The sequence below is a fragment of the Lolium perenne genome, chromosome 4 (genome assembly GCF_019359855.2).
Source record: "Lolium perenne isolate Kyuss_39 chromosome 4, Kyuss_2.0, whole genome shotgun sequence".
NCBI lineage: Eukaryota > Viridiplantae > Streptophyta > Magnoliopsida > Poales > Poaceae > Lolium > Lolium perenne.
Window position 1 is genome coordinate 159831781 of NC_067247.2, and position 72089 is coordinate 159903869.

Sequence of the window (72089 nt, forward strand, 5' to 3'; positions counted from 1 at the left end):
GTCTTCTGCACATCCATGTTTTCTTCTTGAATGTACAACCACTTCTTGCGCCACCCCTGGACTGAGTCAGGAAGTTTGACGTCGAAGTAATCGACGGTGGGGCGAACGGAAATAACAACGCCGCCTATATTATAGGCGATGTTGGGAGAGCCATTACGGCGACAAAAGAAAATGCGCTTCCATAGCGCCCAGTTAGGCTGGACGCCAAGGAAGGCCTCACAGAGGGTGATGAAAATGGAGATATGAAGGATGGAATTAGGTGTGAGGTGGTGAAGTTGCAGACCGTAAATAAAGAGAAGTCCGCGGAGAAAAGGATGAATGGGGGCGGAAAGACCGCGGATGAGGTGGTCGACAAAACTTACCCGATACCCCATTGGAGGGGTTGGGTAGCTTTCCTCGCTAGGGAAGCTCAGCGCGTTGGGCTTCTTGCTGATCCCCAGCTTCTTCAGCAGATTGATGTCCTGGGTGGAAATCTTGGACCTTTCCCACTCCGCGGTTCCTAGATCCACAGCGGCCATTGATGATTCCGGTGTGCTGTGCCTGGTCAAACGGCGCGGTGATATCAACAATGGCGATGGAATGCAGCTTCGAGAAGATGAGCTTAGGGGTTTGAGGAGCGCAGGAGGAGGTTTTGCAGAGGAGAGCAGAGGTGCGGCGCGAGCGGAAGTGCTCGAGGAGGAAAAAGGAGATCTTATATAGAGGTGTGGTGAAGCGGCGGACCGTTGGATGGAAAAAATGCGTGGCAGATGATAACCACGTGGAAGCAGGGGTAAAAAAGTATTTTAACATTGAAGAAGTTACGGTACGTGCGCCAGAAAAAGCGGAGGACGTGTGTCCCCCACCTGCACGATGTGTTAAGATAGTGGATAAATTGGGCCCGCAAAGCAGCGGGAGAAGACTTCTCGCGATTTTTGACTGGCAATCGTGGCTATCGTCAGCAATAACGTCACCTTGGCAAAAGGAAAAATTCGCCTCAACTTCTTCATAAAAGGCGACATGGAAAAATAATGCTGAGCCTTTGATCAAATACAAGTTTTTGATCAAATGCTCGGGGGCTACTTTGGAAAAAAGAAAAAGAAAGACAAGATAGAAATGGCGTGAGCCTATGACCAAATACAAATATTTGTTCATAGCCTCGGGGGCTACTCCCATCGGGAGCGCTGTTCGCGCACCCGAGCAATTGTAAAACTTCGGGAGAGGAAAAAATATAGTGGCATATGGCGTGGAGCCTACAACCAAGCATAAGTCCTTGGCTGTAGCCTCGGGGGCTACTCCCATCGGGAACGCTGTTCGCGTGCCCGATGAAATCATGAAAAAGAAGGAAAGAAAAAGAAAAAGAAAGATATCAGACCAAAAGAGTATATTTTGAGTTATAAATAACTCTGCATATACTCCCATCGGGAGAGCAATATAAGTCATCTTTGACTCAATAAAATGTGCCATTCCAACAGCCGAATAAGCACTCGACAATATATTCTCAGAACGCCAAAGTTGCGATTAATTTCTGAATGCCGCAAATTTGCGAAGGTAAGACCCCAGATCCGTTCTGTGAGGCGTGGCATCGCCAAAGACTGCGCTCTGCTACTTTTATCCGTATCAACAGATACGAAGAAAAATCCTAACGGACGCGTTAGGTACCCGATAAATTTTACTGGGACTCGACAGAATGGTAAGACCTTAAGCGGCACCTGTCGAAGTTTACACCAGTATCCCGAGATCATGTCCAGGGACGTGATCTTGAAGTAGGTTTTTGCGGATTGCCACTAGAGCAGTTAACTAGTACCTGATCCGTCAGATGAACTAGCCCCAACTACCATTATCCCTGCACAATATAGAAGTTTATGTGAAGAAATATAGAAAAGTTAAAGTTGTCGAATAAAAATAAACAGTGGAGATTTTCCCTGACTCTATGATTCAAGCAAAATCTCGGGGGCTACTGACATAGGCATCCCAAATGGGCCTGCCGAAGATAGTACCCGGAGTTTACTGAAGGCCCACTACCCGAAGAATAAGAAGATTCGGAAGCCCAAGATATTATTAAGGAAAGCTAGAGTTATAATATGAAGTGTTATTTGTAATCTTGCGGGATGAGTTAGAAACCTTCCCGGACTCTGTAACTTGTACGACACGAATCCCTCGGCTCCGCCTCCTATATAAGGGGGAGTCGAGGGACGCAGAAATCATCGAATCATTGTTTCTCAAACCCTAATTTCATAATCGTCGAGTACTTTTCGGCTGAAACCTTCGAGATCTACTTGCCCTCTACTTCCAACTAAACCCTAGTCTACAACCCGTAGGCATTGACAAGTTAATACCTTGTCACCGAGCTCTTTACTTATGCACTTTACCTTGTGATAGCCATCGTGCTTGAAGTTATATATATCTTGCTATCACATACTTGCTTGTATTGCTTAGCATAAGTTGTTGGTGCACATAGGTGAACCATAGTATATAGGCTTTAGGCTTGACAAAGTAAACGCTAGTTTTATTCCGCATTTGTTAAGCCTATCTCGTAAAAGTTTTAAATCGCCTATTCACCCCCCCCCCCCCTCTAGGCGACATGTGTGTCCTTTCACCTATACCTGGTCAGGAAGGTGATGGATTGCTTCGACTAGTTTCCTGCATGGCATACACGTAAACATTAAATACGAGCCTCGATCGGCTCTCAGGTTATCCTGTGAATCGGCTCAAGGAGCCGATCCACCCATGATTCGTACGAGATCTACGATAACATGGTGGTCCTGCTTGATCAATATTAAGTTAAAACGATCTACGACGATCTAGGGTTTTCACCACATAATCGGAACATCCTACACGTAATTGAGTCTGGCAGACACGAAAGATGATAATAAACCAACCCTAGACAAGGCCTAAAAACCAACATGGAGTTGATTCCCGGAACATCCTCTCTAGGATTAGCAAACTATACCTTACGTACTACTGGATCCTTCAACCCGTTTGCAAGGCCTAACTATGTAGATATCAAACTAATCCTTGAAGAACAAGGAGCAATCATAACGGATCAGATCTACTAAACAACGATCAAGCAAGGTGCTGCCCTTACACCTAAGATAGGCGTAAAAGCAGCTAGATGTCTAGGGATAGCATATATAAACGCATACATCAAGATAAAACGATGCTAACCCTAACACATCTATGATAACTACATTGCTCGCCATCAACAAGGCTTTAGCACGAGCAACGCATGAACAACGAATAAACTCAATACTGCCTAGATCGTGAGATGCGATCTAGGCAGCATGGTGCTTACCCGGAAGAAATCCTCGAAACAAGGGGTGGCGATGCGCCTAGATTGGTTTGTTGTGAACGTGATCGTCCTCCTTTCTCAATAACCCTAGATACATATTTATAGTCCGTAGACTTTCTAACTTGGGAATAATCCCAACCGTACACGAGCTAAACTCTATCTTTTAATTCTAACCGACACGTAACCTACTATAATTTACAGATACACGGGCAATCTAGCCCAAACTCTTGCACGAGGCCGATTCATGAATATTTCCCGTGTATATTCTCCAAGCCCATCTCAATCATGGCCCACCTCCTGACTTGGTTAAAATCTGGTGATAACATATATATCATTCGATAAAGACCTCCAATCACCTCAGTGGGATAACCTTAGACGATGGTTGTCACTTTCCAGAATATTTGGTTTTACAGCTTGAGTTTGCGGGATTTTTTTAGTCGCTGACAGTGCGCTACTTGAGAATAGGTTTGCGCCAAACGACTTTTTTGGTAGCGAATTTGCGGTATCTAACATGCAATGGTTGTCTCTAAGAAGACACTCTCGTGGGTCTCTCGGAATCTTGGTTCACTCGAGGTCGAGGAAGTATGTGCAGTCGTGTCCATGAATAAAATTGAGCATCCGAGGTAAGTAGAAGTCACGTGGAAATATGTTGTAAAAAGTACTTAGATTTTATAAAAAGATTGTACTAAGGTTAAAATCCATTAAAAAGACATGCTAGGAATGGTTAAAGTATATACGGAAAGTTAGCAAATAGATGCATCATGTATTTACCATATCACAAAATTGTAGTTCACATTCAACTAGTAGCCAAAAATAATAGGTTACTGGAAAAGAGAGTGGATTTGCTACCCATAGGGGTAGCTACGCATGCAGGCATTGCCGTTAGATCTGCACCAAGATTTGTATTTATTTAGTTCCCCTTTGACCGAGTCCCACGCCTGATACAGTAAACGGAATAGCTAATCCGGGAAAGAAAATCCCGACCAGTGCTAATCGCCGCCAGGACAAGGTCCGCCGCTGCATCGCAGCGACGCGGCCCCTCCTCGCGACGGTCCCTCATCCGTGCCCCTTCCCTCCGTCGCCGTGGACGGGGACGACTACACCTTCGTGCGGAGTACAGCGGGTTTCCCATCCATGCGGTGCGGTCTCCACCTGCACAACGGCCGCGCTGTTGGGGATGTTCTTGGCGGCGAATCCAGATCAAGCTCGACCTAGGATGGATTAGGCGGCGGCGCAATTCGGCTGGCAGGGTAGCTCCGCTCCGATTCGTGCCTACTCCAACCCCACCAACCACCGCTCACCATCGCCTCCACTCACCTTACTTCACCTGCCGACAGCAGCAGTCAACCTCTGGAGCTCGAGCTGGCCGATGAGGCCAAATCTAATGCGGGAGGTGGCAAAATAGGAGTGGACAAGGATTGACAATTGAGGCAATTTAGAGATTGATATCCGCCGTCACTGCATCGTGCAATAGCAGCAGCAAGTATGTCGCCGACCTACACCTACCCATGAGCGTATCTGTCCATTAGCTGAACGAAGCAAAGATGGCTGCCATGAGTTGACCACCACCGTCCCGCACGAGAGCCTCAACGTCACCGTCTCGCGAGATGAGCGAGCGAGCGCTCGCGGAAAACTCCCTGGGACAAGCTGCAGGAGCGCTCAATATTGTACTGGGATGGATAGCTAATATTGTACTGGGATGGATAGCTAATATTGCTCGTATTTGAAACTCTTCCCCAATGCCTAATATTGGATTGGGACGAAGATCTCTCCGATTCCTCTAGATGAGAGCTTGTAGTTCTCTTGACTTGTCGCTGTTTGCTCCTTAGCTTGACCACGAGATTCAGTCTATCTCACTATATCCTCAATTGATTGATTCGAGCGTCCGTTAACTCGATTTGGATCGTTCAGCTCATGGCCACCATCTCTGCATGAGCCGCGTCATCTAGAGCAGGGTTGTGCACGGGTTCTTGTCCGTGCTGCTTGAAGAATGTCAGGCAAGCCTATGGCGAGCGCTCCGCCACCAACGCCGTCCAGCTAAATACATTGGCATCCGCGCAGATCGAGAGGAGGTGTCCTGATCAGAGCAAAACGTGGCCGTCTTCTGCGAGTCCGGGCGTGGGGAAGAGCCCAGCGAATACGTTGGCGTCCGGCTCCTCACTCTACCTCTCTCTCTCTCCAGAGAAACCAAATTATTTCCTGGCGGTCAATCGAGGAGAAACAGCTGAAAAAGATGATTTGGGTTTGGATCTGCCGCTACTGCTGCTTTCTCTCCTCCCGTGGACGCGCGTATGGAGAGTCAGAGCGCTGGAGCGGAGGGTCGGAGGCCACCGTGCCCCCGCCTACGAGCCGTAGCCACTGCGCCCGTGAGCCGTCGCTGATGAGGCAGGGACAACGCGAGGCGCCCCACTGGTGGTCGGAAGCGGAGGTAGGAGACCAGATTCGGTCGTTCGGAGGTTTGGTGGGGAATTTTTCTATCCGGTTTAACTACTAATTAAACTGCTAAACCTGATACAGTAATAGGCGGATGGGGTAATGAGGTTTGACCAAAGTGGACAGGTGTCATATGCCGAAGGGGTGCGCAGCTACTCCCGTGGGTAGCAGGTTTCATCCGTACTGGAAAAACTAATTCAATTTTTATAACTAAACTGGGTAAAAGGGTACCAAAAGTTTATAAAATGCGTGTTTGGTAGCTGGCATGCTCCCCAACTAGATTTCGATGGAGCAGAAATTGGGCTGATTGGATATTTGAGCTCCCTCCATGTGGTGGGTAGCACAGTTATTAAAGCGCCTTCAGATTATGCCCACTAGGAACGACTGAATCGGTTGTTTCCGTGGAGCCACCTATGTCTCGCGCTTGGCCGATATAAAAGGGAATCTTTTCTAGCACGAGCTTAGCCGAGCTTAGCCGACCATGGAGATAGCGGGAGCACTATTCCCTTTACTCTCCATTCTCACTCATCTCCGGTCGGGGTGGCGGCGGCAAGTGTACCTCGTCTTCTTCCTCTTCCTTGAGTTCTTCTTCGCCTCCACACCGATGCCCCTTACTGCAGCACTAAACTCTGAGCCTCTTAGGCCAGCCAATTTATACAAGTAAATGGTGGTCAACTTTTTCATTGTTTTTATTCGAGAGAGGAATCTGTCTTTGGGAAACAAAAGGCAGAGCACGGAATTCACTAGTAGAATCTGAAGGTGAGGGATCACAAGATTTACCGCATCAAGTAAAGATCAAGTAACTTTCACTGAAGAACTAAATTGTATATCCAGTGAAATGTCTGCCGCTACCTAATTACAAACTACTCAATATTTGCAACTGAACATACAAGAAGTCTGGCTATCTGACAATGCATCTAAACAGGAAGCTATCTCACAATGGCAAGTGCAATCGACTTGCTGCTAGTGCGCCCGCAGGAAGAAGGAAGGCATGGGAAGCATGGTCGGATCCGGCGATGCGTAGAAGTTCGGCCCGGCGAACGCGGCCTGCTGATTCCTGGACATGTCCTTGTGCGCTGCCGCTGCCGCCGCCGTCGTCGTCTCTTCGGTCTGACGCAGATTGCTCTTCTCCTCCGGGCGATGCTTCTTGTGCAAGTCCCAGCGCTCGGCCGAGGACGCGCGGCTAGCCGGGCGCTTGTTGATGCCGTCCTGCAGGCGGCCATGATCTGTCGACGTCCTACTCGGAGTCTTGAGTTTATTGATGTCCCAGAGTTCGGCGGAGTCAGCGCGTCCGGGGCTCCCGCCGCTTCCGGACGACGACGACAACGATGCGGCAATGGCGCCCTGAATCTCGTATTTCTTGTTTACGTCCCACCTGTCGACGGAGTCGGCGCGGCTGGGGTTCCCACCGCTTTGAGATGACGAAGGCGAGATGGTACTGCAGGGGTTCTTGTATTTCTTGATCGCGTCCCATCTCTGGACGAAGTCCGCGCGGCCCGGCATGCTGGAAACCGCCAACAGGACGGCGACCAGGGACGGCGTCGGCAGAAGTGGCAGCATCTTGCTCCTGGGCGGTGTCGGGAGGATCGGCACCATCTCGGTTCTGGGTGGCGTCGGGAGCAGCGGTGGAAGGAGAGAAGCTACTAACATTGCCATGGATGCTTGCAGATCACCTGTCTAGAGCGAGGAAGGAAGATACCACGAGCGCCACAAAGCAAAGCAATGCGTACTGCTAGGGCAAGCGACACCAAGAGAAACCAATGAACAGATGGGACGCCGTCGAGAGCGTACTTATGGTACTGGCACCGACTCTGCCTTGTGCATGTGGAGTCGGAGTCGATCTGGAGTGGAAGTCGGACTGAGCGAAGGGGCAGAAAATTGCAAATCGATCAAGCCTGGACTCGGTTTCGGATTAAGGAATGGTGCTGACCCACACAAGCAGTGGGCGCGGATCCTCTGCAGTTCTATTACTACTGTACGCCTAAAGTACTTGTGATAATCAGCCGTCAAATTCAATCCAACGGGCCTCCTCCCATTGCTCACTACACACAGAAATAGGAACTACTGGCACGCAACAGGAGTTGGAATCGGAGTCGATCCTGAGGTGAAGTCGGAGTGGGCACTGGGCATGGAAACTGGAAACCGAGTTCAGTCCGTGGAGCGAGGAACTGGGGGCAAGATAGCGCGTGGACCCTGGAGTCGGTTTCGGATTAAAAAGTGGCGCTGATCCAGAAATGCATTTGGGGATGGGCCGTGCTGAGCGTCGCCCAATGAGGCATACCTGTACGGTGCCTCCTCAACCAACCCGAACTGTTCCCTATCATTTCCCAGGTACTCGCGTCAAGCGCTGCTGTTCATTTGTGAGATGATGTCTCTAAAAATCTGTGGTCGGCGATATTTTACTGGGAACTTCTGTTGGTATGACCTGGAATTTCGAAGCGTACCAGACTACTGTGAATGTGGTGTCATGGTTCGTTACCCAGGGGATAGAAGTTTCCCGTTCTACTGCCTAATCTGCAGCACTCTATTTTTTTACTCCGTGTATATAACTGGTCATTGATCTGATACGGTGCATGAACATGCACTGAATCTATCTTTTTTTGTTTACGACCTCTTTTACGTGTGCTGTGCAATTAATTGTGAAGTAGTTTCAGTTATTTCTGTTGTCGGAAATGCTACAGTAGTTTCCTACTTTGTCTTTCAAATAATTAGTTTGGCATGTGAGCCTGTTCACTGTCAATGTTCAGTTAGTTAGCTAGTTGTTAGCTCACTGCCACGACCGGATTTTGGGAGGGCAGGATCACAACGGCAATGTCGGTAGAAGTGGTGACGCCTCAGAGAGGATCATGGGATGGCAATGGCACGATCGCATGCTCTGCCGCGTCCACGTTTTAGGCTGTTTTCAGTTAGCTTGTACTTAGAAAGTCCTGCTCAGGGAAATAATGATGGTGGGAAGACGAAATCTTCAGCACCTGCTCAGGGAAATTCTCTTGCTATTTCTCCAGTGGCTTTTGGCTCCTTTATGCCAAAATGTCAGGGTGCTAATCTGTTTGAAAGTTTTGGGGAGTCACCTCGTATGTGAAAGAGGATGAGGTTGTTTCTAGGTATGAAAATTTGTTTTCTAACCCTATTGTTACATATGATTTTTCTGATTCTTCTGTGTGTCCTAAGATTCTGTTTTCTACTTTTAGTGAGACTGTTCATGGTCCAGTTGAAAGGACCATTGACAGGCATGTTTCAGGAGGTATTGTTGCTGGTGGCTATATGATGCCTGCAGCAGGCATTCGATCGTCCGTTCCCGGCAATCATATTGCCGTTGGGCACGACATGGGCCGCTTTGTGAATGGCCATCCTTCGCCTATGATCGCGGCAGCCCTTCCCTTTATGCATGGTTCGCCCCATGCAACATCCTTGGGTATGTCCGAGGCGACCCTTTCGCCGGTTGCTAGGGGGGAGGCAGCTCTGCCGTCGACTCCTGCTACTCACCCTACTGTTGTTGTCAACTCGCATGCTGCTCACAGTGAGTGTGATGTCTTTATTTCCCCAACTATTGTTTCTTATGTATCTTGCAAATTCTCAAAAGAGCAAATTATAGCTTTTGGAGGTATCTCGGAGGATTCTGTTTTGGGGGCACGTTCGAGTGGATAACTGGGTGCTCAACCAAATGCTGACGCCACTCAGCTGGAGAGGGCAATGTTGCTTGCTCAGCGTCACAATGATCCTCTTGCACAAGGTATGTGTTCACCACTGAAATCTTCTTTTCTTGCGTTTTCTGATGATTGTATTTTAGAAAAAGTGGAGTTGTTAGGTGTGTCTTTTGGTGCTTCTCATGCATAACGTGTTGCGTCGGTCACTTTGTTGAAAGATAATGAGCAACACCGTACCTTAGCTATGTTGAAAAACATTATCCTCTTAGCTAATTCTAGTGAGAACCCCCCAACTTGTCTGGCAGTCTCTCGGGCTTCAGATTTATGCGACGATTTGGAAGATGATATGCAAATCTTTGATGATGAACCGATTGAGTTTGTAACTGGAGAAAATAAAATTAAGGGTAACCGTAAAAAGAAGTCTTATTGGTAAGACAAATGTTCGAAGAAGCAACCGTATTAGAATTAAAAAGAACTATTCTTAGATGGCTGGTTTAAGAGGAATGTCTTGGAATAGTGAGGGTTTTAGAGATCAGGGTAAACACTTATTTTTGAAGGAGTATATTCGTGATCATCATCTCGATTTCATTGCTCTGCTAGAAACAAGGAGGTCAAATTTTGCGGTACCTTTTCTCCATGATCTAGCTAGTGGCAAAGATTTTGCATGGTTCTTATCTCCACATGGGAGGTCTGGCGGAATCCTGGTTAGCATAAACACAAGTACGCTTTTGGTTAAAAATGTTGATAATGGGGAATTTTGTGTTAAATTGTCCATTAAATCAAAGTTGGATGGTTTTGAATGGGTTTAAGTGCCAGTGTATGGGGCATCACAGGATGCTCATAAACACCAATTTCTTTCGGAGTTAGTTCGTATGTGTGCTACTGGGACTTTGCCTATGTTATTAGTTAGAGATTTTAATATTCTCCGGAGGCCTGAACATAAAAGTAATGATAATTATAATCCTCGCTGGCCTTTTATTTTCAATGCAATCATCGAAAATCTTAATTTAAGAGAGATTTTTTTCTCTTCGGACGCCAATTTACTTGGGCAAGCCAGAGGGAGAACCCTACTTTCAAGAAATTGGATCAGGTTCTAACTAGTGTAGAGTGGGAACAAAAGTTTCCACTTGTCTCTGTTAGGGCTTTATCTTGACCAGGGTCTGATCACATGCCTTTGCTGATTGATTCTGGTCATCATGTGCATCGTGGTAATAGTGCTCGGTTTTGTTTCGAGATTTCATGGTTTCTGCAAGAGGGTTTTTTCAACTTGGTGGCAGCCGAATGGGCGGCGGTTTCTCCTGGAAACACACTGATGTGGGCATTACCCTTCGGGTACCCAACATTGGCCTAGCTCCTTCGGCCCAACAAAGGATTCATGAAGATCATTGCAGCCCATGATGGACCAGTACGTCGGTTGTGATGAAGGAAAGGCAGAAGGAGACGGTGGTAGACAAGACGAGGAAACATCGAATAAGGAGAGATTAGATTAGATCTCATTGTAACATAGTCAAATCCGAGCAGGACTCTCGGGACCTGGCCTCCTATATAAAGGCCAGGAGAGGGCCTGTCGGAGGATGTAGGGCAAGTGGGGAGTTTGTTACCTCATCTTGGACTTCTTGGTGATGGTGGAATCTCCATTTTACAGTACGCCGATGATACTATTTTGTTTATGGAGCATGAGGTTGAAAAGGCTGTCAATATGAAGTTGATTATGTGTATGTTTGAGCAGCTCTCTTGCTTGAAAATTAATTTTCATAAAAGTGAGCTTTTTGTGCTTTGGTAATGCTAAATACATGGAGCATCAGTATAGGGAAGTTCTTGGATGCGAATCTCGTACTTTACCTTTTAGGTACCTTGGTATACCTATTCATCATAGAACGCTTCGCAATGCAAAATGGAATCCGATAGAGTCCCGTTTTGCTTCTAAACTGGGTTGCTGGCGGAGCAAAATGTTATCATATGGTGATAGACTTGTTCTTATTAACTCGGTGTTAACAAGCTTGCCTATGTTCATGTTGTCTTTTCTTGAAATTCCGGTTGGCGTTAGGAAATGGCTTGACTTTTATCGATCTAGTTTCTTTTGGCAGTCCGATGAAAATAGAAAAGAAATGTCATCTATCAAAATGGAGTATGTTATGTCGGCCTAAGGACCAAGGGGTTCTAGGTATCGAAGTCCTTGAAATTAAGAATAGATGTATTCTTAGCAAATGTCTACTTAAGCTTTTGTCTGAGGATGGTATGTGGTAACCAATTTTACATAACAAATATCTTAAACACAAAACTTTGGCTCAAGTGGAGGCAAAGCCCACATATTAGATTCTGCCTTTGGAAGGGGCATATGTGGGTCAAGTATGATTGTTTTGCTAGAGGATGTTTCAAAGATGGATGTGGGTCTACCGTTCGCTTTTGAGAAGATGTTTGGTTAGGAGACTCCCCTCTTGCCGAGCAATATATGTCTCTCTACAATATTGTACAACACAAAAATGTGGTAGTTGCAACTGTCCTTGCCCAATCTACTCTTAATATTTGTTTTAGGATAGGATTAAATGATCATAAGTGTAATGCATGGTTACACTTGAGTCAATGTTTGATGTATGTGAATCTCTCTACTGAATTAGATAGGTTTGTTTGGAAACTTAATGACTCGGGTGTGTTTACAGTTAAATCCTTATACCATGATTTGATGAATGGACATACTCCTTTTCTTCGTAAATATTTGTGGAAGCTTAAGATTTCTCTTAAAATTAAAATTTTCATGTGGTTCCTTAATAACAAGGTTCTTCTTACCAAAGAAAAATTGGCTAAGTGTAACTGGAATGGGTGTCAAAAGTGTTGCTTTTGTGATTCCAATGAAACGTTGAACATGGTTTTCTTCATTGTCCTTTTGCTCAAATCGTTTGGCGCATGTTGTGTTGTTCCTATAATATTCCATCATTGTCTAATATTACTAATATGTTTGGTAATTGGTTGAATGGAGTAAATAATTTGGATAAAACAAGGATTCGTATTGGCGTTTCTGTTTTATGTTGGGCTATTTGGACAAGCAGCAGGGCCGTATCCAGAAATTTGAGGCACCGGTGCGAGATGCAACATGGGGCCCCCAAATAGGAAAACAAGTTGTCTCTTTGGGGCATCCGCTTCCCTTTTATCGCTTTAAATTTAGATTACTATCAATTGGTATGGACCGAGCCATAAATTAAAATATGGTTGGACTCAAGCAAACTGAGCCGAGCACCGACAAAAATTGAGGTAGAATATTGAGCACTTTTTTAATATGTATGCAAGCCTGGAGAAATACATCACTCGTATCTATATATCAATGAAAATACACACAAGTAGAGATTCGGATAAATACATACACTATTAAGAGAGGATCCAAGATGGAGCAATTTTTTCAAACGAAAAAGAAGGTGGAGTGATCGATCTGCCTTTGCTTATGGCATACATGCATTTCGTTGCTGTTAAGACCACTACGTTCATTCTGCGCAAAAAAAAAAAAAAATAGCACATTCATTTCAGTTGGACGCTGGGATCTATCTGCTAGTTTTAGTTGGGCTGGTTCGATCTTTGGGCCAACCGGTATCGCTAATAAAGATTTGGGTCGCTCGTGAATCAGCCTGTACCCCTTCGTTCATGGGACCCACGACTCAGATTCATCTCCTTCCTTTCTCCTTTCTTTCCCAGCGAGACCAACATCTTGACTGCTCAGATCCATGGAGATGCAAATGATGTATATAAGATTCGGGGGCCCCTAAAATTTGGGGGCCCTGTGCGGTCGCCCATCTCGCACGCCCTTGTCGACGGCCCTGACAAGCAGGAATGATATTGTTTTTAACAAGCAGAAGGAAACTAATTTTTTACATGTTATTCGAAGGGCTACGCATTGTATCCAGCTTTGGGCTTTGCTCCTCCGAGAGGATCAGCGGGTGGATATGGCTACTGGATATACCCGGCTGCTCATGGTTACTCAGGATTTCTTTTTCCGGACTACTGGGTGGCGTCATATTAATAGACTTGAGAATGTTTAGCTTTTTGTTGCTTCTCATTTTCTTCTGCTTGATTTTTGTCTCAACCTTAGATGATGCATTATTGTAATAAATGATTGATACTTTGGTACTTTTTTAAATAAATGAAATAGCCTTGTACATCTATTGATGCACATGCTGGGGCGCAGCTTCCATATCTAAAAAAATTAACATAATCAGAAAACGCTGCAAGTTTTGCACGCATCACCAAAAAATTCTGTGTCTCCACTTCCTTGTGTTCATCTCATCTTCTCTTTCAATCTCGGTGGAGCTTGATCGTTGGCAACTACAATTTCTTACATGACAATGTCAACACTTAATTTCACCCAATTTCTATTCGAGTCATTTCCATGATATGATCGGTTTGGCAATGTTGTTGGCCATATTTGCAACCCCGATGAAGGATAATCCGCTAGCTGCCACGATTTTTTGTTGGAAATATTTAGGAAGGCAGACCTAGATCTAATATTTTAGCCTGATAGCATTGGCATTTCGGTTCCCTTAGCGCTACCTCTGTTTAAAAATAGATGTCTTAGCAATTTAGTTGTAGATACATCAGTATCAAGAAAAAGTTGAGACACCTATTTTAGGCGGAGGGAGTATGTCATTTCTGATCAAACAACAACAAGAACATCAAAGCCTTTTTCCCAAGAAAGTTGGGTAGGCTAGATACGAAACCCAACAGAAATAAAAGCCATATTTCATTTCTGATCAAAGTTAGTAATTTATTTGGCTACACTTCCTTGATTAATAACTGTCGTAATTTTTGTCGGGAATAGTCTACTTACAACTTAAGTAGTGTTTCAGGAAAACCACAAATATAGCTCGAGCTACATGTAGCTCATTTTTTGAAATTTCGAAAATAATAATTAAAGTTTTTTTAAAAAATAATTTTTTTTAGATGTAGACAATCTTGTGTTCTACCAACGTGGCAAATTTTTAACTCAAAATACCTTGTGTTCGAGGCTATGCAAAATGACAAATTCTAATATTTATAATAATGAATAGTACAAACTCTCACAATCTCAAAAATTGTCAGATTTTGTCATTTTTGTACTGCCTCTAATATATGGTATCTTAGGTTCAGATTTTACAGAATAATAGAAGGAAAACGCTTTATATCAGGCGGAGGCTCCGCGAGACGCAACCTCCGGCTCCTTCTCATGACGCGTGTCTGCGGGTCCCACACCACCGTTCTCTCTCCCTTATCTTCCTCCTCCGTTCTCCAGTGTCTTTAATTCCCCAAATCCTATGCATCGAGATCTCGACGAAATCCCGTTTCCTGCGGCCAGCGCTCGCCGCCTCCGCCTCCACGCGATCTGACGCCGCCTCCACCTCCACCTCTCGCAACATGACCGGCGACTTCTCCACCGCCTCCCTCCCAGCTTACAGTAGGCTGGATTCTGCAAGGGCGCTGGCGGCGGTGCTCAAGTGGTGGGAGGCGTAGCTCCCATGGGTGGCCGGCGTTGCTCCCATGGGCGGCCGAGCCTGCTCCCACGCTTCGCCGTCGATGCTTCCACCATGGGCTGCTGGACCTGCTCCCACGACCAGCGGGGACCTGCTTCCAACGGGCGGCCGCCGATGCTCCCTAGGTCCGGCGGAGATGCTCCCACGGTGTTCCCACGGGTGGCGGGCGCTGCTCCCACAGCCTGGCAGAGATGCTCCCACGGGCGACGGGTGGTGCTTCCACGGCCGGTCGGCGCTGCTTCCATGGCCCGGCGGAGATGCTTCCACGGGCGGCCGGTGCTGCTTCCACGACATGGCGGAGATGCTCCCACGAGCGATGGGTGGTGCTCCCACGGGCGTTCGGCGCTGCTCCCACCGGCGATGGGCGATGCTCCCACCGTTCGTCGGTGGTGCTCCCACGGGCGGCCCAAGATTCTTCCATCGTCCGTTCTCCGTTGGTTGCGATGCGCCGGGGATGTTGCAAACATGCGGCGGCACAGCTACTGGAGGTGTGCGGTGCTGCTACATAAGGCCGCCGATATTGCTGCAAGGGTGCACGGTGGTGCTGTTGCACCGGCGACATCGCGTCGGGGTTCTCCGGCGACGGAGGAGCAACGCCGTCATTGTCAGCATCGCCTTCATGCTGCAAGCCCATCCTGGAGCACTGTCGCAGTGCTTCAGCCTCGCCGACTTCGGCGCCGCCTCCGTGCTGCAAGTCCACCGTCGGGCGTCGCCGCCTCCGTGTTGCAAGTCCACCATCGGGCGTCGCCACCTGTGCTGCAAGGGGAGCAATGGTGCTGCGATGGGCGTCTTCTCCGGCGACGGCGCAGGCGGTGGTGCGTGTAAGGGGATGGGGTGCTGCTGCGGGAAGAGCGCCGGCGGCGAGCTGCAAGCCAAAGTAGCAATGACCGGTGCTGCATCATGCTGCAAGCGAGGGCCCGCACCATGGCTTCGAAGCAGAGCACCGAGTAGCGCTGGCAGTTTTCAGGGGTGTGGCTACTTTTTTCTGTTCGTGGGGTGGTCCTGGGGGACACGTGTCAGGTGCTGGAGTCGGAGGCTTCGAGGAAAATATCTTCCGGAGGATTATCAGTACTATCCATAATAGAACTCAACATTGCCTACATCTAGTTTTTCTCAGATTTTGTTGTTGTGTAGGAATCGATAATTATACAACTTATTGTCATGGTATAAGTAGGTTGCCACTTCGCATTGCGCTTTTTTTACACGGATTGAGTTTTTTTTGGTTATGAGTTGGATGTGCCTCCCCGGTGCAGATGCCATGGGGTTAATATCATAATACATCTTGTAAGGTTTAGAAGGGAAAAAAATTCGTATCCGCAGTGTTGAGAAATTTTCCCTCAACCAGGGAATTGTTTTGTTACCGCAGGGAATTTTAGGGTAGGAGGCTGAACGTGGAACGTAATTTCATCGAGGATGGGGCGCTACAATGAGTAGACCACAAATATTGAACTTGCATCATAAGTATTGCACATCCACTATTTAACGTAATAATTGCTTAATTAGCATCAAATGCAACAATTTCCAAGCCAAATGTATCAATCAGATGCTGTTGCGTACAAATTAATTCGTGATTTTGAAGTAGTATTACAACTATTGGAGTCAAACCAAAGCACTGGTAGTGGTAGAGTGCATTTGCACCAAATCTAAGTACAACATCCTGATCGATCAGAGAACACCTAGTGCGCCCGCAGAAAGAAGGAAGGCATGGGGAGCATGATCGGATCCGGCGAGGCGTAGAAGTTTGGTCCGGCGAACGCTTCTTGTGCAAATCCTCGAATCGTCGTCTCTTGGGCCTGAGGCAGATCGTCCTTCTCATCCGGGCGATGCTTCTTGTGCAAATCCCAGCGCTCAGCCGAGGACGCGCGGCTAGGCGGGCGCTTGTTATCGCCGTCCTGCAGGCGGCCACGATCAGTCGTTGGGGACGTCCCGCTCGGAGTCCTGAGCTTCTTGGTGTCCCACCGCTTGACGGAGTCGGCGCGTCCGGGGCTCCCGCCGCTGCAGTCCGACGATGACGATGACGATGCGCCGCTCGCAGCACCGGGAACCTTGTATTTCTTGTTCGCGTCCCACCTGTCAACGGACTCAGCGCGGCTGGGACTCCCACCGCTTTCGGACGATGGCGATATGATGCTCTTGTATTTCTTGGTCGCGTCCCACCTCTGGACGAAGTCGGCGCGGCCGGGCATGGCTGAAAGCGCCAGCAGCGCAGCGACGACGGACGGCGTCGGCAGCAGCGGAAGCATCTTGCTCCTGGGCGGCGTCGGGAGGATCGGCACCATCTCTGTTCTCGGTGGCGTCGGGAGCAGCGGCGGAAGAAGGGAAGCTGCGGCCATTGCCATGGATGCTTGATGATCAGCCGTCAAGAGCGAGCTAGCTAGGGCAAGCGCAGAGTCGATTGGAGACGAGGGAAACCAAGCAAAGAATTGATGGCTCCATTGGACGCCGTCGAGCGCCTATATAGTACTGGTACGACACATGGAGTTTGGAATCGAATTCGATCCTGAGGCGAAGTCGAACTCGGAGTGAGCATAGCACTGGGCATGGAAACTGGAAACCGAGTTCAGTCCGTCGAGCGAGGAACTGGGGGCAAGATAGCGCGTGGACGCTGGAGTCGGTTTCGCATTAAGAAGAGGCGCTGATCCAGAAATGCATTTGGGGATACGGCCTGAAACTGGCCCAACACGAATCCCCTCCCCTACCCCTCTCTGGCCCGGCCCAAGGCTATCATTCTTCTCTCTGTTTGCTCGCACGGAAATGGGAAGAGGAGTGCCAGCTAGGGAGACAGAAACCCAGCCACTGCCCTTCGCCCAGCCGCCACCGGCGATCCAGCTCGTCGGACTCGGGTCCAGTTTACGTCCGACCCCTGCCGGGGGGCCGTCTCGGGTTGAGACATACCTGTATGGTGTGCCTCCTCAATCAACCCGAACTCCTCCCTATCATTTCCCAGGTACTTTTGTGAGAGTATGTCTCTAAAAATCTCGGTGGAGCTTGATCGTTGGCAACAACAATTTCTTACATGGCAATGTCAACACTTAATTTCACCCAATTTCTATTCAGAGTCATTTCCATGATGTCATCGGTTTGGCAATGTTGTTGGCTATATTTGCAACCCCGATGAAGGATAATCCGGTGGGTATCGACAAAAATGACCCTTTTGCTAAAGAAATTAAGGAAATGAACTCAGCTGGAAATTATTTCACGAAATAACCCCTCCGCATAACGTCCAGGGCCGGGGCGCCATGCTAGCGGTTACGGCGCTGCGGTCAAGGGCGCCGTGCATCTGCAGTTGACCTGCCACGTCAAGGAAGCCGGGCCAGGTGTTTGCACGTATACCGCCAAGATGCGAGGCACCATGGTGTATGACGCCCTGATGCGAGGCGCCGTGGAGTGTGACACCCTGAGACGGGGCGCCATGATGTATAACGCCCTTGGCCTGGGCGGCATACTCGCGGTAAATCTTTAGAAACCTAAAGTTAAAACTGACCAATTCTGATATAAACTGATACTAGAAAAATTGCCCGTGCGTTGCTACGGGTTGATTCGTGCTCATGTCGTCGCTTGTCACCCTATACATGAGTACATTTTTCCTCTTGTCTTCATCATCGTCACTTTGGCGTCAAGGGCGTAGGCTAGTTCGTCCATCTCGATGCCGGTATATGTACATACATGCAACCTTGACTTTACTAAGTCAGATCCTTTGTCTAAGATTAGCCCATAGTCTTCATCGTCAGCCACTATCATCAGATCTGAGCTGTGACCTTCTCAAATGTAGTTTCACAATTTCCCTACTGAACGTGTGCACTACCAAAACAGGCATAGGAGAGTGCCCATGTTTTCCAACAGGTTTCTAACCCAATCATATGGTAGAGAATAAAAAAGATTATCAAACATAATTTATACTATTGAGAACACAGTCAAACTCACCACTTACTAATATAGTTAATTTTAATTGCACATGCAAACTAAGACACAATCTTACAGAAAAACGAGATTAGAAACACGATCACTGGGCCCAAATTTTACTCAGATCTATGAAAAATAGATATATTATAATAAATAATGATGCTTCATTCAAACCTTTTGTTTGCAGGATCAGGCTTCGTCGACGTACCATGGAAACTTAAAATTTTCAGCAAACAAAAAATAGTAACTTTAAAACATTACATCCAACTACAGCTAGTTGCACAGAACACATGCTTCAAGGATGATAAATACTTACCGTTTGAAAAGACACATAATATATTAATCAAAATTTCATTATAAATAGAGTTAACTGAAATGATTAGCACCTAAAAATACCATCCTAACTTAGCACTCTCCAATCTCCAACATTTTCTCTGGCCTCACATTGAATTTTCAACCGTCTCGTATCGTAGTTTCATGTTGCAGAAACTGTATAGTCTCTTGGATAGTGAAACATAGATCAAAGCGATTGTCACACCAAAACTTGGTGTCAGCAAAAATTGCTGCAGAATCACATTTTATTGTCGCGGTGTCATTTGGGAAAATGTTCTCTGAACACATATGAAGCTTCCTCCGCAGACCTGCAATCGTCAGTAATATATTCCAAGTAGAGAACATAGCCGCTTATCTGTTCTTCACACTGTACCTGTACCAGCTTTCCCTGTCCTAAAGTTAGAACATTTTTATGAGAGTGCAGCGTGCAGCTACTTCACAGGCAAGGAAAAATAATTCCTGTTCCTCACATTTAGCCCTCAAACATCAGTAGTTAAAGTACGAGGAAAAAAATTATAAATTTCACTATGGTGGATATTAGAGATCTACTCATTTACTTTCACCGAGGCATATGTATGCTTTACCATCTAGACTAAAGATCAAGACCATCCCCGAATCTCAATTTGAGACTCTCAAAGAGAGAAAACGACACATCAACCGTTCATCGTACTGTAGTTAGCGTGCAGCTCCTCCGCACTCAACACCATCTCCTCCTCGTCAATCCTCACCAGCTCTCTTAAAAAATTTTGAGGAGCATCGAGCCGGAGGCGCTCCAACTCCAGAGGCGCCATCTGGGACCTCAGCTGCGCGGGAGCACTCGATGACCTCTGCAGGGATGGGGTTAGGGTCTATGTCCTTGCAGTGAGCTCTGCGCGGGCGCAACTCGTCCGGGGCAGCCCTCGGCTTCCACGACTTTCACGGCGTTAAATTGTCTGGATAAAGTTCGCGTGGCCAACAGAGGCGGCGCGACGGCTGCAAGCTGCGCTTCCGCTCAAATCACGCAGGGACAAATTCCGATCGAAACGGAGAAGATAAATCGACGGGCAGTACGTATAAGTAGGAGAGTGATGGCGTGCGAGACGGAAGGAGAACGGGCCGGATTGGCGTCTAGGATGGTTACGCTCTCGGGGACGCGGTCTCCGGAATCTTCGCGATGAACTGAGATATTTTGGGCGAACGGACAGACCATGGACCTGCCAGTCAATGAGTATACCGTATTGGCAAACCGTTTTTTTAGTTGACTTGCCAGTTCGTTCTCGAGAGATGCATGATGGAATATGTTGGCTTGCACGCTACATAGATCGTGGGCCTGGTTATCCGGGGTGATTTGAGTGGGATCATGTTGGGCCCAGAAAAACACTGTTTGGCCCGTTTGTGACACCAGGCAGCCACCTATTCAGATTTAATAGTAAAGATATTGATGCAATCTTGATTGATCTAGTTCAGGCCATAGAAAAACTCACATTTATAGTACAGATCATTTTCATCTCGAAAATAATTCACGGACAAAGTAGTACATGACAACATCTTCAAAAGTAAAACAACATAGTTTATGTGACAACATAGTTCTCCAACGAGATGCTATTGATGTATCAACAACTTAATTATTTCTCCACCGAGAAAATAACTAGACTACTAAACTGAAACATAGCATGGTACAATTATGCATATTTTATCAGTGGTATTTTTTTACTCAGTTGTACAAGCAGCAGATACAATACTTATTTGTTATGCAATATGTCCAGCAAAGGAAAGCACAGAAAAATGCAACATTGAATGATTGAACTATATACTTTAGTAGGCAATTATGATATATGTGGATACACATATAAAGGAAAACATACCGCACAATCGGTGCTAATTGTGCGCGTCTTCCAGTCCTAATGAGCTTGTTGTACTCAAAATTGGCCATCTCATCGAAACCCGGATTGGGTTCAAGCAATATATATGTCATCACTTTGAAATGCCGGCGGGTTTAGTTGTGTACGAGCCACACCACGAAACCACATGAGATAGCAGTTAAATGTCGACGTATCGAAAGGCCGCGGGGTGGGAGGTGGAGTGCCTCTAAGCCTTCTTTGCTCGATCTTATCGATCTTGTGAAGGAACCTCTTGATGTGTACTTTATGTTCCTTGCTCCAATTCTTTATGCCCTTATTCTTGATCTTGTTGATGCTGCACATAGAATGTAATCTTTGTCAGTACTATGAAACAATCAAAATAACTTCAAGGTTTTTCATAAGTAATTACCCGTGAAGATGGAAAGAAGTGTCTTTGAACTTTGGCGGGTCTGCTGATATAATCCAAACTGTGTCATAACCCGATGTGGTAGGTGCCACTCTACGGGGTAGTAACAAATTAATGGGCCACACAACGTCCAAAGATGTGATTCGTCTAGGCACTTGGGGTTCAAAGCGAACGTGATATTGCGACCAATATTATCCGATGCTCCATATGGTTCCAAGTCACCTGTGCAAAAAAGAATCAACTATATTGTTACTAGTATTTTTTAGAACATCGAAATACGGATAGAACAACAAGAGAATGAGCTTACATGCTCCGGGAGCATGACATCGAGCCCGTTGACGTAGTGCAAGTATTGTGTCTTCGAAATACCGAAGAAACCTTCAACCTTGTCCCAATACCACACCCATGTAGCCATACGCTCCGGATCACCATGATCATCCCGCCGGTCATAACCGAAAGGTGCTGGCCGCCCAACTGGCAAGTGCTCCCAACACCATACTGACAAGAGGATCATCGGACCACCGATATTAGCTTCCTTCGACTTACTCTGGTCCGTTGGATCCGTGCCCCTACGGCACGCCTCGTCTAGCTGCACACACAATCAAAAATATGTAAGTATTACCGGACTCGAAATAACTTCCATTTTATCAAAACACTGAGTGGTTACCTGGCGGTACAAATGAGCAAGTGCAGCTGTACCCCAGCTGAGTCCATGCTCCAACCAGCAAACAACTGAAGCAACATAAAGGAAGCACGATCGCCGGTGGCGTCAGAAAAAAGAACCCGGCTGATTAGATACAAACAATATGCCCGGGCATATTGCTGCACCACTTCACTATCTTCGTCATATCCATCTGGGCACTGGCCAAAATTCTGAGCAATCCATGAATAAGTTGCACAAGCAGACATCTTCAGAATACCCGGTTCCTTCCCTATGAGGCCCTCCATAGTGGCACGCCATCCCTCAATATCAGTGCTAAAGCAAATAGGTTCACCCTTGATAGGAAGTAAATAGGTTCACCCTTGATAGGAAGTGCAAGGATCATAGAAACGTCCTGCAAAGTCACTGTCATCTCCCCACAATGGAAGTGAAAAGAATGTGTCTCGGGACACCATCGGTCAACGAGTGCCGTGATCAAACAAGGGTTCATCTTCGGCGTCCAACGAGACACGAGTGTGATGAAAGGCAGAAGCCCAGTCTGCCGAATATGCTTCGTGTATCGCTCGTCATACTTCATCTTTTCATTAATCCCACCGGACCTCAGGTGGAGCTGGTCAAAAACCCTTCCTTCCTCCTACATAAACCGTGCACGGTGGAGTTCATCGTACGAGTAATCGATGAGAGAATACCTACAAAATAAACCCAAAAATTAGTCATGGTACGACTTCACACAGCACATGCTACTACTGACAGAAATTCCACGGGCAGCATGTACTGGAGCAATATGAGAAGACCTTACAATAGAATTTCACTGAAACTAGTTTTGCATTCTACTTACAAATAGCTACTGGAGTAGTATACTACTTTTTAACCTCAACTTACAAATAGCTACTTGATTAATGGCAACAAAGGAAGACTAATAGCCAATTTTACGCTAGGATAAAAATAATAAACCCAACATACATATAGATCTTTTCAATAAGCTCATTTGTGCGAAAAAATTATGCCAACTACAACACCTGACACCAAAATTTATGCCAAATAAACATCAGGGAAAATAATACCAAGAGCTAACTAGTAATTAATACCTGCAACCAATTTTAGAGGACACAATGGCAAATCAAAATTCTAAGAACAATGTAAGATTGAAATTAAACCTAGATTTAAAACAAGATAGAGAAGTGATGATGCATTGTACCTTGAAGAATCAGACTCCATATAGGTGCCTTACGGATGCCAGACGGAGGCCGGCTCCAACCTTCAACGCGGAGTGGAGCTCGCGCGGCCGACCTCCATGGCGGCGACGGAGTGCATCGAGCCGCCGACTGAGAGAGACGGCGGGGTGGGGGGAGAATCGGCGGGCGGCGGCTATGCCTGTGGATACGGCGGTGGCGAGGACGGCGAGGGCAGCGGTCGGGGACGGCAGAGACGACGGGGGTGGCGGTCGGGGATGGCAGAGACGACGGGTGCGGCGGTCGGGAGGTGTCGCAAAGAGTGAGGCCACGACTGGTCGGGCTTGGGCGGCCAGTTCAACACAAGGGCACGACTCCCCGGGCGAGGGCGCCATACGACCATGGCGCCTCATTACAAGGCGCCATGCGTGCGAAGACATGGGCCCGGCCTCGTCGACGTGGCGGGTCAACTCTGGGATCATGGCGCCCTTGACCTGGGCGCCGTACGGTATAGCATGGCGCCCCATAACAAGGCGTTATACAAAGGGGTTATTTGTTGAAATAGTTTTGATCTGAGTTCATTTTATGAATTTCTTTGCCACAAGGGTTAGTTTTGTCTAATTCGCCGATAATCTGCTAGTTGCCACGATTTTTTGCAGGAAATATTTAGGAAGGAAGACCTAGATCTAATATTTTAGCCAGCTAGCATTGGCATTTCGGTTCCCTAAGCGCTACCTCTGTTTAAAAATAGATGACTTAGCACTTTATTTATAGGTACATCCGTATCTAGAAAAAGTTGAGACACCTATTTTAGACAGAGGGAGTATGCCATTTCCGATCAAACAACAACAAAAACATCAAAGCCCTTTTCCTAAGAAAGTTGCGATAGGCTTGATATGAAACCCAACAGAAGTAAAAGAAGCCATAATTTATTTCTGATTAAACTTAATAATTTATTTGGCTACGCTTCCTTGATTAAGAACTACAGTAATTTTTGTCGGGAATAGTCTACTTACAACTTAAGTAGATTGTTTCGGGAAAACCACAAATGTAGCTCGTTTTTTCAAAAAATTCAAAAATAATGTTTAAATTAAAAAAAAACTAAAAAAAAACTGGATGTAGACAATCTTGTGTTCTACCAACGTGGAAAATTTGCAACTCAAAATACCTTATATTGAAGGCTATGCAAAATGACAAATTCTGATATTTATAATAGTGAATAGTACAAACTCTCACAATCTCAAAAATTGTCAGATTTTTTGATTTTTGTGCTGCCTCTAATATATGGTATCTTAGGTTCGAATTTTACATAATGATAGAACTCAACATTGCCTACATCTAGTTTTTTTTCACATTTTTTTGAAACTTAGAATGCCATTTTTGAAAAAATTTAAAAAAAGAAGCTACGTGTAGCTCGTCCTACAAAAATCCACAACTCTGTGTTTTATTACTACTTTGCCACTTCCATTCCCTCCCTTTGTCCATTACTATTTTATTAAAGCGTCCATTACTATTTTATTAAACTTGGAAAGCAAATTCCTGGTTTATTAAAGTGACGATTACTATTACAGTAGTAGATTCCATGTAATAGCTGGCTAATCTTGTTATCTAATACAAAAGCACTATGAGAGTGGGTTTGAAAAAAAGAATTCGCCGAAATTATGTTATTTTACCTCATTAATTATTTGAAGTCGGCTCCGCCTGTTTAACCAACTTCAATATGCTTATTTTGTATGTAGAAGTGTCGTAATAACTTATCCAGTCGTAGTGCCATAATAACTTTCTCAATGTTAGTATCAATAGAAGTAGCTTCTTCATGGTACCATCAGATACAGCTACTAGGTATATGCAGCATGATCAGCATACAGAAAACAGATTGGCCCGTTTTTCGGTGATGGCGGTTGACACATTGCATACCATCTCGAAGTTTTTTAGATGAAATTTCTTGTTGTGTAGGAATCGATAATTATACAACTTATCGTCATGGTATAAGTAAGTTGCCGCTTCGCATTGCGCTTTTTTTTACACGGATTGAGTTTTTTTTTGGTAATGAGTTGGATGTGCCTCCCCGGTGCAGATGCCATGGGGTTAATATCATAATACATCTTGTAGTTAGAAGGGAAAAGAAATTTGTATCCGCAGTGTTGAGAAATTTTCCCTCAACCATGGAGTTGTTTTGTTACCGCGCAGGGAATTTTAGGGTAGGAGGCTGAACGTGGAACATCGGAAAGATTGAATGGAGCAGGTGCGCTCTGCGCAGCTTCACATTTTTTGTCCTTTTCTTTTTTGTATCTCTTAAATTATAAAATATTTAGATTAGATTTTTTTAAATCACTCAAAAATAACAAATAGAATGGAGGAAAATTAGTTTAGAATTTTTTTGTGCAAATTTCAAATTTAAATTATTTAAAATTTAAAATAAATTTTTGAAATACATATATAGACAATGATATAAAAAAATTCAAAATATTTTTCCCACATTTCAATTGTTATGTTTAAGTGATCTGCAAAATTTCGAGTTCAAATAATCTGTGGTGTGAGAGATACAAAAATGAAAAATTGTTTGAGAGGGGAACAAAAAAATCTTGCACGGATCTTGATGCAGTATACACGGTCTGGATATGGATGCTCACCAAGCACCTGCTCTAAAAGTCCAATCTCCATGGAACATAATTTCATCGAGGATGGGGCGCTAAAATGAGGAGACCATAAATATTGAACTTGCATCATAAGTATTGGGCATCCATTATTTAATGTAATAATTGCTTAGTTAGCATCAAATGCAACAATTTATACAAGCCAAATGATCAATCAGATGCTGTTGCGTACAAATTAATTCGTGATTTTGAAGTAGTATTACAATTATTGGAGATAAATCAAAGCACTGCTAATGGTAGAGTGCATTTGCACCAAATCTAAGTACAACACCCTGATCGATCAGTGAACAAAACTAGTGCGCCCGCAGAAGGAAGGAAGGCATGGGGAGCATGATCGGATCCGGCGAGGCATAGAAGTTTGGTCCGGCGAACGCTTCTTGTGCAAATCCTCGAGTCGTCATCTCTTGGGCCTGAGGCAGATCGTCCTTCTCATCCGGGCGATGCTTCTTGTGCAAATCCCAGCGCTCGGCCGAGGACGCGCGGCTAGGCGGGCGCTTGTTATCGCCGTCCTGCAGGCGGCCACGATCAGTTGTTGGGGACGTCCCGCTCGGAGTCGTGAGCTTCTTGGTGTCCCACCGCTCGACGGAGTCGGCGCGTCCGGGGCTCCCGCCGCTGCAGTCCGACGATGACGATGACGATGCGCCGCTCGCAGCACCGGGAACCTTGTATTTCTTGTTCGCCTCCCACCTGTCAACGAAGTCAGCGCGGCTGGGACTCCCACCGCTTTCGGACGATGGCGATATGATGCTCTTGTATTTCTTGGTCGCGTCCCACCTCTGGACAAAGTCGGCGCGGCCGGGCATGGCTGAAAGCGCTAGCAGCGCAGCGACGACGGACGGCGTCGGCAGCAGCGGAAGCATCTTGCTCTTGGGAGGTGTCGGGAGGATCGGCACCATCTCGCTTCTGAGTGGCGTCGGGAGCAGCGGCAGAAGAAGGGAAGCTGCGGCCATTTCCATGGATGCTTGATGATCAGCCGTCGAGAGCGAGCTAGCTAGGGCAAGCGCAGAGTCGATTGGAGACGAGGTAAACCAAGGAATTGATGGCTCCATGGGACGCCGTCGAGCGCCTATTATAGTACTGGCACGACACATGGAGTTTGGAATCGGAGTCGATCCTGAGGCGAAGTCGAACTCGGAGTGAGCAGAGCACTGGACACGGAAACTGGAAACCGAGTTCAGTCCGTTGAGCGAGGAACTGGGGCAAGATAGCGCGTGGACGCTGGAGTCGGTTTCGCATTAAGATGAGGCGCTGATCCAGAAATGCATTTGGGGATACGGCCCGAAACAGGCCCAACACGAATCCCCTCCCCTACTCCTTCCTGGCCCGGCCCAAGATTATGCTCGCACCGGAGTGAGAAGAGGAGAGTGAGCGAGGGAGACAGAAACCCAGCCGCTGCCATTCGCCGCCTCCGCCCTTCGCCCAGCCGCCGTCGCCGATCCAGCTCGTCGGAGTCGGATCCACTACTCGTCCGTCCCGCTCGGGTTGACGAATACGTGTACGGGCGGTGTGCCTCCTCAACCAACCCGAACTCCACCGCGCGGTCCCTATTGTTTCCCAGGTACTCGCGTCAACCGTCAAGCACTGCTGTTCATTTGTGAGAGGATGTCTCTAAAAATCTGTGGTCGGCGATATTTTACTGCGAACTTTTGTTGATATGAGCGGCGCACTGGAATTTCGAAGCGTACCAGTGAATGTGGTGTCATGGTTCATTGCTCAGGGGATAGAAGTTCCACTGCCTGATACCGCATAATCTGCAGCAGTCTATATGTTTTATTCCGTGTGTATATCACCGTTCGTTGATCTGATAGGGTGCTTCAGCATGTATTGATCGTGTCTAAATTGCTCTCGCCGAGTCCAATTCTGTGTTTACCTCCTTTGCGTGTGCTGGGCAATTATTTGTTAATACCGGAGTACATGGCAACATCAACGTTTAATTTCACACAACCTCTATTCGAGTCCTTTAACCCATGATATGCTCAGCTTGCCAATGTTATTGGCCACATTTGCAACCCCGATGACGGATAATCTGCTAGCTGCCATGTTTTTTGCTGGAAATAGTTAGGAAGGCAGTCCTAGATTTAATATTTTAGCCTGCTAGCATTGCCATTTCGGTTCCCTAAGTATGTCATTTCTGATCAACTTAGTAATGTATTTGGCTTCACTTCCTTGATTAATTGCCGTATTTTTGTCGGGAATAGTTTACTTACAACTAAGTTCTACCTCCGTTTCAAGGAATAAGGCGCTCTTGTTTTACGCGCTTTTTGTTTGACCAAGAATTACTTCAAATAGATAAACATTGTTTGTATGAAATTAATATCATTAAAAAGTTCTTTTCCGTACGAATCCAACGATACTAATTACATATAATATAATCAAGATTTTGTTGCTCAATTTTTATGATCAAAGTTTGTCTTGGAATACGTGTGCGCCTTATTTCTTGAAACGGAGGTAGTAATGTGCTTCATCACTACTTTACTAGTGCCACTTCCATTCCCTCCGTTTGCGTATATGGTTGGTTTATTTATGTGCTTACCTAGCTTCGCTCTCTTAATCACCTGCCATTTCATTACTATTACTACTAAACTTGGAAAGCAAATTCCAGCTTTATTAAAGTGTCCACTGTCCATTACTATTGGTAGTCTGATTCCATGGTATAGCTGGCTAATCTTGTTAACTTGATTACCTGCCATATTTCTACTTGTACCATATTCCATGATTTATTTCTTCCGCTGAGATTATTTTGCTATTTTTTGCTACGCAAGTTATTTGTCGGTCGTAACAATTCCAAGTGTTTATGTCTCTAATTTATTTTCACTCTGTATAGAGGAGGCACGTGTTGTGTATCTCAATCTCCTACCTTGCTAGTGCATTTGTTGATTTAGGGGTATTGTTGGGTAACTTGGTCCTTTTAGCCAATTTTATCTTAGCATAGTGAATCAAGTTCCAGCCACACTTCATAGCCAAGGAGATGTGGCTCGCTGGCTTGTAAATGGACTATCGACCCTGTGATCCCCAACTCGCCATGTTCCAACACTTCGCGCAGCCTACTTTCAGAGTCTGTTAATGAACCATTTGCCACAAAAGGGCATGAAAACAGATTAGACAATCCCTGTATTCTTTGCTCTTAACAATTATAGTTGGAAGCAGTACTTTATCTCAGTCTGTTAACAATTATAGCCGAGTCCTATTTTCCTCTGTAACTACTGTATTTGAAGTTTTGTTTGATCGTTTGTCATACCATTTTAGGCTTCTTCATTTAATGCATATAACTCATGGCTATTGTTGAAAACTTCAATCATTGCCTTGTTGTTGTGCATCATTAGCTCAATCTTCAGCCACTTATTATTGGATGATCCCTATTGACACACCAATAAATTAATACTGTTTGTACCCTCATTGTGGTCTGTTGTTAACATTCACACATTTTCAGTGCATAAGTTTATAAAATTAGCATAAGTGATATGCAGGTACCAGAACTCTGATTGGGTAAAAGTTGCTGAGATTTGAGAGTGTGTTTCGATAACGAATGTTTCTGAATATTACATCTCTTCCTGGTGAATATTTGTGTCCCATATGTCGGACATTTTTATGTCCCAAAGAAGCTATGCAAGCTCAGTGCACACATCTCTACTGCAAACCGTGTGTGCTTATGTTATGACAACACCACAAGCTTGCCCTTATGATGTCTACTTGGTGACGGAAGCCGATTCCAAGGTATTACTATCTTCTTAAGCTTTGAAAAATTTGCGAGTTAAGTATGTTTCAAGTCCCTCCCTTTGTTTACAACCTGCTTTTCGGTTTGCAGTCTTTGATGGAATCCAATAAATTCCTTGCCGAAACAGTTCGTAAAGTAGTGGTTGTCAATATCAAGGACATCTATCTGACTGTATCACACATGGCACTACTAGTGCTTACGGGAACTCTCCTGTTGTTTGTAACCGTTGTGGTACTCAAATTCTACATCGTCAAGTGCAAGAACATGCTCACCTCTGCCCTGTATGTCTATCATACCTTGAGTATGTATTTCAATAACTTTTTCCTACTCCGGAAAGTAATATGAATCGGAGAGAGTAGCATTAATCATTGTTAGATTTTTGTGTTATTTGTAGGGGCAGCCTCAAACACAACAGGCCGGTAGTAGTTTGACTCAGTCAACAGCTGCAAACAACCCAGGCTATCACACAGTATCCATATGCAGCTAACTCAACATCACCTTTGGTAATTGCTGCAGCAGCTCCTACTACAGCAGTGCCATCAGTGGCAACTAGTTCAGCTGGTGCAAGTGCAACCACAACAAGCATGGCGGCTGTGCTCCCATCTTCTGTGGCGGCACCTGTTGGTACTAGTCATGGGCAAGCAATTGGTCCTCAAACTCCAACAGCTGAGCAGTACCAGCAGCAATTCCATTACAAGCAGTACTACCAGCAACATTACCCAGAGGACACAATCCCAACATGCAGCAGTATCAACAGTACAGTATCAGTATCAACAGTACAGTATCAGCAGTACACACAATCTCAGATGCAAGTGGCACCCCAGAATGCAGCTCAAGCTCCTGCGCAATCTGCTTCATTCGTCGAAACTCAAAGTTCCGCAGCCCTCTCAGCCCGAACATATGGTGCCATCCCATTCCCAAAATCAGTCTGCCCTTCCGCAACTCCAAGCACCAGCAGTTCAGTCGCACCCTCGGCATAATTCACCATTGCAGCCAATACCTCAAATTCCACAGATGCAACCACAAAGTTAAGTACCTCTACAGGTGCCTCAACCCTAAGCACACTCAATGGCTCATCCACCAGCCTCTACTCAAGTTGGAAGTCAGCCATTTGCAATAGCTGCTACTCAAGGAACACCTCCTCAGTGCAGCCACATTCACAGCCTCATCCTCCAGAATATCAGCATCTTCATTCGCACAAACAACATTCGCAACTGCAGCATTTAACTCTGGAACAACATGTTCAATCTCACATCCAGCTCAACTCTCAAATCCAGCATCAACATCCACAAGTGCAGAAGCAATTTTACCCACAACCTCAGACATATTATCAGCCTCATCCAATGGCGCATGCACAACCACATCCTCCAGCGCAAGCAGTAACTAGCAATCAATCATATCCACATACTCAGCCAGCACATCACACGCTACAACATCCTGCACCGGTACGTCCTTCAGAATCAGGTTCCATTGCAAGGCCAACAGTCAACTAGGCCCCCTCAAGGAACTCAGCCTACACCACCATAACAGCAGCAGCAACATGTTGGTAAATATGCTTAGAGGACGTCAGTGCAGCATCCCTTCCCAGAGGCTGCAACTAGGTGTTCCTCTTAAAACACAGACCAGGGCAAAATAAATGATAAGCTGGCTAGGAAATTAATTCACATGGCCCAGATGTGCAGGGACACAATGAGTCTAAGGCCTCAGATACATCAAATGATCTCGAGAAAGGGGGGTCGTTACAGCAGACATCACAGCAAAATCTTGGGGCACCGGGTTCCTCAAGTATGGGACCACAACATCCAGCTGGACCTGATAGGATGCTTCCTGACCATGTGCTGCATCCTGGATCGTTGCCATATGTGCAAGGTCAGCCAAATCAAATGAAGCCTCCTGTGAATAGTTTTCCTGAAAACATTCAGCCTCCAAAGCAGCAACAACCATGTGGTTCATATCATTCTGAAATGGCACACATGGCACCTGTACCGAACCAAAACTGGACCTCAATTTCACTGACGGTATCCATCAGGCCTGATGATGGTATAATTAGGCCACTCATGGGTGGTCCATTTCCTGGACAACATGACACACCAGTACCTCATTTTGCCTCCGAATATGTAGCTCGACCATATCCTCTAGGTAATTATCTTGAAAAAACGAATACTTTGAGATTTATTATGTTCCTGAAAAGACTTTGAGATTTTTGCTATTGCAAGCATGCTGACCAAAGTTCCATCCATTCAGAAGCGGAGAAGAGCAACGGTGTTGGTGTTGGGCCACATGCTAGCTCAAGGGCTTGCCATGAAGCAGGACTCAATTCTTTACAGGAACATTTCAAGCCATTTGCAGCATATCCTGGCAGACACAACGCCAACCTTAAACATATTGAAGAGAATATGAAGGACTTTCCAGGGCCAACTCATCTTGAATGTGAGGGTGCACAATGGGGTCCTAGACCATTTGAAGGAAGCTTAAGTAGACCTGAAGGTTGCACAATGTGAGGGTGCACAATGGGGTCCTAGACCATTTGAAGAGAATATGAAGGACTTTCCAGGGCCAACTCATCCTGTGATTGCCTGGAAGACCTCCATTCTTAAACCACCCAGGTTCATATCCTATAGGCTTCTTTGAAGATTTTTCAACTGACTTTGTGTCAACTGGTGCAGAATTTGGCTATCACAGGATTGACGGAATGCCTACTCTGAGAAACGCAGGAAATAGTTTGAGTAGTTTAACACTTCATCTGAAACATCAGTTCTTCCTTTATGGACTCACTATGATCCTATCCATAATATTCCAATGGCCTGTTGTGTTTAAATGTTTTTTTTTGTCAATTTCTTCATGTGATAGGTGGTCATGGAGGTCCTCGTGAAGACAACCCTACTCTGGTAATCTTACTATCTAGCATGACTTTTGCAGTCCAGTGTCCCGCATCCTTGTTTCCACCCTGGTGATACTTTTGTTCCAAGAAATCTACATAGTGGTGGTCCCCTTGGATTTGCGTGGAATTGGACTTTCTGCTTACCACTACCAAGGTCACATGCAACAAGATGATCATTTTGCCATTAACTATTCTCGTAGTGGTTTTCAAAAAGAATATCACTACTTTGGTTCGGTAGGTTATTAATGTCGAACACATCAAGTTGTTCCTCTTTTATTTATTTGCTATGCATTATCACTTTCCATATTATGCCTACATATGGTTTAACTACTGAACTATTTATGGTGTCTTCTTTAGGGTAATAGGGTGGGCACTTAAGAAACGGAGATTACGGATGATGCCGAATATGCAAGTATATACAAGGGAACATCAACAGTGCGCAATCACTACGGGAGAATTCCTGTACGCCGACGGCGAAGCGATGTGCCGACGGCCAAATGTCGGGGCCGTCGGCACAGAAGCCTCCGGAACGCGGCGACAAGGATGGCCGTCGGCGTTAAATTGGCCGTCGGTACAGGCTGGAGGTGCCGACGGTCACCGTCGGCACAGTTCTGGCCGTCGGCACAGGACCACGGCACAACATTTTTTTTCTTTTTTTTTCACTACAGACCTGTGCCGTAGGTTATACTGTCGGCATAGCTTTTTTCTATTTCTCCACGGCAGTCTTCAAAAAAGCATAACTAAATCATTCTAATTGAGAAAATTAAGTATAGTATATCAAATTTTGCAGAAAAACAATATCAAAAATGGAATATTTCAAATACCTAAACAAATCTTCTTAGAAATGAGCTATAATGTTCGAGGTTTCATGGCTTTCACACACGCCAAAAATGAAAACATGGTCATCCGTGGGTCGGATTAGAAATCCGCGTATGGAGTATTGCTTACCATCCTAGGGCCCACACACGTGCCAAATATAACCTCGTTTCGGCAAACTATCCTGGCGAGGCTGTTTTCCAACTCATTTCCCCTGAAATCCATAAAACTCCGGATGTTTGATAGCCCTTTTTGCGAAGGGTTTTTTCAAAATAATTGCCAGATCCTAGTTTTGACAAACAGAATAGTTACTATGACATATAAAATGACACCGCGCAGCTCCGTGGGATTTTTTGACTTCTTTCAGATTGCCATCTGGCCAAAACAGGGCCCTGAGACATGCGGTATCGCCGTACTGGGTGTGCGGGTGCACCCATTCGTGAACAAACTAAACGGGCAAAAATTAGCACATATAATGATGCGTCGTAGAACTAAATTTTTTTTTCCCACCTCATTTCCGATAAAGTCAATCAGATTTAAACTAGGGGTACTTGATCTAATGCTCATGATTTTTGGGCAAATTAAGTTTGTAGGTTCAAAATATGATATGGATGTCATATTTGTATTCCTCATTTTTCTGATCAATTTAGACATATTATTTGCCAAATTCGCATTTACTGATATTAATTATTCCATATTAAATAAAAAAGACAAAAAATAAAATTATTTAATTGTTTTCCAAATTCTATATTATTATTATTTATATATATTCATTGTTGTTTACTTAAGTGATTGTTTAGAATTCAAAAATATAGAGGTGTGGCATCACGGTCAAAGGGTTAATATGATTGATATGATAGTATTAACAACAAGGTGTCATTTCATTCATGGAAGCTCATCCGAAGAGAACTAAGAAGTTAAGTGCGCTGGGATAGGAGTATTGTGAGGATGGGTGACCAACTGGGAAGTTTGACTACAAGTGCAATTTGACCTAAGATTAGGTGTACTAAGTGTGATTGTGAAAGATTAACAAGTAAAAAAAGAATAAGAAGAAAATTAGAAAAAAAAAATAATTTGAATTTTTTTTGGAATTTTTTTTTGAAAATTTTGAAATACTATGCCGACGGCCAGTCTATGCCGACGGTGATCGGGCAATCCCCGACCAGAACTATGCCGACGATGCTACGCCGACGGTCACCGTCGGCACAGCCTGTGCCGACGGCCTTCCTTGATGTGCCGACGACTGGCGGCCGTCGGCAGACTGCAGCTCTCCCGTAGTGAATGGACATTGTTCTGAAAATGAAGGGTGATGTTGCAAAGAATCATAATATGTGTGTATTTTTGTACTAACTTGTGTGTCAGTAATCTTGCATTTTCCTGGTTTTAATCTCCACATATTATTATGAAGGCCACATATCATTCAGCACTAGATAATATTTTAAGGTATGTTTGGTGGGTTTGATTTCCTGAAGTGCAACCCTTTTGCTATACTGTTCAGTTGGTCACTTCCCTTTCTTTTGCTAGTTGCTGCTAATGATGTTTGGATCTATCTGAGACCATTGAGAAATGAGACATGCTCATGCATGTGTTAAGGTAGTGCCGTATGTTCGTAATGATACTTGTAGTGGTCTTGCCATTGGTACCATGTTGACCTGCTCCATAGTTTCTTTGCGGTGATAGACATTTCAGGGATCCGCCGTCTTGTCCTAATTGAGTCTGAGCTTGTGAGCAAGCAGGCGGAGGTTGTATGCAAGATGTTGGTGGCGAAATTCCTCTAGCTCCGCCAGTGCCTCTTTGTTGTTTTGCTGTTACCAGTTCACATGTTTCTATGTGGCTCTGATGGCTCGCAAACTATGTTGGATGCTGTGATTTCAATAATCTTAAAAAAAAAAAGCATTGAGTCAGTTTTAGATAAATCTGACAAATCTCTAGTTAAAGTGTGGAGTTTTGTTGCTCACATGTGTATGACTGTATGTTATCGCAATGATTGGATGTATGTCAGTTAAGGCATCCAAACTCCAAAACGTCAAATAGAGGGACCTAAATGGAAGGATAAAAAACAAAACGATCCAACATCAGATAGTTTTGTAGTCGAACTGGAAGAGCTCAGTGGCTGACCCCAACAAAAGTGTGTTGAGGAGCATACACATGCTAAACAAATCGAAGACAAATTATGCTATCTGGTATTGAGATCAACATTGGTGTATGAGCCAGTGTATGTAGAGCTGTTGATTCCACTGCAAGGCCATGTATTGTTTACTTCTAGTTAGTTATTACATTCTTCGAGATAGTCAGGTACCGTTCTTTGATTTGCTTATCATAGGTTTGAGGCTGAGAGTAGGACATCGCTAGAACCTAATGAAGGATAATAAGTTCCACGTTATAGACGCATATCAGTGTAAAGATATAATCGTATCTAGATAAAATTCAGCTATTTATTTTTAAACGGAGGGCATTATTGTAAAGATACAATCATATCTAGATAAAGTTCAGCTATTTATATTTGATCGGAGGTTCAATTCGCTAAACCATCGCTGCAGGCTTTTATTTCACCTTTTCGTAAGACAATTATATGTCTAGAAATTTTCATAATAAGTTTTTTTCTCAACTGATGTGCATGGGTCGAAAAACATGGCGGAGATCTTGCCTGTTGCTAAACATAAAAGCTAAAAATATAAGGAGAGCTGACGGGGCAACTTGACACTAGCTATCAAATCCATTGTCGTCTAGCTCGGTTAGGATATCTCGCTTTCACCCAGACGACCCGGGTTCAAATTCTGGCAATGGAACATTTTTGTTAACCATGAGCTCGTTTAGTAGCATGCATGAAAGTTGGTAGATGCATGAGCTAAGAAAGATTTCTTTTTTCGTGGACACTAAATAACAGGGCCCAAAACTGCTTGCACAGTACGGACCTTAAAGCAGTTAAAAATGGCCTCGGGCCAGGCTCCACAGCTACGCCCGAAACAGCCATTTCTCCGGGGCAATGCCCGTTACAAAAGAAAACACGTGAAGATTCTCTTGGTTTTCAGTGCCAGATTGTTGAGCCCTCACATGGCAGCCTCACATGCACGCAACCACTACCAAACAGCCAACCCAAAATCTCTTCCCAGCCCAGAATCTTCAGCCCATGATACCAACCGAAGTGGGAATTACGTCTTTTGCACCGTTTCCAACGGGCCAGTCTCCACCGGGTCAAGAACGTGCGTTGTTTCGGGGCTAGCTGCGCGGAAACATGAACCAATCCATTTTCACATTTAGCCATCAACGCGCGCGGGTCATGAGTACATCAGTAGAGGTAGTTTTGGACGCGTGTCCCGGCTAACCTGGTGATGTGGGCATTACCTTTCGGGTAACTTGTATTGTGCTACCTCTTACGGCCCAACTAGGGGCCCATGAAGATCATCCATTGGCCAAGGTGGACCGCCATGCCGGTTCCGAAGAAATATACTTGATGAACAAGACAAGAAGACGAAGAACAAGGAAAGTTTGGACGTAGGACTCTTTGTAACCTAGTCATACCCGGACAGACCTCTCGAGACATGGCTCGCAATATAAGGGTCATGAGAGGGTCTGCCGAGGGACACACAATCACTTTAGCCGTAAACACAAGAAGTAAGGGTTTTACCTCATCGAGGGCTCCGAACCTGGGTAATCTCTCTCCCCGTTTGTTTGGTATCCGATGTCTCGTGTTAGCCTGCAGGATTTCGTCAACCCTAAACCCCAAAAGGTGGGCATTGCCAAGGAGTACCCTCGACAATTGGCGCCATCTGTGGGAAACCTGTCGGTACAAGGCACATCATCGGCAGCTCCGGTCACATCAACAGTGTTTGTTTTGACTTCACCAACACCTTCAAGTCCAAGAAACTCGGTTCGTTGCGGTTCCTTCAAGTACGCACCACGCACTGAGGCCTCACGCCCGATCTCTTCGGAGTTACGCGGCAATATGGATACAACCTTCGGAGGGGTCCACTTCATCATCGATTCCGAAGGATTTCTCCGACTTCCCAGTTCAAATGTGTCAAGCCTAAGGACTTCGGCTCTAGAAACCATTGTTCCACTGACAGCTTCTGTAGGCCTACCCAGAAACAGCAGTGAAGGCAGAGGTCGCTTTGGTAGAAGAGAGGAGCGACGAAAGAGGCGAAGGGTTTCGACAATGCGAGAAGGGATGCTACAATGCGTAATCCAGCAAGAACTGCCTCCGTACACCTTATTTATCGGCTACGGAACAACATGATGCGCCATGTTATTTGCACTCTTATATCGACCCGAAGGATAATGTCGAGAAGGCCACTCATTTTACTCAGAGATTGTCGGCAGTTCCTCGACATTCTGAAGTTCTGTGACGATTTAAGGTCTGAATCACATGCAAAAGCTCGTTCGGCAAAAAAAAGCAGTAGCTTACAGCTACCCGCAGCAGTATATACCAGGCGAAGATATTTATGTACCAACCGAAGTTTATCCTGCGTCTCGAGGTCAAGTGAACATGATTCATAAGACCAGTTTTTCGAAAAGAGAGGCCAAGAAGTTTTCACGAGAAATAAAATTTGCAGAAGTAGCTATGGCAGCGGTACCCGATTACATCGATTGGTCCGATCAAAGCATTATGTTCAGCAGAGCAGACCACCCGACGGCCGTTCCTAGGCCCGGGCATGCTGCCCTAGTTCTTGAAGCACAGATTGGAGGATATAACATGAGCAAAGTGTTCATGGATGGAGGAAGCGGCATAAATCTTTTGTTCGCAAGCATGATTAAAGCAATGGAATTATCGGTCGATATGCTAAAAGAATCTGATACTGGCTTCCATGACATCATCCCAACCCAACCCGCTTATCCCCTCGGTAAAATTTCACTGGATGTCGTCTTCGGCACACCTAGCAATTTCAGAAAGGAGAAGCTCGAGTTTGAGGTAGTCGATTGGGAATCACAGTACCACGCCATCCTCGGCAGGCCAGCGTTCGCAAAATTTATGGTGGTTCCTCATTACGCATATTTGAAGTTAAAGATGCCAGGCAACAATGGGACAGTAATAACCGTTCACGGGAGTTTTTCTCGTTCGGATAACTGTGATAGAGAATTTCAGAAGATCGCTTCCAAGTTCGGAGTCAGGGAGGAACTCAATGCAATCGATGCAATCACCGATCATACACAACCACCTGATGATAATCGAAACACCAAATCCGAGGAGTTCGTCGTTACAAAGGAAGCAAAGAAGCATCAAGTGCACCCCTCTGACCTGAAGAAGACGGTCAATGTATCGGCGGACCTTATTACCGCATAGGAAAGCGCGCTTATCGAGTTCCTCCGTGAGCGCTAGGAAATATTTGCATGGGAACCATCCGACATGTCAGGTATTCCCAGGGAACTCGCTGAGCACGCCCTTAATGTTGACCCCAAAGCTAAACCGGTGCAGCAGACATTGCGTCGTTTCTCAGAACCAAAAAGAAAAGTCATCGGCGAAGAAGTTAATCGGCTCCGAAAAGCTAGTTTATTCGGGAGCTCAAGGAAGCTGAGTGGGTAGCCAATCCAGTCATGGTAACAAAGAAGGATACAACAGCTCTTTGCATGTGTATCGACTACACAAGTCTCAACAAACATTGCCCGAAGGACCACTTCCCGTTGCCTCGCATCGATCAAATAGTCGACACTACGGCAGGCTGCGATCGCCTCTCTTTTGTCGACGCCTATTCGGGATACAATCAGATCAAGCTCAAGAAAGAAGATCAGGAATTAACGGCATTCATAACTCCACATGGCGTTTACTGCTACAACGTCATGACCTTTGGATTAAAACATGCAGGCGCAACTTATCAGCTGTGCATGCAAGCTTGCCTCGGAGAGCAGATTGGCCGTAATATGGAGGTTTACATTGATGACATCATCGTCAAAACCAGGAATGCGACCACGCTCATTGACGATTTAAGGGGAACTTTTGATAATCTCGACAGATACAAAATCAAGCTGAACCCAAAGAAGTGCTTCGTCGGGGTACCAGGAGGCCAAGTACTCGGGTACTTTATTTCAACAAGAGGTATAGAAGCTAATCCCTTAGAGATTAAAGTTGTTCTTGATATGGAGCCACCTAGAAGTCTACAGCAAGTGCAACAGTTGGCAGGACGATTGGCAGCTCTTAGTAAGTTAATTGCAAAACTAGGAGAAAAGGCCTTACCATTCTACCAACTGATGAAAAAATCTGAAAAATTCGAGTGGACGGCAGAGGCGCAAGATGCCTTCGACAAACTGAAGAAGGTTCGGTCGACCTCTCCAGTTCTCGTAACCCCAAGGGAGAAGGAGCCAATGCTACTTTACATAGCTGCAACTGTTCAAGCCATCAGTTCTGTCCTTATCATCGAACGCGGAGAAGAAGGAAGAGTACATGGTCTGCAAGGCCCCGTTTATTACCTCAGCGAGGTACTCGCACCTGCAAAGCAACGATATCCTCACCATCAGAAGCTGGCATATGCAGTATGGAGGGAAGCACGGAAATTACGACATTACTTTGCAGAACATCCAATTGTTGTCGTCTCAGAAGCTCCATTGAAAAACATACTTACCAATCCAGAGGTGACAGGCAGAGTATCTCAATGGGCTATCGAGTTAGCACCACACGATATCTTCTATGTTAATCGAACAGCAATCAAATCCCAGATCCTTCCCGATTTCTTGGTTGATTGGATCCAGTCGCAAATCCCGGCAGCACCCGATATCTCGGGCTCATGGACGATGTATTTTGATGGGTCTAAGCGTAGTTCAGGTGCAGGAGCAAGAGTAGAGCTAATCTCGCCACAAGGAGGTAAAATGAGATATGTTTTAAGGATGAATTTCTCGTTACCAACAAATAATGAAGCGGAGTACGAAGCATTACTACATGGTATGCGTATGGCCAAAGCATGTGGAGCTACTCGTTTAGATATCTACAGAGATTCGAATCTTGTAGTACAGTGATACGTCTCCAACGTATCTATAATTTCTGATGTTCCATGCTAGTTTTATGACAATACCTACATGTTTTGCTCACACTTTATAATGATTTTATGCATTTTTCGGGACTAACCTATTAACAAGATGCCAGTTCCTGTTTTCTGCTGTTTTTGGTTCCACAAAAGCTGTTCGGGCAATATTCTCGGAATTGGACGAAACGAAAGCCAAACCTTCTATTTTATCGAGATGGACCCAGAACACCGAAGGAGAGACGGAGAGGGGCCAAGGGAGCCCCACACCACCTGGCGGCGCGGCCAAGAAGGGGGCGCGCCCAGGTATGGGGTGGGCCCCTCGGGACCCTTCCGACGCCGCCCTTTCGCCTATATATTCCTCGCGACGCGAAAACCCTACATCAATCAATCATATTCCAGAAAGACTCCAGGGCGCCGCCGCCATCGCGAAACCAAGATTCGGGGGACAGAATCTCTGTTCCGGCACGCCGCCGGGACGGGGAAGTGCCCCCGGAAGTCATCTCCATCGACGCCACCGCCTCCATCATGCTCCGTGAGTAGTTCCCCCATGGACTACGGGTTCTAGCAGTAGCTAGTTGGTACTCTGTCTCCCATGTACTTCAATACAATGATCTCATGAGCTGCCTTACATGATTGAGATCCATCTGATGTAATCGGTGTTGTGTTTGTTGGGATCCGATGAATTGTTACATTATGATAAGTCTATCTATATAAGTTTGTAAAGTTATTGTTGCTGCAATCTTGTTGTGTTTAATGCTTGTCACTAGTGCACGAGTGGCATGATCTTAGATTTAAGCTCTATAATCATTGCTTAGATTGTATCTGCAAGTTGTTTGCACTTGTCTATGTCCGGAACCCGAGGCCCCAGAGTGACAGCAACTGGGATAACTGGAGGGGATGGCTTAGATATAAGGATCACATGTTTTCACCAAGTGTTAATGCTTTGCTCCGGTGCTCTATTAAAAGGAGTACCTTAATTACCAGTAGTTTCCCTAGAGGCCCGGCTGCCACCGGCTGGTAGGACAAAAGATGTTATGCAAGTTTCTCATTGCGAGCACGTATGACTATATATGGAAAACATGCCTATATGATTAATAATCTTGATGTTCTATCTTAATGCTATTTCAATCCTATCAATTTCCCAACTGTAATTTGTTCACCCAACACTTGTCACTTGTTATTGGAGAGTTACCACTAGTGCAGATAGCTGGGAACACCGGTCCATCTTTCATCATCAAATACTCACTCGGTCCTATATGACATTAGAAGTAGTATCAACTATTTTCTGGTGCCATTGCCTGCGTATTCTTGCCGCTGCTGTTATTCTTGTTACTATTGCTCTCATATTACTGCTGCTTTCACATCACCCCTGTTACTAGTGCTTTTCCAGGTGCAGCTGAATTGACAACTCAGTTGTTAAGGCTTATAAGTATTCTTTGTCTCCCCTTGTGTTGAATCAATAAATTTGGGTTTTACTTCCCTCGAAGACTATTGCGATCCCCTATACTTGTGGGTTATCATACAACAGTCGATGAATCTATGTGATGCTATTAGCGACAACATGATAGCTTATCGCCAGATGTACCAATCAATGGAAGCTAAATTCGAAGGGTGCAAGTAGAAACATATCGGCAGAGCCAACAACGAGGAAGCTGATGCTTTGGCTAACATCGGTTCAACATGCTCTTCTATACCAGATGGAGTCTTCTATGAAGCCATCACTCAAAGGTATATTAAAGTAAAAAACCTCGGCACCTCCAGAAACATCGGTTACTGATACGGGGGCTACGCCCCAAGAAGCTGCCGAAGATGTTACTAATGGATCTAATCAACAAGTCCTTCTTATTGAGCCTTTATGGACTGAACCTTTCTTGGCATACTTGATGGAGCAGAGGTTACCAGATGATCCAATAAAAGCAAGACGCATCGTACGATGATCTAAAGCATTTATCGTGATAGATGGAGACCTCTATAAACGAAGTATCTCTGGCATCTTTTAGCGGTGAATCACCATCGACGATGGAAAGGCTCTGTTGCGAGAAATACACGAGGGAACATGTGGTCATCATGCCAGTAGCAGAGCAATTGTGGCTAAAGCTTTCAGAGCTGGATTCTATTGGCCAACAACGGCAGCCGACGCAATAGACCTAGTTCAGAAATGTGACCCTTGGCAATGTTTTGCACCAAAGCCTCATGCACCTGCCACAGATTTAATGACAATACCTCTGGCCTGGCCCTTTGCGCAGTGATGTTTAGATCAAGTTGGTCCACTACCGTAGTCATCACCCGTCGGTCATACTTATCTATTGGAAGTTGTCGATAAATTCACTAAATGGATTGAGGCTATACCAGTAACCAATCAGAAAGCAAAAACTGCTATTAAATTCTTCAAAGGAATAACTTGTCGCTTTGGTGTGCCTCGCAGCATCATTACAGACAATGGAACCAACTTTGACTCTGAAGAATTCCATCAGTTCTGCAACAGCAATTGTATTAAGCTCAAATTTGCTTTGGTTGCACATCCTCATACCAATGGGAAAGTGGAAAGGATCAATGGACTAATATGCGATGGTATTAAAAAGCGCCTCACGGGTGCAGCTAGAGCTTGGATCGAAGAACTACCATCAATACTATGGCGTTTGCGGACTACACCAAACAGGTCTACGCAATATATTCTGTTTTTCCTCGTCTACGGAGCCAAAGCTATTTTACCTGCCGACATTCGCTTTGAAGCACCTCGGGTGGCCTCATACAAAGAAGCGACTTCTGTCCAAGCACTGCAAGCTGCCGTAGATATTCTTGATGAGGCTTGAGACGTTGCTTTAGCACGAACGGCAGTATATTAGCAGGAGATACTGAATTATCACAGCCGAAGAGTTCGCACCCGAAGTTTCAGCATTGGTGATCTAGTACTACGATTGAAGCAAGACAGGACCCTGAAATTTGAATCTCCATGGGAAGGACTGTTTATCGTCACTGAAGTCATACCAGGAGGAGCTTATCGACCCAAGAATCCTACTTCGGGAAAATACGTCGACAACCCATGGAACGTTGCACACTTGCGACAATTTTATGCATAGTCGATATTTTTTCTTTCTGGCATTATGGCTTCCTAGCCAATCATGAATTATGAATCAAACTTATGATCAGCTTATGTGATTATTTCTCAAGCAACTGTTTGGGAACCCCCTTTTACCGATTACGACTCCCATCGGGAGCGCCAGTTAAACAATGCATCGACAGGCCACTCGACAATGCTCGGGGGCTGCAAGAATTGCTACAATATTATCGTTAACCAATACTCTCATCGGGAGCTATGGTTATCGAAATAATGTGATCTTACCCAGCAATGCTCGGCGCTGCAAATGATTCTTACGATGTTAATATTAACTAATTCTCCCATCGGGAGTTATGGTTATCAACGTATAAGCATCCAACAAAGCAAAATACATATAAGGTTTCATCCAAGCCTCAAAAATTCATGAGTGCTGCAGTCGATGGAAAAAATACAACGTACAAAAGGCTCATACTGGTGTACCGTGTTACGAAGCCAAACAAAAACATACAATCAACTCTAAAATTACTACGGGGTCATCGAGTGAGCAAACTGATACTATCACTCAGTGCCCTCGACAAAATATTTCAGATGGACTTACGGTTCAATAATTCATATTGATGTTAACAAAGAACGTCAAATATGTACAATATTACTCCTTGCAACGCAAGGTCATCCTAAAATTGCACCACGTGCAAGAATACTAAAGATAAATTTTTTAAGGTCTATTGATCTTCTTGATTCTTCAAATCTCTTTCGGTACCTGACTCCATTCTAGAAATAATAATGTGAGCATAATGCCTAGCTATGGGATAATACTGATCTAATTTTACATTAGCATTGGCTATGGATTCCAAATCCATGCTCGGATGGCATGCTAAAACAGAAGCAATAGCAACTTCAGCTCCAGCCAAAAGCTCTTTACGCACCAAAGATTGAATCCTGGCCGAAGTCTTGAATCGGTTGAATAAAGCTGACAGAGTTTCAGGTGCTGGATCCAAGGGAAACATGATTTCCCAGACCATGGTCAAAAGAGCATAATATTTATCAAAGTAATAGTGGACCTTCTGAGGCCGATACTCAAACTTTGCCACGATTACGACCTTTGGCATATTTGACCATAGCTCACACTTCGGTTGAGAAAGGTCGGTCATCATTGCAATTTTTTCATGAATCCGTCTATTCTCTTCTGATTCATCGGAAGCAACGACTTGTGAAGACAAAATAGCAAGTTAGTCTAAGATTATTTTTGAAAGTAGCAATAAAGGAAAGAAGAATTGATCGCTTACAGCTTAGGCTCTCAGTAGCCACCCGAAGACGATCTAAAGTATGTTTCTCGAATGCAGTTGCAATTTCGCTCTTTCTCTTCACCAGTGCTGTCATTCTTTGAAGGCCAGCTATGCCCTTATTCACTCGAGAAATTTGATCACGTAGACGACATACAAGATCCGATTCATCAATAGCTGAAGAATGCAAAGAATTTTTGATTCAGGCAGAAGTTGAAGGAGTCCACAATAAAGTATTCAATATACATTCACAGAAGATAATCGGCAGAAAACTCCCACCGGGAGCGCGCACTCCTATCGGGAGCGCGTAAAAGTATTTCATTCAAAAGGATGTTAGAGCATTGGCAACAGAGCTAGCTTAAATCTGCTACAAATTAAAGATCAAATGTATTCAGATTACAACTAAAAATAATGAGCCAAGCATAATCAGTTTTGTGTTGATGTATTTGGAGCAGCTTCGGATGTGGTTTTCTTCTTATCTTGGTCAACTAATTGAAAAAGTAGATTGGCGCACGACACCGAAGATTGCTTAAAAGGCTTAAGGTCAAGAAGGCAGCCATCATCATCATCCACTGGAAGCTCCTTGGAAAATTTCTCCGATTCAGAGCTAAGTCCATGCCCCATCAGGAGTTGAAAAGTAAGGACTGCATTGTAAAGACGAGAACGTTGCTTTAGTACCTCAATGGCGTCAGAAGACTCGATGAAGAAAGTTTCTGCCATCTCTCCAAGGGTTTTGTTTTGATCCAACTTCGGGAACATCATCGAAAATAGTCTCGACAACCTTGGTTTTCTTCAAAAGATCTTGGAGTTGGTTGCTGGATTCAGTTGCAAATGACAAGGCATCCGACATCAAGTCCACCCGAAGTTTACTTCTACGGTCGACAGGCATGTCGGCAGTATTTGGAAAATTATAAAAAGCGATTCATCGCATCAGAAAGATATCCTGGAGAAGTATCATACAAGTATGAAGGAAAACTTACTCAACAAATTCTTAATGGACTCTCGAAGGGCACCCTCCTTTTCATCGGCTTCAATGAAAGCCTTGTGTCGAGCTTCTGTATCGTCCTAAATATTCTTCTTCAACTTCTTCAGCTCGTTCTTTAAGCATGTGTTCTCACTTTGCACTTCGGCTGCTAGCTTGTTAGCTTCCGGTACTTGGTCAACCGAAGCTTTAATAGCTTTGTGAAGCTGGACGTTTTCTGCTTCTAGCCGAGTAGATTGATCAGCAAAATCTACCACATCATCAGCAGTGACATAAATTGGCTGCAACAAAGGAATTGAAAAATTATGTCAGAGTAAACAACAAGTATATCTAATCCTATACTTGGCTTCCTTCAAAAAATCCAATCATCGGCTCTGGGGCTAGCAGGCACTACGATTGGTTATTATCTGTTGAAGACGGTATACTTACGTGATCACGCAAAGATGAAGGAGCGGATGCACTTGTTGGAGGAATAATCGTCGAGAGAGGAATCTTGGCTACGCCTGTTCGTGGCGGAGGGGTGGTCATCCGGTCAACCCTAGGCATCGATTCCTTCGCAGATTCCGCCTTTTCAGACAATATTTTTGCCCTCTTCGAGAGAGGAACTTCATCATCATCCTCATAGCTAAACAAAATGAAAGTCAGTGAAGCCGAATGAAAGTAAAAAAGAAGTAAGAAGAAAATTACGGTATTGATTCAATGTCATCCTCATCCGCGAAGAGTCTTGATGGCCTTTTCGAAGCTTGAGGATTCGAAGTATCTCGAGAAGGTGCAGGAGAGACAGTTGTATCAGCATCATCATTATCTCGTCCGCTGGGACTTGATTCCGCCGATGCTTTCAAATCTTCGTTAATCTTCCTGCGACGCATGGATTTGACATGTGCATCATCCTCGGGGACTTCATCACCCAGAGCATCGCTATCCTCAAGAATGTTCTGCTCATCTTCAGTTTCTTCGGAAGCATCATCATCTTCTGGAGCTATTCCACTTTCGGGTGTGCGTGGATAGCATTGAGCAACAGTAGAAGCCTATCGAAAGAAAGGACAAGCAACCTTAGGTTCATAAACAAAAGTAACATCAGATGCAAAAACAAATAGAAATTACATCAGAAGGAAGATGCTTAAGATCCATAGGAGGGCGAGCCGAAGACATAACTATGATGTCCTTCTGGCTGAGGCAAGTTAGACGCCACACCTCATCTCGGAGATCCTCTTCAGAAAAATCAGCTGTGTTGATCCTTGATTTGTCCGTTGCACCAGTATACATCCATAGCTGATAAGCCCTTGACATTACTGGCTACACCCGACGCTTCAGAAACACTGAGACTACTTCGGTGCCACACATCATTTGACCTCCTGCATTCTTCAGGTCCAAGACCTTATCATAGAGTTGATCGGCTATTGCGCTTTCTTCGGCAGTCAGAGTGTTTTGCCAGGATTTCTTCGGCACAACATTAAGAACATCTTCGAATGGAGGTAGATTGGAACGACGCCCTGGTACCGAGATGTCCCAAAGATAAAACCACTTCTGTCGGTAGCCTTGGACTGACTCCTTCATCGGGAAGTTGAAGTAGTTGACCTCCTTCCTGACAACGAAGCCGACGCCGCCAACAACGGGAGGTCCATCATTGCCATTGTGGCGCTTGACATAAAAATCTTCCTCCACAAACCCCAGTGGGGGTCGATGCCGAGGAAAGCCTCACACAAGGTGATGAAGATCGAGAGATGGATAATGGAATTGGGAGTCAGTTGCCAGAGCCGAATCCCGTAGAAGAAAATGAGAGAGCGGAGAAACTCGTGGGCAGGGAGAGAAAGCCCACGATACAGAAAAGCGGCAAACATAACAGTAAAGCCTTTCGAAGGCTTTGGACGAGACGCAGAACCTGGATGGGCGAAATCAGATTCGACAGATGAGATGAGGCCGAGCGACCTCATATTGTTCTCCTCACGCTTGAAGATGGTGGAAGCACTCCAGTCGAGGCCAACCCTGGATGCGCCTGCGGTGGCACTGGAGCCGGCAGATCCCTTCTTCTTGCCCATGGTCGTTGAAACTCGCGGAAGCAGAAGGCAATGGTAGGAAGGAGGCAAGGGAAGAAGATGAGCAGTATGGAGGCGTAAAAAGTGAAAACGTGAAAAGGTTCCCCATTTATAACAAGGAGTAATTGAATATCGTGGCCGTTATTTTGGCAACGTGGGATGATGGACGAGAATCTAATCGTACACGCGTCAACAAGGAGAGATAAACCAGCGGCCCATTACTCCCACTACGTGCAGAAATCGAGGAGGCGCCTCAGTCAACACGCAAGGACTAGTCATTTCCTGACTGACCGCGCAGAAGTAGGGTGGCCCGTCAGGTCACGTCCTGTCAATCGAACCGCCGCAGTAACCACGTCATCAATGATGTCATCAAAAGCTTCGGCTCCTCGTGAAGTATCCGAAGAAATCTACAACATTCGAGTAGTACAACTTGAGTCTGCACACGGTTGCGAGCATCCGTGCCTAGACTCGGGGGCTACTCCTATCGGGAGCGCTGGTCGCGCACCCGATAAAAATGATGGACCCGAAGGTTTCAGAAGATCCAAAATCATGCCCGGGGACTTGATTCTGAGTAGAGTAGTGTTGTTTTTCCATCGCCAGTTAACCAGTATCGATGTATCGAGTAAAGCTGGGCACATTACTTAAATCCCTAGCGTGCTTTGAGTTGGAGTGATTTTTACCTGAAGTTATTGAAGACCCGATATACGAAAGATATCGGATGATTGCCATAGCTTGCAAAAACATATCGGCATCTGAGAATATTCGAGTGGTACAACTTGAGTCTACACACGGTTGCAAGCATCCGTGCCTAGACTCGGGGGCTACTCCCATCGGGAGCACTGATCGCGCACCCGATAAAAATGAAGCTTTTTCGAAGTATTCAAGGCCTTTTGAAGATTTATGGATGTTCGACAAAAGACAACTTTAGTCCCTGCCCGAAGCTTTTCTTCGGCCAGTCACTCGGGGGCTACTGATGTGAGCATTACCCTTCGGGTAACTTGTATTGTGCTACCTCTAACGGTCCAACTAGGGGCCCATGAAGATCCTCTATTGGCCAAGGTGGGCCGCCATGTCGGTTCCGAAGAGATATACTTGACGAACAAGGCAAGAAGACGAAGAACAAGGAAAGTTTATACGTAGGACTCTTTGTAACCTAGTCGTACCTGGACAGACCTCTCGAGACCTGACTCACAATATAAGGGTTAGAAGAGGGTCTGCCAAGAGACACACAATCACTTTAGCCATAACCACCGCAATTCTAGAGCTAGGTCATACGAAATCTTAGCCTCTCGACGAGATCGTCCAAGCCTTCGGCTGCCCCATTGTAACCCGATATTTTCGATAATCAAGATCAGACAAGCAGTAAGTAAGAGTTTTACCTCATCGCCGTTTGTTTGGTATCCAATGTCTCGTGTTAGCCTGCAGGATTCTGTCAATCCTAAGCCCAAAAAGGTGGGCATTGCCGAGGAGTGCCCTCGACACCTGGTTTCATGCGTAATTCACGCGCAATTAGGGCAATGGGTTCAAATCCCGGCAATGGAACATTTTTGTTAACCATCTCAATCCATTTTCACATTTGGCCATCAACGCGCGTGGGCCATGAGTACATCAGTAGAGGTAGTTCTGGACGTGTGTCCCGGCTAACCTGGTTTCATGCGTAATTCACGTGCAACTAGGGCAATGGGTATGTGCAATTACACATGTATGTGTAATTCTCGTATGTATGAATCAAGATGCAAATCTAACGGTCGTCAAATTGATCGGACTCTAACTTAGTTCTCAGCTAACCGGGAGTTAGCAATCCGGGGTAGTTATCACCACAATCGTAATGGAAAGATTCACATCCATGTAAAGAATCTTGGTAAGGCTCTCCAAGCCTTAAACATTATGATTGGAGTCACCATACTCAACCGAAGGGAAGAACCATGACGCCTTTGATGTATCATTGATTGGCCATTTGCTTGAAATTGGAGAGACAACCTTGCTTCTCATGTCATATACACCACAGGTACGAGTAATGCATCCTGTCCGCTTGACGGACCTAAGGCTGTAGTCGGCGAAATATATTTGATCTCCTCTCCCTTGGCCGGCATGGCTAGATGCGCTAATGGCCTTGGAGCAGTGCGTGCTAACAAAGAGCGCCTCATCGTCCAAGCTCTCCACATGTACCCACCGGGCCATCTCCAAATCTGCCTGGAAGACCTTGAACGCCATCTCAGTTGTGAGACAATGGTGCTCGCAGGGGATGGTCCATCGAAGCATGAGCAACTTATCCCCGCGTGAAGATACAACGAGGTAGCATTTCGTGGCGCCCCAGAGATTAGCGTAAGGCTTGTCAGGCTCCGGCGGCGGTGCCATGACGATCTGCTCGACTGGCGGCTCGACGTATGGTTCGCCGGTCCTCCTGACCTGCATGAGCTCGTGCGAGAAGAGGCCGCCATTCCGACACACGGTGTATATCTTGCCCTTGTACAGGGCCATGTCCTCGTACCACGTGCCGTTGCACGGACCGGTGGACCACGCGCGCGAGCCCGACCGGCAGCACGCCACCACGTCGGGGAGGCGGTGGTAGCTGATCTTGGCGGCGATCACGTCGCTCGTGCACACGATCACCTTCCAGATGTTGAACTCTTCCGAGTCGGAGGAAGAAGGAGGTACATTGCTGCTGTCGTCGTGATCGTCTCCATGGGGTAGTATGATAGGCGCCTTGCAGTGCCCTGGGAGCCGTATGACGGCGCCGGAGAGAGGGTTCTTGAGGTAGTGGCGGTGCGCGGGGCCCAACAGCCCTTCCTTGAACAGCACCCAGCCCTTGTTGGCGGAGAGCACGAGAGGCTTGTCAGGCCGGAGGTTGTGCTCCTCGCCCTCGGGGAGGCTCCGGAAGGTACCGTTGAGGAAGTTGAGCCACGGGAGCGGCTGCTGGGACGGCGGCAGCGGCGCCTGTTGCAGCAGCTTCGCTGCGTAGCGCCAGTGCCGGCACACGGAGCCGAAGCGGGCGCGGTCAGCGTAGGAGGGCAGCCGTTGGATCACGAGGCCCGCGAGCTCCGGCGGGAGGTTTGACCAGAGGGAGTATGGCAGTCCCGCAGGTACCGTCACCGCCTCTTCGCCTTTGCTTGCGCTGCCGCCCATGGATGGAAGATCGGTCGAGTAGAGCGGATCCGCGCACGTACTGTACGACTGTCTCACCGACCGCGAACAAGTTATAAATACACGGGGCGAACCCGATTCTGTCCGTATTCGAGTCAAATATGGATTTCAATCGGCCTTTGCTCTATCTGGCCTGATTTAAACTGGTCTGATTTGATTGCTTTAACTGACCAATCCAAAGTAAGCACGGGCAACAAAGAGAACCATAAGGGCACGTACAATGAAGACCCTTAATTTATTATTCTAAGCACTCATTTGCCTAATTATTATTGGTCTGCGGAAATGTTCGATGACAATAATCATCAATAGTAGTACAAAGAATTCAAAAGGTAATAAAACTTATAAATTGATCTTTAGACTACACAACAGGGATTTTTTTCTCGGCCGAGATTTCGGAAATCTCCCCGAAAACCGGAAATCTTGTTACCCTCCGAGAAACACTCATACCGGACAAAAAAACTCGGTTACATTTGAATTTGTACTTCATAAAAAACACGGTTAACTAGCGTACGAACGCGTTCATTTGTGCATAGAACGTTCTTTTTTGGTGACAGGTTGCCCCATTGGTGTGTTATTGCCTCAACGCCATCAACGCTAGCCCGGGCTCCCCTTCCTCCGAGGAATACCTCGCTTTTTGTCAACCACCAGAAGAGTTAGGTCTTTCAATTCCTTCTTCCATTTCTGATTGAGATCCTTCGCCTACCACTGGAATTTCGAAATAACCCGAACATTGCTTTCGTCATATCTTGAAAGATCGGAGGCCTTATCATTTGCTTTATCCACATCAGCCTGTGTCTCTATTTCAGAGGCTAGTAAGCCAGATTGTACTCGTGGCCAAAGTCATATTCAAGTTGTATACACCCATTTCACTACTTGATGTCCGTGGTAAGTTTCAGCCTGTAAGACTCCGTGGTTGCGGGTTCGAGTTCTACTCACAACAATTTTTTATTTTACCAAGGTTACTCAATCTATTAGGCTAAATTATCAAAAAAAATACTCCCTTCGATCCGAAATAAGTGTCAGACGGTTAATACACATGCCTTTTTACAGATAACCCCTTCTGAAATCGGAAAAACTATGGATCCTCATATCCAGGTGACCGGCTGACCGTTGCCGGCGTGCGGGCATCTGCACCAGACCGCCTCGGCCACGCGCGGGACGCGGGCTGGCGAACTTGACGGGGCACCACGCGCCGGCAAGGAAGCCCACCGCGCCGGCACGTTTCTAGGCTGAGGCGCTCTCTCGTCGGCGAGGATGTGTTGCGGGCATCGATCTGACGTGAGAGAGCGGAGGCCTTCAAACTGGGAGCGGAGGGTGGAGGTCCAGGTGGTGCAGCGCCGGCGAGATCGGATCGGAATCGAGGTTTGGTGGAGCGTCGTATGAGACGGGGGATCGAGGGAGACTTTTGTTTTCCTTTTTTCGTGAGGAAACCAGTCCATGGCTTGTCCAGCTGTGGGTTGGGAGTATGGGACGGAGATGGAATAGGATGGGTGGTGACAAGGTATTAACTTGTCAATGCCTACGGGTTGTAGACTAGGGTTTAGTTGGAAGTAGAGGGCAAGTAGATCTCGAAGGTTTCAGCCGAAAAGTACTCGACGATTATGAAAACTAGGGTTTGAGAGACAATGATTCGATGCTTTCTTTGTCCCTCGACCCCTCCCCCCCCCCCCCCCCCTTATATAGGAGGCGGAGCCGAGGGATTCGTATTGTACAAGTTACAGAGTCCGGAAAGGTTTCTAACTCATCCTGCAAGATTACAAATAATGCTTTCTATTACAACTCTAACTTTCTTTAACAATATCTTGGGCTTCCGAATCTGCTTATTCTTCGGGTAGTGGGCCTTCAGTAAACCCCAGGTACTATCTTCGGCAGGCCCATTGGGGATACCTATGTCAGTAGCCCCCGAGATTTTTCTTGAATCGTAGAGTCAGGGAAAATCTCCACTGTTTATTTTTACTCGACAACTTAAAACTTTTCTATATTTCTTCACATAAATTTCTATATTGTACAGGGATAATGGTAGTTGGGGCTAGTTCATCTGACGGATCAGGTACTAGTTAACTGCTCTAGTGGCAATCCGCAAAAACCTACTTCAAGATCACGTCCCTGGACATGATCTCGGGATACTGGTGTAAACTTCGACAGGTGCCGCTTAAGGTCTTACCATTCTGTCGAGTCCCAGTCATATTTATCGGGTACCTAACGCGTCCGTTAGGATTTTTCTTCGTATCTGTTGATACGGATAAAAGTAGCAAACCGACGTCAGAGACGGCGCCACGCCTCACAGAACGGATCTGGGATCTTACCTTCGCAAAGTTTTGCGGCATTCAGAAATTGATCGCAACCTTGGCGTTCTGAGAATATATTGTCGAGTGCTTATTCGGCTGTTGGAATGGCACATTTTATTGAGTCAAAGATGACTTATATTGCTCTCCCGATGGGAGTATATGCAGAGTTATTTATAACTCGAAATATACTCTTTTGCTCTCCTATCTTTCTTCTTTTCATTCTTTCTTTCTCTTTTTTTTTTATAATTTCATCGGGCACGCGAACAGCGTTCCCGATGGGAGTAGCCCCCGAGGCTACAGCCAAGAACTTGTGCTTGGGTGTAGGCTCCACGCCTTATGCTGCTATATTTTCTTTTTCTCCCGAAGTTTTACAATTTCTCGGGTGCGCGAACAACGCTCCCGATGGGAGTAGCCCCCGAGGCTATGAGCAAATATTTGTATTTGATCATAGGCTCTCGCCATTTCTATTTTATCATTCTTGATCTTTTCATTTTTCAAAGTAGCCCCCGAGCATTTGATCAAAAACTTGTATTTGATAAAAGGCTCATCAATATTTTCCATATCGCCCTTTTATGAGCTGTTGAGGCGAATTTTTCCTTCTGCCAATGTGACGTTATTGCTGACGATAGCCACGATTGTGAGTCCGAAAATTGCGAGAAGTTTTCTCCCGCTACCTTGCGGGCCCAAATTATCCATTATCTTGACACGTCGTGCAGGTGGGGGACACACGTCCTCCGCTTTTCCTGGCGCACGTACCGTAACTTCTCCAATGTTAAAATACTTTTTTACCCCTGTTTCCACGTGGTTATCATCTGCCGCACACATTTTTCATCCAACGGTCCGCCACTTCACCGCACCTCTATATAAGATCCCCTTCTTCTTCCTCGAGCACTTCCGCTCGCGCCGTTCCCCTGCTTTCCTCTGCAAAACTTCCTCCTGCGCCCCACAACTCCCTGAGCTCATCCTCTCCCAGCTGCATTCTCGCGCCATTGTTGATGCCACCTCGTCGGTTGATCAAACACAGCACGCCGGAGTCGTCAATGGCTGCCATAGATCTGGGAAGCGCGGAGTGGGAAAGGTCCAAAATTTCCACCCAGGACATCAACCTCTTGAAGAAGCTGGGGATCAGCAAGAAGCCGAAGGCGCTGTGCTTCCCTAGTGAAGAAAGCTACCCAACCCCTCCAATGGGGTATCGGGTAAGTTTCATCGACCATCTCATCCGCGGTCTTCCCGCCCCCATTCATCCTTTCGTCCGCGGACTGCTTTTTGTTTATGGTCTGCAACTTCACCACCTCACGCCCAATTCTATCCTCCATATCTCCATTTTCATCACCCTCTGCGAGGCCTTCCTTGGCGTCCAGCCTAACTGGGCGCTATGGAAGCGCATTTTCTTTTGTCGCCGTAATGGCTCTCCCAATGTCGCCTACAATATAGGCGGCGTTGTTATTTCCGTTCGCCCCACAGTCGACTACTTCGACATCAAACTCCCTGACTCAGTTCAGGGGTGGCGCAAGAAGTGGTTGTACATTCAGGAAGAAAACCATGGATGTGCTGAAGACAACATCCCTCCCTTCGATGGTGCCGAGAAAATCCTTCGCCGCCGCTCCTGGGATGCAGAGGCTACCGAAGAAGAAAAAATATCGACAGAGGCCCTGATGACTCGCATCCATGAGTTGCAAAATACTCGCGGCAAGGAGATGTCAGGTATTCAGATCACAACGTATTTTCTTAGAACCAGGGTGCAGCCTCTTCAAGCTCGCAAATACCCTCTCTGGAAGTATGCTGGCAACAAGGACACAGATCAGTTGTCGGCGGATTTAGAGGTCAAGGACTTAGAAAAACTTGTCCGAAAAATCTCCTCCCTCAGCAAAAAAGATCCCGTCCCTTCTTCTTGTCGTGTAAAACCGTACAGCGCCACCAATGCGCTTCCCAAGGTAATTAAACTTTGTCGATTGATTTGTTATTGCCTTCCTATCTTTTTTGTAACTCCTTTTTTGACACCTTCCATTGTTTTTTACATAGAACCATCCAAATCTTGTCTCGCTTCCTCCCCTTCCTGAAGGTGGAGAAGTCGAGGAAAGGGCCATTGTCACCGACGACAACCAAGATGCCCCCTCATTTGTGAATGAACCCGTAGATTCTCAAAAATCTGCGGGATCTTCTGAAGGTACTGCATCGGCACAATCTCCTCCTCCTGTTGTTTCTCCAAGGAACAAAAGGAAAAGGGACGATGTCGAAGATTCCGGCACCTCCAAAGCCGAAGAAGTTGTTCCTTCACGCCAGAAGGCAGCTTATGATCCATACCTTGAGTCCCTCATCAGCTCGTAAGTTACCTTTTATTTCACTTTATTTTGTACTCGAAGATTTTTGTCTATCTTGCTTTTTATGCTGCCGACATTTAATCACAGTGATGATGAGGAAGAAGTACCAGCTGTTGATGTGGCTGCTCGAACGAGTACGTCACATACTCTGGTTGTTTCGGAGACGCCAGTCGAAGGAGAGGAATCCTCGCCTCCTCAACAAAACGTCGGCGCTCCTACTCCTCCTTCAAGCCCTCTTGTCCCTTCACCAAAAAGGACAAGGGTTGAAACAATCCCGGAGCCTATCCTCCAATTGGGTAGCTCCTCTAGCCCTCTCTTGGATGATGTAAGTTCTTAATTTTCTTGTCACTGTCTATATTTCCTCTGTTTGCTTCTTTATGCTATCATATTTTTCCCATACCGACATTTTCTTTCTTTGTCCTTCTTTGACAGCCTATGATCAAAGAGCTTGTGCGCATCGGTGCCCAATTCATTGGGTACCGTGAATATGCCAGCAAGACTGAAGGTAATAATTCTTTGCTGACCCTTGTTTATAACTTCTTGCTCCTGTTTTGTCGCAATTTTGACGATTCTTAACTATTTTGGCAGAAAAACTTGCGAAGGCCAACAAGCTTGTTGACACGCTTGCTCAGAAATTGGAGCAAAGTGAAGCGGCTCGCAAGAAGGCTGAACTTGATGCTAGCAAAGCTAAAGCGGAGGCTGATAAGGCCAAGGCAGAAGCTGCTGGTGTCAAAGATCTGCAAAAAAGACTTGATGATGCCGAAACTGCTTTGAACGAGCACAAAGCCGCACAGGCTACTCGTGAAAAGGCGATCATCAAGTGTTTGAACACGCATAATCAGCGTTTTGTTGGTAATTTTGTCGATCCATTCTATTTTTCTTAGACTCGCTTTTCTTTACTTGCTGTCGACCAACATATATTTTCTGCGACAGGTAAAACAAACCAAGAATTTGAGCTTGAAGATCCCGACAACGATCCTCTTCTTGACGCACTCTCTATCCTTGAGTTTCATGGAACCGAAGCTCGCGAAGGTATTGGACATGCTGACTCAGGGTTGTTGCGGCTGTTCCCCTACTTCTTCCCGAAGAAAGCGGAACCCAAGACTTTCCTTGCTCTTGCCAAGGACTTCAATCCACCAGAGGATCTTGGACTGAAGATGCGTCAAGAGAACATGAAGATTGCTGTTGAAAACACTGTTGCCTTGGTCGCTGATAGCCAACAAACTATCGACTGGGCGAAAGTAGGCGACACAGAACAAATAGAGCAAACAAAATGGCGATCGCTGATCAAGGCGGCAAAGCCCAACACGAAGAAAATCCTGGCCTATCTCGGAATCAAGCCATCTTCAACTCCTAGCTCATCAAAGCCGGAGGTCTAGTTGATTGCCCCTTCTTTTTATTTTTTCTGTTTCTTTAGCTATTGTCGCCATATTAGCTTTGGCGACAATTACCTTAGTAGTCCTTTTGAAGAACTCCTTCTGTAATATCCGTGTAAATTTCCTGAAGATCAATGGAATTCTGTCTTGTGCAACCATTTGATATTGGAATTTTCTTTTCCAGTTGATATTTGATAACTACTCTACCAATCCTCATCCTGCCGATACTTCTCATGCTTCCTCCTTCTCGAAGAAGACACTAGTCGATGATAACCTCATCGAAGGTTCTTCAAGCAAACAATTGTCGCAAGATTTGCAAGAACTTCGACAACAACTTCAATCCATGAAAAAACAAATTCTGGCAATGATGGAACAATCTCGAAAAGCATCCGAGAGAGAGAAAATTGCTCTTCAACAAGCCAAAGAGGCCATAGCTGCCAAGGATGCTGCTGTGTCGGAAGCTGAGAAAGCCACTACTCGAGAAAATAGCATGCTCGAGCTAATGATTGAAGCTAGCGCGGATATGCTAGGTATGTTTTTCCAACCTCACACTGCTTCTTTCTTGTTTTACTGTGCCTCCCCTTAGATTTCTTGCTTTGTCGCTTAATAGGCTCGGTTCTCGACGCTGCCGCTGAAGACGAAAGAGTGAATGTCAGGACGAATCTCCTCGTCAATCTTTCTCTTAACCATGGCTGTCTGTTCTGGGCCACCTTGAGCGAACCCAGCAAATTGTCAGGTTCCAAGATCGCGCTTGTCAGGTGCGCGAATTTCTCAATTTCTGCACGAGAACATTAACCCTTGTTTACAAGACTTTATTTCCTCGAGATGAGGCTCCCGAAACTCTTCTTGGACTGATGGAGAAATTTAGAGATGCTCCTCGCATTCATAACTTTGTGCGAGCTCAATTGACTGCTGGCGCAAGGTTTGCCATGATTATGATACACATTTGCCATCCCAAGTTGGACCTGACGAAGATTGTTGCTGATTGCTTAGCCAAGAAATCGCGGCGAAAAAATAACATTGACTCAATCAATGAGATGGTTACTCCTGTGGCTGAGGCGATGATGGATGAACTTCTTCGGATGGATTCAGAATTCTTCGTCAAGGGGACCTATGCTGAGCACAAGACAACCAGAGGTTTATTCATAGATAGTATATTAGGCCTAAACTGAGCTGTACTATATTGCGAGAAATTATGTCTATATCTTGTCGATCTTTTTTGTTCCGAAGAATTTGTTTATATTGTACAGCAGCTTATATTGTTGGATCCCCCGTGCCTTTGGCTGGAGTTTATACTGTTTTGCTATCTCAAAGATTCTTCTTCTTGTTGCAAGAAGTTATATTTATTTTTCCATCGATGGGTTACAAGCCCCCGAGTGTCTTGGTGGCGAAGTTCTATATTTTTGTTGCGAGGTTTTCAGACCAAAGCAGTAAAATTTTGACGAGTACACTATATTTATAATTATTAGCTTCCGATGTTCTATTTGGCGAGGTATTCTTGTACCAAGGCGAAATATTTCGGTAAGTCTAGTTTATCTATATTGTGTATATTTTGTAACTTGAAGGTGTTGAGCCCCCGAGCGTGTCGAAGAATAAGAAGTATATCTCCACTAGCTTTATTATATTGCAGCATCGCGAGCCCGCCTCATTAAAAACCTTTCCGGCCCCCCTCGGTGCCCCGAAAAGGAAAAGAGTGCGTCTGTAAACTCGCGGGCGTTTCAGTACATTGTATTTTTACAGAGGAAGACTATATTTCGACTCTAGGCGTAGAACCGCCTGAGCTGCGCCACGTTCCAGGGGTTTTTCTCAGGAACCCCTGTCTTCTTGTCCTTGATCATGTATGCACCTCCTTCGATTACTTCTGTGACGATGTAAGGGCCTAGCCATGGCGATTCGAGCTTTTCAGTACTTTTTTGATTTAACCGTAAGACCAAATCTCCGACCTGGAAAGATCTTGGCCTTAACCGTCGACTGTGGTTGTTTTTGAGGTCCTGCTGGTATTTGGTGACTCGTGAAAGTACTTCATCTCGAGCTTCATTGAGTGCGTCTACGTCGTCCTCCAAAGCTTTTCTTGAAGTTTCCTCGTCATACTTTGTCACTCTTGGAGAATCATGCTCTATCTCAATTGGTAGTACTGCTTCGGCTCCGTGGACAAGGAAAAACGGAGTTTCTTGTGTCGCCGTATTTGGTGTTGTTCGGATGCTCCATAAAACACTTGGCAATTCTTCTGGCCAGGTATGTCAAGCCTTTTCAAGCGGTCCTAGCAAGCGCTTTTTGATACCGTTGCAGATGATGCCATTGGCTTTCTCGACTTGGCCATTGGTTTGCGGGTGCCCAACTGACGCAAAGTGAAATTTAATGCCTACTTCTGCGCAGTACTCCTTGAATTCCTTGGACGTAAAGTTGGTACCGTTGTCTGTGACAATGCTATGAGGCACTCCGAACCGAAAAACGAGGCCTTTCACAAACTTTATTGCCGATGCTGCATCTGGTGAATTTATTGGCTTCGCTTCTACCCACTTTGTGAATTTGTCGACAGCAACCAACAGGTACTCATATCCTCCTGGCGAAGCTTTGTGCAACTTGCCCACCATATCGACTCCCCATTGGGCAAAGGGCCACGACAATGGTATTGGCATCAGCTCTGCCGCCGGAGAGTGAGGTTTTGCGGCGAATCTTTGGCACGCGTCGCAGGTTCGCACTATCTCTTTGGCATCCTCTATTGCTGTCAACCAGTAAAATCCTGCCCGAAAAACCTTGGCCGCAATAGCTCGGCTGCTCGCGTGGTGACCACATATTCCTTCATGCACATCTTTTAGGATTATCCTTCCTTCTTCGGGTGTGACACACCTTTGCAGGACTCCTGAAATACTTCGCTTGTATAACTCTCCTTTGACCACTGTGAAAGCTTTGGATCGCCGAATAATTCGCCTTGCCACAACTGGATCGTCGGGTATTTCTTTCCGAAGGATATACGATATGTACGCTTGCATCCAAGGAACTTCTACCATCATCACAAGTTCTTGGTCTTCTTCGTCCTCCACGGCCTCTTTGAGGGGCGCCGAAGTTTTTTCTTCCTTTGCTTTTTTCTGCGCCTTCTTCGGCTTTGTGGATCTCTCCGCTATTTCCTCCCAAAATACACCTGGCGGGATTGGAAGGCACTGCGACCCGATGTTTGCAAGAACGTCGGCTTCAACATTGCTCAATCTACTGATGTGATTTACCTCGCATCCATCAAACAGCTTCTCAAGCTCATTGTACACCTCCTTGTATGCTATCATGCTATCATTGACTGCATCACATTGGTTCATAACTTGCTGAGCCACCAGTTGTGAGTCGCCAAAGATTTTTAGTCGAGTTGCGCCGCAAGCTTTCGCCATCTTCATCCCGTGTATGAGGGCCTCGTATTCTGCTTCATTGTTGGATGCGTTTGGGAACGTCATCCGTAGGACATATTTTAACTTGTCGCCTTCAGGTGATATAAGTATCACTCCTGCGCCAGCTCCTTCTACTCTCTTGGATCCATCAATGTTCATAGTCCAAGTTCTCGACAAATCTGGGGGTCCCGTGTTTTGCAGCTCCATCCATTCTGCAATGAAATCTGGCAAAACTTGCGACTTGATTGCCTTTCTTTTTTCATACGTGATGTCCCGAGGGGAAAGTTCTATTCCCCAAAGGGAGACATGCCCTGTAGCTTCTGGATTGTTCAGTATATTTGAAAGAGGTGCTTCATTGACTACTATTATCGGGTGTGCCGAAAAATAGTGGCGCAACTTTCTTGCCGTTGTAATCACTCCATATGCTAGCTTCTGGTACTGCGGGTAGCGCTGTTTAGAAGGCGATAAAACTTCACTGATGAAATATACCAGCCTTTGCACTCCATGGAGTTTTCCTTCTTCTTCTCTTTCAACGACTAACACCGTGCTAACCACCTGGGGTGTGGCTGCAATGTACAGCAGGAGAGGTTCCTTTTCCTTCGGCGCCACCAGAATTGGTGGTGTCGAGATTGTGCGTTTCAAATCCTCGAAAGCTCTATCGGCTTCTTCGTTCCACTGGAATTTCTCCCCTTGCTTTATTAAAGCGTAGAACGGTAATGCTTTTTCTCCCAGCCTGGCGACGAATCTGCTTAAAGCTGCGACTCGCCCAGTTAATTGCTGTATTTCTTCCAACTTTGTTGGTTTCCTCATTGTTACGATAGCTTGTATTTTGTCGGGATTAGCTTCAATCCCTCTTGCTGAAACTAGAAACCCAAGAAGTTCTCCTGCTGGGACGCCGAAGGAGCACTTTGTCGGGTTCAGCTTGAGGCAGAATTTATCGAGGTTGTCAAAGGTTTCCTTGAGATCCTCGATCAGCGTCGTCCCCTTTTTTGACGTTATGACGACATCGTCGATGTACACTTGCACATTTTTTCCAATCTGTGTCGCCAAACACTTCTGCATCATCCTCTGATATGTTGCTCCCGCGTTTTTCAGACCGAAGGGCATTGTTCTGTAGCAAAACACGCTGTAAGGTGTGATGAACGCTATTTTTACTTCATCTTCTTCTTTTAATCTGATCTGGTTATAACCAGAATATGCGTGCAGAAAGGAAAGACGTTCACATCCTGCCGTGGAGTCGATAATTTGGTCGATCCTCGGGAGGGGAAAGTGATCCTTTGGACAATGTTTATTGAGACACGTAAAGTCGACGCACATGCGAAGGACCTTAGTGTTTTTATTCGGCACCAATACTGGATTTGCTACCCACGTGGCCTCTGTGTGCAGCTCCTTGATAAAACCAGCTTCTCTTAGTCGATCAATTTCTGACAGCATAGCCTTGCGGTTTGGTTCCAAAAAACGTCGCAAAGGTTGTTTGATTGGTCTCGCTAGTGGATCCAAGTTTAGGTGGTGCTCGGCAAGTTCCCTGGGTACTCCTGGCATGTCAGCTGGACACCATGCGAAGATTTTCCAGTTCTCACGGAGGAACTCGACGAGCGCGCTTTCCTATGCGAGATCCATGTCGTTTGCGATGGATGTCGTCTTTTTCGGATCTGTCGGGTGAATCTACACCTCCTTAGAATTTTTCTCAGTGTTGAAAGTTGATTCTTTATTTGGCCTACCAACGTCTGGCAGCACGTCGTAGTCAGTCATGGGCCTTGACGCCAAATACTCAGCTTGCATCCCGAAAGTTTCTGATATCCGATGAAAATCCTTATCGCATTTATCGGCTAGGGCGAAGCTTCCTTTGACTGTGATTGGCCCCTTAGGTCCAGGCATCCTCCACAACAGGTACGTGTAATGTGGTACCGCCATAAATCTAGCATATGCTGGTCGTCCCAACAGAGCGTGGTACTGTGACGGGAAATCTACGACTTCAAACTCCAACTTCTCGATTCTGTAATTTTCTCGGGTCCCAAACTGAACGTCGAGATTAATCTTCCCTAGCGGATAGCTTGGCTTCTCTGGTGTGATACCGTGGAATCTCGTGTCTGTTGGCTTCAGGTTTGCTAGGGATATGTTCATCTTCCTTAATGTATCTGCGTACATAAGGTTTAAGCTGCTGCCGCCATCTATAAACACGCGAGATACGTCAAATCCTGCGATGACCTGAGGGAGATATGCCCTAGAGGCAATAATAAAGTGGTTATTATTTATATCTTTATGTTTATGATAAATGTTTATATATCATGCTATAATTGTATTAACCGAAACATTAGTACATGTGTGATATGTAGACAACAACAAATCCCTAGTATGCCTCTTAAACTAGCTTGTTGATTAATGGATGATTAGTTTCATAATCATGAACATTGGATGTTATTAATAACAAGGTTATATCATTATATGAATGATGTAATGTACACACCCAATTAAGCGTAGCATAAGATGTCGTCATTAAGTTATTTGCTATAAGCTTTCGATACATAGTTACCTAGTCCTTATAACCATGAGATCATGTAAATCACTTATACCGGAAAGGTACTTTGATTACACCAAACACCACTGCGTAAATGGGTGGCTATAAAGGTGGGATTAAGTATCCGGAAAGTATGAGTTGAGGCATATGGATCAACAGTGGGATTTGTCCATCCCGATGATGGATAGATATACTCTGGGCCCTCTCGGTGGAATGTCGTCTAATGTCTTGCAAGCATATGAATGAGTTCATAAGAGACCACATACCACGGTACGAGTAAAGAGTACTTGTCAGGAGACGAGGTTGAACAAGGTATAGAGTGATACCGAAGATCAAACCTCGGACAAGTAAAATATCGCGTGACAAAGGGAATTGGTATTATATGTGTATGGTTCATTCGATCACTAAAGTCATCGTTGAATATGTGGGAGCCATTATGGATCTCCAGATCCCGCTATTGGTTATTGGTCGGAGTGAGTACTCAACCATGTCCGCATAGTTCACGAACCGTAGGGTGACACACTTAAAGTTGGATGTTGAAATGGTAGAACTTGAATATGGAATGGAGTTCGAATATTTGTTCGGAGTCCCGGATGAGATCCCGGACATCACGAGGAGTTCCGGAATGGTCCGGAGAATAAGATTCATATATAGGATGTCATTTTATGTGAATTAAAATGTCGCGGAAGGTTCTATGGAAGGTTCTAGAAAAGTCCGGAAGAAACCACCAAGGAAGGTGGAGTCCACATGGGACTCCACCTCCATGGCCGGCCAACCCTAGTGGGGGAGGAGTCCCAAGTGGACTCCCCCTTAGGGGGCCGGCCACCACCCCATATGGGAGGTGGAACTCCCACCTCAAGTGGGAGTCCTAGCTTGGCTAGGTTTCCCCTCCATATGGAAGGTTTTTGGTTCGGGTCTTATTCGAAGACTTGGATACCAACACTTGGGGTTCCACCTATATAATGAGGGGCATTGGGGAGGGGGCCGGCCACACCAAAAGCCACAAGTTGGCCACACCCCCTTGAGGCCGGCCACCCCCTCCCAAACCCTAGCCGCCCCCTCTCCTCCATATCTTCCGCGTAGCTTTAGCGAAGCTCCGCCGGAGTTCTCCACCGCCACCGACACCACGCCGTCGTGCTGTCGGATTCAAGAGGAGCTACTACTTCCGCTGCCCGCTGGAACGGGAGGTGGACGTCGTCTTCATCAACAACCGAACGTGTGACCGAGTACGGAGGTGCTGCCCGTTCGTGGCGCCGGAACCGATCGTGATCAAGATCTTCTACGCGCTTTTGCAAGCGGCAAGTGAACGTCTAGCGCAGCAACAAGAGCCTCCTCTTGTAGGCTTTGGAATCTCTTCAAGGGTGAGACTCGATACCCCCTCGTTGCTACCATCTTCTAGATTGCATCTTGGCTTGGATTGCGTGTTCGCGGTAGGAAAATTTTTGTTTTCTATGCAACGTTATCCAACAGTGGTATCAGAGCCGTGTCTATGCATAGATGGTTGCACGAGTAGAACACAATGGTTTTGTGGGCGTTGATGCTCTTGTTATCTTTAGTTTGAGTACTTTGCATCTTTGTGGCATAGTGGGATGAAGCGGCTCGGACTAACTTTACATGACCGCGTTCATGAGACTTGTTCCTCGTTCGACATGCAACTTGTATTGCATAAGAGGCTTTGCGGGTGTCTGTCTCTCCTACTATAGTGAAGATTCAATTTACTCTTCTATTGAAAACATTAGTATCAACGTTGTGGTTCATGTTCGTAGGTAGATTAGATCTCTCTCGAAAACCCTAAACCACGTAAAATATGCAAACCAAATTAGAGACGTCTAACTTGTTTTTGCAGGGTTTGGTGATGTGATATGGCCATAATGTGATGATGAATATGTATGAGATGATCATTATTGTATTGTGGCTAGCGGGCGGAGCCTTATGGTTGTCTTTAAATTTCATGTTGAGTAGTATTTCAAAGTAGTTGTAATAGTTGCTACATGGAGGACAATCATGAAGACGGCGCCATTGACCTTGACGCTACGCCGACGATGATGGAGATCATGCCCGAAGATGATGGAGATCATGTCCGTGCTTTGGAGATGAAGATCAAAGGCGCAAAGACAAAAAGGGCCATATCATATCACATATGAACTGCATGTGATGTTAATCCTTTTATGCATCTTATTTTGCTTAGATCGCGACGGTAGCATTATAAGATGATCCCTCACTAAAATCTCAAGATAATAAAGTGTTCATCCTTAGTAGCACCGTTGCCAAGACTTGTCGTTTCGAAGCATCTCGTGATGATCGGGTGTGATAGAATCAACAAGTGCATACAACGGGTGCAAGACAGTTTTGCACATGCGGATACTAAGGTGGCCTTGACGAGCCTAGCATGTACAGACATGGTCTCGGAACACGTGATACCGAAAGGTAGAGCATGAATCATATGGTTGATATGATTAACACTTTGAGTGTTCGCCATTGAAATCACACCTTGTCTCGTGATGATCGGACATAGGTGCGGTGGATTTGGTTCGTGTGATCACTAAGACAATGCGAGGGATATTGTTTTGAGTGGGAGTTCACCTAGATTTTTAATTATGTTGAATTAAAATTTGAACTCAATTTGTCATAAACTTAGTCTAAACTTTTGCAAATATATGTTGTAGAGATGGCGTCCCCAATCAATTTTAATCAGTTCCTAGAGAAAGAGAAACTTAAGAGCAACGGTAGCAACTTCACCGACTGGTTCCATCATGTGAGGATCTTCCTCTCTGGCGGAAATCTGCAATATGTGCTTGATGCACCGCTAGGTGACCCTCCTGCAGAAACTGAAATCGATGAAGTAAAAGCTGTTTACGAGACTCGGAAAATTCGGTACTCTCAAGTTCAGTGTGCCATCCTGTGCAGTCTGGAATCCGATCTTCAAAAACGTTTTGAGCACCACGATCCTCATGAGTTGATGAAAGAGCTGAAAGCTATTTTTGAGACTCATGCGGCCGTGGAATGCTATGAAGCATCGAAACAATTCTTCAGCTGCATGATGGAAGAAGGCAGCTCCGTTAGTGAGCACATGCTCGCCATGACCGGGCATGCGAAGAAACTCAGTGACTTGGGAATAGTGATTCCTAACAGACTGGGGATTAATCGTGTCTTTCAATCACTGCCACCAAGTTACAAGAACTTTGTGATGAACTACAATATGCAGAACATGAACAAGGAGTTACCTGAACTCTTTGGCATGCTAAAAGCTGCTGAGATTGAGATCAAGAAAGAGCACCAAGTGTTGATGGTCAACAAGACCACCAGTTTCAAGAAACAGGGCAAGTCTAAGGGAAAATTCAAGAAGGGTGGCAAGAAAGCTGCCACGCCTCCTATGAAACCTAAGAACGGCCCTAAGCCTGATGCTGAGTGCTATTTCTGCAAGGAGAAGGGACACTGGAAGCGTAATTGCTCCAAGTATCTGGCAGATTTGAAGAGCGGCCTTGTCAAGAAGAAGAAAGAAGGTATATCTGATATACATGTTATAGATGTTTATCTCACTGGTTCTCGTTCTAGTACCTGGGTATTTGATACTGGTTCGGTTGCTCATATCTGTAACTCGAAACAGGAACTAAAGAATAAACGAAGACTACTGAAAGATGAAGTGACGATGCGCGTTGGAAATGGATCCAAAGTCGATGTGATCGCTGTCGGCACACTTCCTCTACATCTACCTTCGGGATTAGTTTTAAGCCTAAATAATTGTTATTTTGTACCCGCGTTGAGCATGAACATTATATCTGGATCTTGTTTAATGCAAGACAGTTATTCATTCAAGTCTGAGAATAATGGTTGTTCTATTTTTATGAATAATATCTTTTATGGTCGAGCACCACAAAAGAATGGCTTATTTCTGTTAGATCTCGATAGTAGTGATACGCATATACATAACATTGATGCTAAGCGAATTAAATTGAATGATAATTCTACTTATATGTGGCACTGTCGTCTTGGTCATATTGGAGTGAAACGCATGAAGAAACTCCATACTGATGGATTACTTGAATCACTTGACTTTGAGTCACTTGATAGATGCGAAGCATGTCTAATGGGAAAAATGACAAAGACTCCATTTTCAGGTATGATGGAGCGAGCTACTGACTTATTGGAAATCATACATACCGATGTATGTGGACCAATGAGCGTAGCATCGCGCGGTGGTTATCGTTATGTTCTAACCTTCACAGATGATCTGAGTAGATATGGGTATATCTATTTCATGAAACATAAATCCGAAACTTTCGAGAAGTTTAAGGAATTCCAAAGTGAAGTAGAAAATCAACGTAACAAGAAGATCAAATTTCTACGATCTGATCGTGGAGGTGAATATCTGAGTTATGAGTTTGGCATGCATTTAAAGAAATGCGGAATACTTTCACAATTGACACCACCGGGAACACCTCAACGTAACGGTGTGTCCGAACGTCGTAATCGAACTCTCTTAGATATGGTTCGTTCTATGATGTCTCTTACTGATTTGCCATTATCATTTTGGAGTTATGCATTAGAGACAGCCGCATTCACTTTAAATAGAGCACCATCAAAATCCGTAGAAACGACACCGTATGAATTATGGTTTAATAAGAAACCTAAGCTGTCGTTCCTGAAAGTTTGGGGTTGCGAAGCCTATGTAAAGAAGTTACAACCGGACAAGCTAGAACCCAAAGCGGAGAAATGCGTCTTCATAGGATACCCTAAGGAAACTATAGGGTATACTTTCTATCACAAATTCGAAGGCAAAATCTTTGTTGCTAAGAACGGAACCTTTCTTGAGAAAGAATTTCTCACTAAAGAAGTGACTGGAAGAAAAGTAGAACTCGATGAGATTGATGAATCTATACTCGTTGATCAGAGTAGCGCTGTACCAGAAGTTGTACCAGTACCACCTACACCGGCAACAGAGGAAGCTAATGATAATGATCATGAAACTTCGAACGAGGAAACTACTGAACCTCGCAGATCGACAAGGGAACGTACCACTCCTGATTGGTATGATCCTTGTCTAAATGTCATGGTTGTGGATAACAATGATGAGGACCCTGCGACGTATGAAGAAGCGATGATGAGCCCAGATTCCAACAAATGGCAAGAAGCCATGAAATCCGAAATGGGATCCATGTATGATAACAAAGTATGGACTTTGGTAGACTTACCTGATAGCCGAAAGGCTGTCGAGAATAAATGGATCTTCAAGAGAAAAACAGATGCTGATGGTAATATTACTGTCTATAAAGCTCGACTTGTCGCAAAGGGTTTCCGACAAATTCAAGGAGTTGACTACGATGAGACTTTCTCACCTGTAGCGAAGCTAAAATCTGTAAGGATTTTGTTAGCAATAGCTGCATTTTTCGATTATGAGATTTGGCAGATGGATGTCAAAACGGCGTTCCTGAATGGAGACATTGAGGAAGAGTTGTATATGGTACAACCCAAAGGTTTTGTCGATCCTAAAAATGCTGACAAAGTATGCAAACTTCAGCGTTCAATCTATGGACTGAAGCAAGCATCAAGAAGTTGGAACCGACGCTTTGATAAGGTGATCAAAGACTTCGGGTTTATACAGTGTCATGGAGAGGCTTGTATTTACAAGAAAGTGAGTGGGAGCTCTGTAGCATTCTGATATTATATGTAGATGACATATTATTAATCGGGAATGATATAGAACTATTAAGCAAAGTTGTTAAAGGTTATTTGAATAATAGTTTTTCAATGAAAGACCTTGGTGAAGCATCGTATATATTAGGCATCAAGATTTATAGAGATAGATCAAGACGCCTAATAGGGCTATCACAGTACATATCTGGACAAGATTCTAAAGAAGTTTAGAATGGACGAAAGTAAGAAAGGGTTCTTACCTATGTTACCAGGCAAGGTCTTGAGTAAGACTCAAGGACCGGCTACGGCAGAAGAAAGAGAAAGGATGAGTAAAATCCCCTATGCCTCGGCAGTAGGATCTATCATGTATGCCATGCTATGTACTAGACCGGATATAGCACATGATGTTAGTTTGACTAGCGAGATATCAAAGTGATCCAGGAATGGAACATCGGACAGCGGTCAAGAATATCCTGAAGTATTTAAAAAGGACTAAGGATATGTTTTTGTTATGGAGGTGACCAAGAGCTCGTTGTAAGTGGTTACACCGATGCAAGTTGGAACACCGATCCTGATGACTCTAAGTCACAATGCTGGTACGTGTTTATATTGAATGGTGCTGCGATAAGCTGGGCAAGCTCGAAGCGGTGCACGGTGGCGAAGTCTTCAACAGAATCGAGTACATAGCGGCTTCGGAGGCTTCATCGAAGCGGTATGGATGAAGAGGTTCATTGTAGAGCTCGGTGTGGTTCCTAGTGCATTGGACCCATTAATCATTTACTGTGATAACATGGGTGCCATCGCCAATGCACAAGAGCCAAGGTCACACAAGAGGCTGAAGCATATCAAGCTGCGTTACCACTCGATTCGCGAGTACATCGAAGATGGAGAAGTAGAGATTTGCAAAGTACACACTGATCTGAATGTAGCAGATCCGTTGACTAAAGCTCTCCCTAGGGCAAAGCATGACCAACACCAGAATGCCATGGGTGTTAGGTATATTACAATGTAATCTAGATTATTGACTCTAGTGCAAGTGGGAGACTGAAGGAGATATGCCCTAGAGGCAATAATAAAGTGGTTATTATTTATATCTTTATGTTTATGATAAATGTTTATATATCATGCTATAATTGTATTAACCGAAACATTAGTACATGTGTGATATGTAGACAACAAGAAGTCCCTAGTATGCCTCTTAAACTAGCTTGTTGATTAATGGATGATTAGTTTCATAATCATGAACATTGGATGTTATTAATAACAAGGTTATATCATTATATGAATGATGTAATGGACACACCCATTTAAGCGTAGCATAAGATCTCGTCATTAATTTATTTGCTATAAGCTTTCGATACATAGTTACCTAGTCCTTATGACCATGAGATCATGTAAATCACTTATACCGGAAAGGTACTTTGATTACACCAAACACCACTGCATAAATGGGTGGCTATAAAGGTGGGATTAAGTATCCGGAAAGTATGAGTTGAGGCATATGGATCAACAGTGGGATTTGTCCATCCCGATGACGGATAGATATACTCTGGGCCCTCTCGGTGGAATGTCGTCTAATGTCTTGCAAGCATATGAATGAGTTCATAAGAGACCACATACCACGGTACGAGTAAAGAGTACTTGTCAGGAGACGAGGTTGAACAAGGTATAAAGTGATACCGAAGATCAAACCTCGGACAAGTAAAATATCGCGTGACAAAGGGAATTGGTATTGTATGTGAATGGTTCATTCGATCACTAAAGTCATCGTTGAATATGTGGGAGCCATTATGGATCTCCAGATCCCGCTATTGGTTATTGGTCGGAGTGAGTACTCAACCATGTCCGCATAGTTCACGAACCGTAGGGTGACACACTTAAAGTTGGATGTTGAAATGGTAGTACTTGAATATGGAATGGAGTTCGAATATTTGTTCGGAGTCCCGGATGAGATCCCGGACATCACGAGGAGTTCCGGAATGGTCCGGAGAATAAGATTCATATATAGGATGTCATTTTATGTGAATTAAAATGTCGCGGAAGGTTCTATGGAAGGTTCTAGAAAAGTCCGGAAGAAACCACCAAGGAAGGTGGAGTCCACATGGGACTCCACCTCCATGGCCGGCCAACCCTAGTGGGGGAGGAGTCCCAAGTGGACTCCCCCTTAGGGGGCCGGCCACCCCCCCATATGGGAGGTGGAACTCCCACCTCTAGTGGGAGTCCTAGCTTGGCTAGGTTTCCCCTCCATATGGAAGGTTTTTGGTTCGGGTCTTATTCGAAGACTTGGAGACCAACTCTTGGGGATCCACCTATATAATGAGGGGCCAAGGGAGGGGGCCGGCCACCCCAAGACCACAAGCTGGCCGCCCCCCTTGAAGTGGCCGGCCACCCCCTCCCAAACCCTAGCCGCCCCCTCTCCTCCATAACTCCCGCGTAGCTTTAGCGAAGCTCCGCCGGACTTCTCCACCACCACCGACACCACGCCGTCGTGCTGTCGGATTCAAGAGGAGCTACTACTTCCGCTGCCCGCTGGAACGGGAGGTGGACGTCGTCTTCATCAACAACCGAACGTGTGACCGAGTACGGAGGTGCTGCCCGTTCGTGGCGCCGGAACCGATCGTGATCAAGATCTTCTACGCGCTTTTGCAAGCGGCAAGTGGTAGGAAAATTTTTGTTTTCTATGCAACGTTATCCTACACTTGCATCATGTAGTTTAAACCTATTAGTGGAGAACTACCGTAGAGCTTGTTGAATTTTGGTTTGCATGATTGGTCTCTCTAAGGTCTAGATATTTTCTGGTAAAAGTGTTTGAGCAACAAGAAAGACAGTGTAGAGTCTTATATTGCTTGCAATATGTTCTTATGTATGCTTTGCTGTACCGGTTCATACTTGTGTTTGCTTCAAACAACCTTGCTAGCCAAAGCCTTGTACTGAGAGGGAATGCTTCTCGTGCATCCAAAACCTTGAGCCAAAACCTATGCCATGTGTGTCCATCATAACTACCTACTATGTGGTATTTTTCTGCCATTCCAAGTAAATACTTCATGTGCTACCTTTAAACAATTCAAAGGTTATTATCTCTTATTTGTGTCAATGTTTTATAGCTCATGAGGAAGTATGTGGTGTTTTATATTTCAATCTTGTTGGGCAAACTTTCACCAATGGACTAGTGGCTTCATCCGCTTATCCAATAATTTTGCAAAAAGAGCTGGCAACGGGGTTCCCAACCCCAATTAATTAACTTTTATTAATAATTCTCTTCACATGTTTTGCCCTGATTCATCAGTAAGAAACTTAATTTTGTAAATACACACTCCTCCATGGTATGTGAAATGTTGGAAGGCACCCGAGGATTCGGTTAGCCATGGCTTGTGAAAGAAAAAAGTTGGGAGGAGTGTCATCCATAAATAAAACTAAAGTACATGTGTAAACAAAAGAGGAGAGGGATGATCTACCTTGCTGGTAGAGATAACGTCCTTAATGGGAGCCGCTCTTTGAAAGTCTGTTTGACGAGGGGGTTAGAGTGCCCACTACCATTCGTTGACAATAACAAACACCTCTCAAAACTTTACTTTTATGCTCTCTATATGATTTCAAAACTTGAAAAGCTCTGGCACATGATTTAATCCCTGCTTCCCTCTGCGAAGGGCCTTTCTTTTACTTTATGTTGAGTCAGTTTACCTACTTCCTTCTATCTTAGAAGCAAACACTTGTGTCAACTGTGTGCATTGATTCTTACATACTTGCTTATTTGCACTCATCATATTACTTTGTGTTGACAATTATCCGTGAGATATACATGTTGAAAGTTGAAAGCAACTGCTGAAACTTAAATCTTCTTTTGTGTTGCTTCAAAACCTTCTATTAAGAATCTATTGCTTTATGAGTTAACCC

General features: G+C 45.3%; 3 protein-coding genes and 1 pseudogene across 4 annotated transcripts; 3 read left to right on the plus strand and 1 right to left on the minus strand.

Annotated features, from left to right (window-relative positions):
• The first annotated feature begins 27151 nt into the window (after positions 1–27151).
• On the plus strand, positions 27152–31021 carry LOC139830054 (uncharacterized; annotated as a pseudogene).
• On the plus strand, positions 30654–33173 carry LOC127347334 (uncharacterized). 2 transcript variants are annotated; one of them, XM_071818868.1, is made up of 3 exons: positions 30654–31667; positions 31773–32563; positions 32767–33173. In XM_071818868.1, exons 1-2 carry the CDS (start codon positions 31316–31318, stop codon positions 32027–32029), a joined length of 609 nt encoding a protein of 202 aa, XP_071674969.1. In that variant the 5' UTR covers positions 30654–31315; the 3' UTR covers positions 32030–32563; positions 32767–33173. The 2 variants fall into 2 exon arrangements, with proteins under 2 accessions (XP_071674969.1, XP_071674968.1); XM_071818867.1 differs by having other exon boundaries at positions 31773–32643; positions 32767–33171.
• A 4811-nt stretch (positions 33174–37984) lies between these two features.
• LOC127347335 (uncharacterized) lies at positions 37985–38506 on the plus strand. The gene has a single exon (XM_051373530.1). It carries the CDS (start codon positions 37985–37987, stop codon positions 38504–38506), a length of 522 nt encoding a protein of 173 aa, XP_051229490.1.
• Positions 38507–49415: 10909 nt separating this feature from the next.
• LOC127347337 (putative F-box protein At3g25750) lies at positions 49416–50663 on the minus strand. The gene has a single exon (XM_051373531.1). The coding sequence runs from the start codon at positions 50661–50663 to the stop codon at positions 49416–49418; it is 1248 nt and encodes a 415-aa protein (XP_051229491.1).
• Between the last annotated feature and the right edge of the window lie 21426 nt (positions 50664–72089).

Coding starts and splice junctions, on each gene's coding strand:
- LOC127347334 (XM_071818868.1), top strand. CDS start 31,316: ATGGGACCACAACATCCAGCTGGACCTGATAGGATGCTTCCTGACCAT. Junction 31,668..31,772: donor AGCTCGACCATATCCTCTAG/GTAATTATCTTG, acceptor CCATCCATTCAG/AAGCGGAGAAGAGCAACGGT.
- LOC127347335 (XM_051373530.1), top strand. CDS start 37,985: ATGGAATTATCGGTCGATATGCTAAAAGAATCTGATACTGGCTTCCAT.
- LOC127347337 (XM_051373531.1), bottom strand. CDS start 50,663: ATGGGCGGCAGCGCAAGCAAAGGCGAAGAGGCGGTGACGGTACCTGCG.